A 72,089-nucleotide genomic window follows, 5' to 3' on the forward strand; every position below is an offset into this window, starting at 1 on the left:
ATCAGGTTATGAGGATCAACTCCCATACCTAGAAGATCGATCGTGGACGTCAGGTGTGGCTTGACGGCCACCTTGTGGGGCTGGCGGGACTCTGGTCCATGATGAGCAGGGGCTCATCACAGACTTTATCAGTCCTAGTCTTCCCAGCCGGCCTGGAGCGATAGCACAGCGGTAGGGCATTTGCCTTGCATGCGGCCAACCCGGGTTCGATTCCTCCGCTCCTCTCGGAGAGCCCAGCAAGCTACCAAGAGTATCTTGCCTGCACGGCAGAGCCTGGCAAGCTCCCTGTGGAGCATTCGATATGCCAAAGCAGTAACAACAAGTCTCAAGATGGAGATGTTACTGGTGCCCTCTCGAGCAAATCTATGAGCAACGGGGTTCACAGTGACAGTGACAGTCTTCCCATCTAGTCCTGAGGTAGCAGAGGTGGACGGGGAGAAAGTGACCATCTCGCTTTTCTCCGCCTCACATAAGCCACCCCTGGGGGCCCCGCGGACTTCACAACCTATGATGAGAAATACTGAAAAAAGAAGTTTGACCCCCAAGGCCAGGAAATGTGAATCCCGCAGAGAACATTTCTGAGCACTGCGGCAATCCCCATGGAGCACTACTACCAGAATGTGTATCGCTCCACAACTGCCCCCACCTCAGGTGAACCCCCACCTCCAGAAGCCGGTGACCAAACATCACAATGAAAGAAGGAACAGATACTACAGAGAGTAAGATGCTGATCTTGCATGCAGCAGAACCCAGTTTGAGAGACGTGCACCATATACAGACCCTCTGGCACCAGCCAGGGGTCATCCTGAGCAAGAGCCAGCAATAGCTCCTGAGCACTGCTGGGTGTGGACCACTATTCCCTCGTAGCACCGCACTGTCGTAGGCACTGTCATCCCGTTGTTCATAGATTTGCTAGAGCAGGCACCAGTAACGTCTCCATTGTGAGACTTGTTACTGTTTTTAGCATATCGAATATGCCACAGGTAGCTTGCCAGGCTCTGCCGTGTGGGTTGGATACTCTCGGTAGCTTGCCGGGCTCTCCGAGAGGGGCAGAGGAATCGAACCCGGGTCAGCCGAGTGCAAGGCAAATGTCCTACCCGCTGTGCTATCGCTCCACCCCTCGATTAAAGAAAAATCAAACCACTTATTCAAAAGAAAACCTAGACAAGAAATAAGTCTGAGGGAGAGAGACAGATATAGAATGATTGCACTCTTTGTGGGATATAAAAAAATCCTAGTATAAAAATAGTACCCAAGGACAAGAAACGAGGGCCAGGAGGACTGGTCCATGGCAGGAAGCTTGCCAGCAGTAGAGGGGACTGCAGTTAGGACAGAGAAGGGACCACTATGACAATGACAATTGGCAATGATCATTCTGGACAGGAACTGAGTGCTGAAAGGAGGTAGCATGATCACTTCAATAACAGTACTGCAAACCACAGAGCCTAAAAGAGGAGCGAGCGAGGGAGGGAGGGAAAAGGAAGGAGGGCGGGAGGAAGAAGAAGAGTCTTCTTCAGAGGCAAGCTGGGAAGGAGCAGGGCCAGAGGAACACTGGGGACATTGGTGGTGGGAAATGTACACTGATGAAGGGACAGGTGTTGGGACATTGTGAGTGAAACCCAATCATGAACAACTTTGTAACTGTGGATCTCATGCTGTGCTGCAGCTCTCATGAACTGGTCTTTCTCCTCCTCCTCCTCCTCCTCCTCCTCCTCTTCCTCCTCCCCCTCCTCCTCCTCCTCCTTCACCTCTTTCTCCTCCATTTCACTTCCCTGGAACGATAGCACAGCAGGTAGGGAGTTTGCCTTGCATGAGGCCAACCCAGGTTTGGTTCCTCCGCCACTCTCGGAGAGCCCGGCAAGCTACCGAGAGTATCCCGCCCGTACGGCAGAGCCTGGCAAGCCTGGCAAGCCGTGGAGCATTTGATATGCCAAAAACAGTAACAACATGTCTCACAATGGAGACGTTATTGGTGCCTGCTCTAGCAAATCGATGAGCAACGGGATGACAGATACAGTGATACAGTGATTTTTAAAAGAGGGAGTACTGCTAGTTATACAATATATTTTAGAAGTCATTTATAGGCAAATTTCATGACCTCGTTTTTCCTAACAGCTGTGTAGTATGCCATTGTGTATGGAATTCCATTGCCTATAAATGGATAGACTTGGAGAGTATCATGCTGAGTGAAATGAGTCAGAAGGAGAGGGGCAGATATGACTGCATTCATTTGTGGGATATAAAAAACCCAGCATGAAACTAATATATAAGACAAGGAAAAACAGGCCAGGAGGACTGGTCAGTGGTGGGTAAATGGTGTGCAAGATGGATGGTAGTTAAGATAGAGGAGGGTCCATTATGATAATGCTAGCTGGAAATGATCACTCTGGACAAGAACTGAGTGTTGAAAGTAGATAAAGGGATATACATGATAACCTTTCAGCATCTTTATCAGAAACCATAATGCCTAAAATGAAATGAGTGGGAAAAAGAGAAAGAGAAGAGCGGTGCCTGCCATAGAGGCAGGCTGGTGTGGGAGGTGGCTTGAGGGGTGGGAGGAAAACTGGGGACACTGGCGGTGGGAAATTACACTGATGGAAGGATGGGTGTTAGAACATTGTATGACTGAAATGCAATCATGAACAATTTTGTGATGCTCTACCTCACGGTGATTCAATAAAATAAAATACCTGTGTGAGAGCCAGGGGAGAGCTCAAAGGGTTACTATATTCATTACACTAATATAGTCCTTATTTTATTTTAATTATACTATTTCCCTTCTAAGATGTACACATTGTTTTGTGCACTGCTGTATCCATTGTGCCTGATCTGAGTAGGTGATTAATAAATATTTGGCAAGCAGATAAATGAACGGCATCACTTATTCTTTTTGCATAGGGATTAAAAAATAGCACATTTTGGGAAAACCTTACTGCAGATTTTGTATTTATCGGATGATAGTGGGATAGATGTCTTATAGCCTAGTTCTCCCTCTCAGAGAACGTGGCAAGCTACCAAGAGTTTCCTGCCCACATGGGAGAGCCTGGCAAACTCCCCATGGTGTATTCTTATACCAAAACCAATAACAATGCTGGGTCTCATTCCCCACACCCTGAAAGAGCCGCCAATGCAGCACCATTGAAAAGGACAAGTAAAGAGAGGCTTCTAAAATCTCAGGGCTAGGATGAATGGAGACGTTACTGAGACCGCTTGAGAAATTTGACGATCAACAGGATGATGATGATGATGATGATGATGATGATGATGATGATGATGATGATGATGATGATGATGATGATGATGAGTGGAATAGAGACCAAAAATTACTGAACCGTGAACTTTCTGACCCCGCATTTTTAAATCATTATTGTTGAAATAACATTCGCTCATATAGCTGTATATGTTTGGGGGGCACAACCTCATGCATGCTTCATCAAGGTTTGCTACCACTCTACAGACACCACAGCGGATTGTAGCCCCTTGCTGCACTGAACGATACCCTCCCCTCCAGTTCTTCCCGTTGAGTCCAGCGGGTTGTTTCCCTTTGGTTTTGTCTGTTTTGCACTTTTCTTCTCTGTATCCCAGAATTGGGATACAGTTTTTTTTTTCGTTCTCTTCCTGACATAGGCTTCCTGAATGGTTTCCCAAATGAAGTTCTCCTGGGTGTCTTGTCAGATGATGTCTTGTCTGTGTGAGAAGTGAGGAGAGTGGGAGGTAGTAGCAGGAGAAAGGGAGGGGGCGGAGAATACCAGAATCAGTCGAAACTTCTGGTTTCTCCAGAAGGGAGAGAGCGGAGAACATATCCCAATTTCAGAGGTATGCAGGCAACCCCCGAGTGGTTATGTGCCCTGACTGCCTTTGCAAAGTTGACTTTATAGGGTTTTCCCCAAACTGCCTCAGCTTGTAGATAATAATGTGTTGTAGGATTTTGTCACATGGCAGAGCCTGGCAAGCTCCCCGTGGCGTATTCGATATGCCAAGTACAGTAATAGTAACAGGTCTCATTCCCCTGACCCTGAAAGAGTCTCCAATCACTGGGAAAGACGAGTAAGGAGAGGCTGCTAAAATCTCATGGCTGGGACAAATGGAGACGTTGCTGGTACCTGCTCTAGCAAATTGATGAACAACAGGATGACAGTGCTACAGTGATTTTAGAAGCTTACTTATGTAAACGAGAATAGGCATGTTATATTGTATTAAAAGATTTGAATTTCTTTATTTACATACATACAGCAATAAATAATCACAAATTGACTTTTATTGACTTACTTTCTTATAATTTAATTTGCTGTTCCTCTAAATATCATTGGAGCAAGCAATATGAAGTAAATTTGTTATGTGCCTGCAAAGGGGACAGATGGGAGTGGGTAGGAGGAAACCTGGGAAAATTGATAGTGGGAAGGTCACATTGGTGGTGAGATTGGTGTTGGGACACTGTAGGCCTAAAACATCTGTATTATGAACAACCTTTAAAATCATAGTGTTTTAATAAAAATATTTTTAAAAATGGGGATGCATGGTATTTGGAGCCAGGGGTACCTATGAGTTGCTCAAAGAAGGGAGAGTAGAAAGAGAAGCAGCCTTAAGGCAACAGCAAAGGGAACAGCAATTCAAGGAAAAGGTTACAGCCATCAGTTAGAACCTCGCAGGTTTGTGCTGAAATATTCCATTGGTTTCCTGAACATAACAAACTAACGCAGGGTTGGGAGGACTAAGAAGACGAGCATAGCAGGTAGGGCGGTTGCCTTGCATGTGGCCGAGCCGGGTTCGATTCCTCCATCCTTCCCAGAGAGCCCAGCAAGCTACCAAGAGTGTCCCGCCCACATGGCAGAGCCTGGCAAGCTCCCCGTGGTGTATCCAATATGCCAGAAACAGTAACAAGTCTCACAATGGAGACATTACTGGCGCCTGCTCGAGCAAATCGGTGAGCGACGGGATGACAGTGACAGTGATTTTATTTATTTATTTAAATTTTTTAAAAAGTTGAATCACAGTGAGATAGAGCATTACAAAGCTGTTCATGATTGGGTTTCTTTTTTTCTTTTTGGGTCACACCCAGCAATGCACAGGGGTTACTCCTGGCTCTGCACACAGGAATTACTCCTGGCAGTGCTCAGGGGACCATATGGGATGCTGGGAATAGAACCCGGGTCAGCCCCGTGCAAGGCAAACACCCTACCCGCTGTGCTATTGCTCCAGCCCCATGATTGGGTTTTAGTCCTACACTGTTCCAACACCCATCCCTCCACCAGTGTAATTTCCCAGCACCAGTTTCCCTCCCACTCCTTCAAGCCACTCCCCACCTCAGCCTGCCTCTATGGCAGACATCTCTCTTCTCTCATTCTCTTTCTCTAAGAAGTAAGACTTTTTGTGTTGGGACTGGAGAAATACTTCAATGGCTTAGCACATGGTTTGCATGCAGGTGATCCGGGTCTATCTCTGCATACATTCCCCTAAGAATAGCAAGGAGCAACTCCTGAGCTCAGAGCCAGCAGTATTATCTGTGTGGGCATGGCCCTATAGCCACACACACAAATATTTTCCTATCAGTTTTGGTGCTAAGGCTTTTTGAAAGAATAACTTGTAATAACCTCAGAAGGTAACCTAGGAGGCTTTGTACAGCTGTGGTAATGAAATCCCATGAGGGAGACTAATAGATCTGGAAAGGGGCCAGAGAAGAGCAATTAAAATAATTAAAAGAGAAAAGCAACCACTGTTTTAGGAAAGACTCAAAGAATAGAGAAGATCTTTACTCGATAGAAATAGCTAAAAGAATCAAGACAACAGTAATAATAATGGCTAATATTTATTGAGTGCTCACTCTGTGTGTTTATTTGAATTCAATTCCCTATACAAGTGTCTGTGTTATCAGCCCCACTTTACAGATGAGCAAATCGAGTAAAGTGTCCAGTCTGGTCTCCCAGAGATGCTAATGGGAAACCAGAAATCAAACCTAATTTGATTCATAGAGAACATGCTTTTGTTTGATTTGGGTAGGGGAGGCACACCTGGCGGTGCTCAGGGCTCACAACTGGCTGTGTATTCAGGGATTACTCCTGGTGGTGCTTGGAGTCCATATGCAGTGCCAGGAATTGAACCTGGGTCTGCCACATGCAAGCCTAGCACTCTATCTTCTGTACTATGTCTCCAAACCCTGGAGCATATGCATTTAGCTGGCAAGCAAATCCTGAAGACTGGAATCACACAACCACAATCTTCTTTACTATTTGAAACTTGACATGTTAGGGTACTACTTAATGCTTTAAAAGAAATCCATTATTTTGTTGCTTGAACTGTCAGGGGTGGGGTGGGGGAGGGAATTGTGGTCAGACCTGGCTCTGCACAGGGCTTACTCCTAGCACTGTGCTCAAGGATCACACCCCTGGTAGGGCTCAGAGGTCTACCTGGTGATAGAACTCAGTGAGGCTGTGTGCAAGGCACACAGGACACAGGTAAGGACCTCACCTATTGTGCAATATCACAATAAGTTTAGGCCCCTGCCTAAACTTCTTACACTGACCACACATCACTTTTGGAGAGATGGAGAGAGAGAGACAGAGAGATAGAGAGAGAAGAGAGCGAGCGAGAAGAGAGAGAAAAGAGAATTCTATTTTAATACAAATATTGAAAATACTCACCGGGGCCCCTCAGAGGGGGACGGGTTGAGATTCCCTCCCCACCCCAAGCAGAGCCCTGGCAGCCGAAAACATCCAGAACCCAGCCACAGCCATGCTCAGGGCCACTCTCCACACGCTCGGACGAGCCTCATGAATGAAGGAACCAACAGAGGAACCCAGGTATGTGGGACCCGGGGCTGAGATCTCCAAGCCTGCTCGGATCGGGACTGGGCCTCCTCCACCCAGATCCCCCAATTTCCAGTAGCTTGGCAGTCACATCCACAAACTGCCCCCGGAGCCATGTAATCCCATCAATGGCCAAGATCAAGAGACTATAAAACAAAGCTCCCGGGCATGACCTCTTATAGTCTAGCCCACTGATATACCTAAAGCAGCACACATGTGTTTGGTTTAAACATACTTGCTTGTATTCTCTAATATACATTCTCCATCCCTCTCAGAAAGCCCGGCAAGCTACTGAGAGTATCCTGCCCATAACACAGAGCCTGGCAAGCTCCCCGTGGTGTATTCGATATGCCAAATACAGCAACAATAACGGGTCTCATTCCCTTGACCCTGAAAGAGCCTCCAATATGGTACCGTTTGGAAGGACGTGTAAGGAGGGGCTGCTAAAATCTCAGGGCTGGGACGAATGGAGACGTTACTGGTGCCCTCTCAAGCACATCGATGAACAATGGGATGCCAGTGATACAGTGATTGAAAATACTAGCTTATACAACAGGTAGCAAATTTCTATAATTTGTTATCCAGGGAGGTTTTAATAAGCAGTGTGGAGAAACACTTACTGTCTCTATTCTATGTACACCTTTTATAAAGACATAAGATGGCCAGGAACATAGGAAGTGAAAAAAGAATGTGAGGCCGGAGGGATAGTATGGGGGTTAAGGAACTTGCCCTGTACACAGCTCACCATGGTTTCAATCCCTGTACCACATGGTCCCCCAAGTATCATGAGGAGTAACTCCTGAGCACAGAGTGGAAGGAATGCCTGAGCACTGCTGGGTGACACACAAGAAACAAAAACCAAAAAATGTGACAGAATGTGCAAGGGAAATAGACAGGATGAGTGAGGTATTAATTTCTTCCTAGAGCTGGGTAGCAGGAAACAACTCTAATTAGGACACAATTCTGGATAACTTTCCTTTTCTACTCAATGGACTCTGTGTGTGTGTGTGGGGGAACCTCAGGGTGTTTTGCTTAGCTACCAACATGACATAATCATCGCCACAGCACAATCCACATGTCCCGTTTGTTTTTAGTAATACTGGAACAATTTTTTTTTTTTTGCTTTTTGGATCACACCTGGCGATGCTCAGGGGTTATTCCTGGCTCTGCACTCAAGAATTACTCCTGGCAGTGCTTGGGGGACCATATGGAATGCCAGGGTTGCAACACGGGTCGGCCGCGTGCAAGGCGAACGCCCTCCCCGCTGTGCTGTCGCTCTGGCCTCTGGCACAATTTTTTTGTTGTTTTGGGGCCAGACCTGGTGGTTGTCAAGGCTGTGCTCAGGGATCACTCCTGGCAGGTTTCAGGGGAACGTATAGGGTGCTGGGATCGAACCCAGTGTGCACAGCAAGCGCCCTACCCACTGTACTATTTTTCTAGCCTCTGTACCAGAACAATTATATATTTTAAAAAAGCTTCACATCACATTGCATTCCACTGCCAAGATCTTCAGTGATTAAGGGGCAAACGTGGAACCTTGCAAGGATAAGACTGCAGGTCTGATCGCCGGGAATGTCCACATGTTCTGGGAGCCACCTCAGAGCTTCTATTGTCAGGGATCCTTGGTGAACACTTACACTAAAGATTTGAGAGTATCTCAGCCAGGAGTACCCGTGAGTGCTGCACCCAGATTATGTGCAAGCATCACAGTATAGTGAGCAGGATCCCCGGAAAGCATGTGTACAAGTGCTGCGGCCAAATATGTAGCCCTCGGTCCGCGCTACAGAAGAAAAGGACAGGCAGACAAAAAGAACAAAATGGACTATTTTTTGGGGGGGGGGGTTGGATGTGTTTTCACAGTCACACCTCAGTAGGAAATGCTCTAGAGATCTGCCTTCCACATCACCAACTCATTGCGATAGGACAAGCTTCTTGGGAGAAGCTGAAGGCACTTCTGGTGCCTGGTAGCAACCTACATGTTCCTGCTTAGGACGGTGAACTTTTGTTCTCGGAGCGCATGAAATCAGTGCTGGCACTCACTATAGCTTGCACCCAGGGATAAACTCCAACCTAGAGAACCTGCGTGAGTGGGCCCAAGGTGTTCATGTGTCTTTGTTCATTTTTTTGTGTGTTTGTTTGGTTTTTGGGGAATGGAGCCACAGCACAGCGGTAGGGTAGGGCGTTTGCCTTGTGCGCATCCAACCCAGGTTTGATTCCTCTGCCCCTCTCGGAGAGCCCGAGAAGCTACCGAGAGTATCCCGCCCGCACAGCAGAGCCTGGCAAGCTACCCGTGGCGTATTTGATATGCCAAAAACAGTAACAACAATTCTCACAATGGAGACATTACTGGTGGCTGCTCGAGCAAATCGATGAGCAACGGGATGCCAGTGACAGTGACAGTGGCAGTTTGTTTGTTGTTTCTTTTTTTGCTTTTTGGGTCACACCCAGCGATGCACAGGGGTTACTCCTGGCTCATGCTCTCAGAATTTACTCCTGGCAGTGCTCAGGGGACCATATGGGATGCTGGGAATCGAACCCAGATCGGCCACGTGCAAGGCAAACGTTCTACTCGCTGTGCTATCACTCCAGCCCCTGTTCATGTGTCTTTTCGGTTGTTTTTTTCCTGAGGTGTTGGGGATCAGCCCCAGGGTCTCCCACATGCAAGGCATGCACTTTCTGCCTAAGCCACACTCCTCTCCCCCAAGGTCCTTAACTGATTGACCCAGTCACTGGTGGTGGACACATTCCTTTGCTTCTTCAGGGTAGAATCTAAAGAAAGATAAGACAAAATTCCACTCCTTGACCATGAGTTAGTCACTTAGTTTGAGAGTATCTGGGACTAGGCGAGTTTCTTCTGTACTCCGTGCATGCGGGAAGAGATTGCAAAACAAGAGCCGGGAAGGCATTTGAAGAGGATACTGGAGGAGACGAAATTCAATGCCTGGGCTTAGGTCACTTCTCTGAAGACTAGAATAATGTGTTGGTGACTTATACAAATTTCAGACTCATTATTAGCTTTTTCCTTTTTCATTTTAATTTCTTTTATTTTGTTATAAGGTCACATGTTGTGGAGCTCAGGGGTTAATCCCTTCTCCATGCTCAGGATGTTCTTTCAGCTGTATTCAAGAGATCCTGGGGCTGGAGCAATAGCACAGCAGGTAGGGCGTTTGCCTTGCATGCGGCTGACCTGAGTTCAATTCCCAGCATCCCATATGGTCCCCTGAGCACCGCCAGGGATAATTCCAGAATGCAGAGCCAGGAGTAACCCCTGTGCATCACCGGGTGTGACCCAAAAAGCCAAAAAAAAAAAGAGAGAGATCCTGAGGTGCAAGCGGTTTGAACCTGGGCTTCCTGCATGCAAAGCATGCACTCAGCCCTTTATTTTGTTGTGGAGCTAATGGATCATTTCCAGCAGGACTGTGGTATGTTGGGATCATATGTTACCGGGGATCTAACCTGGGCCCCCTGCAGGCAAAGCATGTACTCAGTCCATTAAGCAATCTCTCCAGTCCATGTTCAATCCTTTTAATCATCTCCCTGGCCCAGGATCTTTCTCCCCTCTACCCCCCATAATCACGTCTTTTAAAAGGAAGAGTATCATAGCTCAGCACTTTTTTTTTGCTTTTTGGGTCACACCCAGTGATGCCCATGGGTTACTCCTAGCTCTGCCTTCAGGAATTACTTCTGGTGGTGCTTGGGGGACCATATGAGATGCCGGGGATTGAACCCAGGTTGGTCGCGTGCAAAGCAAAACCCTACCCACTGTGCTATCACTCCAGCCCTGGAGTTCAGCACTTTTAAGCAGCCTCCTAATCATTTTGTACCCTATATAAATTAATCTGGAGTGATAGCACAGTGCGTAGGGGGTTTGCCTTGCCAACCCATGTTCAATTCTCCGCCCCTCTCGGAGAGCCCGGCAAGCTACCGAGAGTATCTCGCCCACCTGGCAGAGCCTGGCAAGCAACCCATGTGCATTTGATATGCCAAAAACAGTAAAAAGTCTCACAATGGAGACGTTACTGGTGCCTGCTCCAGCAAATGGATGAGCAACAGGATGACAGTGATACAGTGATAAATTAATATTGGCAGAGGTTATTTCAAAGACAATTGGAAAGGCGAATTTCAAATTGCCCGTTTTCAAAGCTAAAACCGTTTTAAGATATAAGGAGAGTCAGCTATTGTTTCTCTTTTCAGGGTGGAGAAGGGAGTGTTTTCCTACGGAGGATAGAGATTGTTTCCTAATTCCTTTCTGTTTACTAGGTATCAGAGTGGAACAGGGCCAGAGAGATAGTACACAGCAGGCAAGGCCTTTCATGCAGCTCCCTGGGTTTGAATCGCCGGCACCACCTCTGAGCAGCACCAAGGTCAGTCACTCCTGAGCACAGAGCCAGGATTCGGCCCCGAGCACTGCCTGGGGTGGCCCACCCCCAAAAATCAAAAAACACAAAAACAGGAGTAGATTTGCAAAGCATGTAGTCCAGCCTGTTTGAGCCATGCCTTGGGCCTGCAATGAACTCTTTCCTTATAAGGATCTTTATAAAGATCACAATATGCTTTACACTGATCAAGTAGTATACAGTTCTGTATCAATCTTGGCTTAGAGATGAAAAAATTAGAGCAGGCCCAGAGAAAATTAGTGAACATAATTAAATCTGAGGGGCTGGAGTGATAATACAGCAGGTAGTGCGTCTGCCTTGCACGTGGCCGACCCGGGTTTGATTCCCAGCATCTCATAGGGTCCCCGAGCACCACCAGGAATAATTCCTGAGTGCAAAGCCAGGAGTAACCCCTGTGCACCACCAGGTCCGACCCAAAAAGAAAAAAAACCCATAATTAAATCAGATGACTCAGGTGCCTTCTTTAATTTCTAGGGTTTTTTTCAGCTCTGAGGAAGCTGAAATGTATCAGAAAACATTTATCTTCGATGAAAGGCTTATCTGTATATGGGAGGGCATATAAGTCCAAGAGGATTTTTTTTTTTTGCTTTTTTGGGGGTCATATCCAGCGATGCTCAGTGGTTACTCCTGGCTCTGCACTCAGGAATTACTCCTGGCAGTGCTCGGGGGACCATATGGGATGCTGGGAATCGAACCCCGGTTGACTGCGTGCAAGGCAAACGCCCTATCCACTGTATTATAGCTCCAGCCCCAAGAGGATTTTTTGTGTGTGGTACAGTAGATAAAGTCCAGGGCCCGCATACGCATAAAGCACAGGCCTCTTACCACTGAGCTCCCTCTCTCGCACTACTAGGTTTTGATTGGGGAGGGGAACCACCATCCGCAGTGTTCAGGCTTGGATCTCAGGGGTCACAACTGGCAGTGCCTGGGGAGTCATGAGCTTTTGAGGATTGAACCTGAGCCTCCTTCATGGAAAACATAGGTTCCAGCTATTTGAATTATTTAAAATAATGGAAAGATTCCCTTTATTTGGCTTTTTTGGGTCATACCTTGCAATTCTCAGGTTTAATCTCCGGGCAGCTAGGGAAGCCCCAGCGGCTTTCCCCATCACCGCCCGGGTTGGGTGGTCTCAGGGCCACTTGCCCAGGTGGGATGGCCCTGTGCCATGGGGCAGACGGAGGAGGAAATGAGGGCCAAGCCGGTTGATTGATCAGTTGCCGTTTATTCCATTCTCCCCATGCGCATGTTCCAGTCTCTCTGAGCCCCCCGTTCTAGCCTCACACTGTCCCTCATTCCCGTCTCCTCCTGTCTCTCCAGCTCATCTGTCCACGCTCCACTGTGCTCCCAGCTCTCTTTCTCTCTCATCTCCTCCCACTCTCTCGTCTTTCCTCTCTCCCTTCGACTCCCCAACACTGGGGGCAGACACGACACCCAGTCCAGCAGCAAAATCAACGTAAGAAAGCCCTTCCTTTCCTCACGTGCAAAATATCACTTAAGGTGTTTTTCTCCTTTCCTTCGTCCAATAACTTAATTACCATCTTAATCTACTTCTTAATATTAGTTATTTTTGTATGGACATAGTAAGAGATATATTGGTGCTTGTAGGACGTCTCTCCTGGGAACATCCTGCCATAGATAGACTCAGACTACAGTGCTCAGGCCAGATTAATCTTTCCTAACCCTAGCAGGGTCCAAATCTAGTTATTACTTTTGGTATCATGACAGAATTTGTCCATGACCATGCTTCTAACTTACACTTAAGCATTACGGCACTTTGGCCTGGCCCATTTTGTGCCAGGGTAGCATATGGCTCACCGCTTGCTCTGGGTCCCTCCAGGCCCTCGTCAGGACCCTGCTTTTGGGGTGCTAGGAAGTAAGGGCAACTGAGGCTCAAGTCAAGAGAACAGATGTCCAGGAGGTAAATATCATTGAGAGTCAACTCCCAAGTTATAAAAGCTTAGCATTCACTGTCTTCTTGTGCCCACATACAAAATGGGCATCGCTCTGAATTAATTATGCAAAGGACTTAAAGAGAAGAGAAAAACAATATTTACAAGTTATCAGAGCACAAAGAAAGAAGTTACAAATAAACACAGGAATTGGAGCACTGTGGTGAGAGTAACCCAATAAACCCAAGCTCCCTGAGGCAAGGCAGAAAGGACAAACCAATGTTATCCTACAGGTACTCCTGGTTCTGCACTCAGGAATCACTATGCTGGAGCTAGGGGAACCATATGGGATTCTGGGGATCAAACCCATGTTGGTCACGTGCAAGGGAAATGCTCTACCCACTGTTATTTCTCCGGCCCCTGGAAAGGTTCTTTTTAGTGATGATTTTTTTAAAAATACATTCTTTCCTCCATTCTTTTTGATAGCTCATTTGTTCATTCAAGGTACAGCATTATTCAGCACTTGTTGAACAACTGTCATATGAGTGGCAAAAGCTCTAGGCATAATTTTTTTTTTTAGTTTTGGGCCACACCTGGTGATGCTCAGGGGTTGCTCCTGGCTCTGCACTCAGGAATTACTCCCAATGGTGCTCAGGGGAACTTATGTGATGCCCAGGATCAAACCTGGGTCAGCCATGTGCCAGGCAAGCTCCCTACACACACTGTACTATCTCTCCAGCCCCCTCTGGGCATATATTTTAAATTTTTATAGTGCTGGGGATCAAACCCAGGCAATGTCTCACTCATGCAAAGCAAGTGTCCATTGCTGACATAAATCCCCAGTCCTAGGTATACATACATCTTTGCATCCTTGGACTTATATTCTAGTGGAGGAAGACAGAAAACAATCATGCAAAAACATAATAAACTGGTAAAATATAAATTATGTTTGTTCAGGTGGATGAGATCAGGAATGTAAGAGTTTAAATTTAAAAGTGGCGATTTGTACATATGTGCATGAGGCTCTTGTTTCAATTCCTAGATCTTTTTCCGCCCCTTAAACAAAAAACCACTAGTGGTCAGAACAGCTATCATGGAGCAAGCAAGAGTGCCGTGGAACTGACCCAGCAAAAACTCAGAATTCTGCTAAGGTTGAGTGGAAAAAATGATTAACAGACTACTTATTTACCTTGGGATATGTTACAACGCTGTGTCCGTTAGGGGACACAGAAAAAAGGACAAATTCTGTTTTGGCCACAGCAGGTTTCAAGTGCCACAGGATAGACATAAATAATGGTTCTGCAGACAGTTGGAAATGCAGGAGCTTAGGGACAGATATATGAGCTTTAAATGTTGCTTAGGAACCTATCTTGGATGGCTGAAAATTGGGGATAAATAGGTGAGCTCATCAAAAGAAAGCAGAGCGGGAAGAAGGGGAGAACCTCACTATTTGAATAATAATTCAAAATTATAAATAAATAAAAATATAAATAAAATTTATATTATAAATTATAAATAAAATTATAAATAAAAATTATAAATAATTTTATAATTTTATAAATTATAAATAATTATATAAATAAAATTATAAATAAAAAATAAAGAACTGAAATGTCTTTATTTCAGGGATGGAAGATGAAGAAAACAAGAGAAAGGGTTGGATACTTCGTTCTGATCAGAGATCGGTTTCAACACAGATAGGCGGGGCATGTGTGTTAGCCGCCTCATCCCTTCCATTCTGAGTGAGCTCTAGGTCTTCAGGACAAAATATGTCCTTTGTGCTTCCTCCCTTGGGGTATGAATCTTTATTGAAACCCTTCAGACTGGGGCCGGAGCGAGAGTACAGCAGGTAGGGTGTTTGCCTTGCACACGCGGAACCTGGGTTCAACCCCCAGGATCTCAGATGGTCCCCCAAGCACCGCCAGGAGTAACTCCTGAGTGTAGAGCCAGGAGTAACCCCTGAGCATCGCTGGCTGTGACAACCGCCCCCCCCCCAAAAAAAAATACCCTTCAGACGATAGACCAAATATGATGGCCACTTACTACCTGTATTGCAAACCATAACACCCAGAAGGAGAGAGTAAAAGGGAATGTGCCTGCCACAAGGGGGAATGGGGGGATGGCAGGAGGGATACTGGGGGGGAACATTGGTGGTGGAGAATGGGGACTCGATTTTTGTATGACTGAAATGTAATCACGAAAATTTGTTAAGTCTGTAACTGTGATTCATTAACAAAATTTTTAAAAAATTAAAAAAATAAATAAATTAAGGGGCTGGAGTGATAGCACAGCAGGTAGGGTGTTTGCCTTGCACGCAGCTGACCCGGGTTCGATCCCCAGCATCCCATATGGTCCTCTGAGCACCGCTAGGAGTAATTCCTGAGTGCAGAGCCAGGAGTAACCCCTGTGCATCGCTGGGTGTGACCCAAAAAGAAAATAATAATAATAATAATAATAATAATAATAATAATAATAATAATAATAACTCAAAAATAAATAAATAGATACGTAAATAGATAAATAAATAAAATAAATATAAATAAATAAATAAATAAATAAATAAATAAATAAAAATAAATAGAACCCTTCTGGAGGTCAAACAGAAGACACTAACGTGCCCAAGCGTGGGCTCCAAACGCCCCCAGTCCTCTTCCTCCGCACCGCGCCACCTCCTCCCTTTCACATCCTCGCCTCCTCTCACGGCTGCAACACGGAAGGGGGCTCCCCCGAAACACAGGACGTTAGCCGGAGGACAAAAAGCGCCAGAGGAGGTGACCCAAGCGCAGCCTGGGGCAGGCACAGCGCCGGGGCTGCCCTTTAACCTCCTCCTGCGCCCCCCCCCTCGGGCGCCTCTCGGCAGGCCCCGCCCCTCTCTGGAGGCTCGCGCTCATTGGCCGGCGCCCCGCCATCCCCATTGATCAGCTCGCGCCAGGCCCCGCCCGCGCCCGCCGCGCTCCGCGAGGCCCTGAAGCGCACGCTCGGCAACGGGCTCTCGCGGCCCTCGTTCCGCGCGGCTTCCCCTTCTTCCCGGCATCCCTGTTTCCGCTCTCTGCCGGCGCTTTGCCTTTTCCACCGCCGGAGCGTTTCGCGCGTCCAGGGCTCGGTGACGTCATCTCTGTGCGCGGCACGGCCACCCGCCGGTGGAGGAAGGAACGGCTCAGCCGCCCTTCGCTGCCTTTGTTGGGCTCTGCCTGCTCCTCCGGATCATGGCGCCGTCTCTCTGGAAGGGGCTGGTGGGCATCGGCCTCTTCGCCCTGGCCCACGCGGCCTTCTCCGCCGCGCAGCGTAAGTGGCCGGGAGCAGGACACGGGGGCAGTGTGTGGGTGCAGCCGAGTGTCAGAGCCTTGGACCCGGTGTCCCGGGAGTGGGCTCGGAGACCTGAGAGTTGGGAGGCTGGCGGCGGGGAGGCTTGCACGGGGAGTTGGAGTAAGTGGGGTGACAGATTGTGGCAGGCTCGGGAAAGGGGGGGGGGACCGGGAGAGGGCTTGAGTGGGAGACGGAGCTGGCCGGAAATTGAGGCGAGAAATGTCAGATCGGGCAAAGTGGCAGATTGAGGACCTCGGATGCCGAGAGTCCCGTGACAAGTAGCTGGCCAGCAAGTTGGGCACTGCCGGGCCGTTTGGAAGAGACGTAGAGGCGAAGTGGTCATTCGTCCTGGGCAGGCACTGGGGTTCGGAAGAAAGAGCACTGTACCGGGAGCCTGATCGGCAGATCCTTAAAAAATGCGCTTTCGTGTTAATTCTCTATGACCTTGAGCAAGGCATGGGCTTCCCTGGAGGCCACGTTGAAGCAGACTTTAATTCTTATCCTCGCTATGTCACAGAATGCTGGGGAAGTTTCAACTGAAATTGACGCAAAAGTACTGTTCCGTGTGCGTGATCGTAACTGTCAAGATTATGCTAAGTCCTGCAGGAAAGTGCAGTTTTGTCTTGAGACAGGTGGCCCCTTTTCCGACCTACCTCCTCTGGACCAGGAGTTAGCAAACTCTGGCAGGTGGTGTAAACGCAGCTTCCCTCCTGTTTTTGTCACGGAATAAGACTGTTTCGAATGTTTCAACCGGGGCCAGAGAGATCTAGCACAGTGGCACTTGCCTTACCCCCAGCATCTTGTATGTCCTGGAGCCCCGCCGGCCGTCATCCCTGATGGTCTAGTCAGGAGTAAACCCCCAGCATCACCGGATGTGACACCAAAAAAAAAGGCTTTGCCTTGAAAACAAATTGGGGGCCACACCTGGCTTACTCCTAGCTCTCTACTCAGGGATCACTCCTGTCAGTGCTCAGGGGACAAGAGAGGGTAGCAAGCCATGTTCCGGATTCCATCAGAGTCAGCCTATAATGTGTTTGGTGCCTTGCCATTTTGTATTAAGAATAGCATTTTGTCTGTCAGTTATGTGAAATCCAGCGTACACCAATAAAGTTTTATTGGCCCTTGGCCACCACGCCCATTCAATTAGGTAGCCTAGGATTACTTTCTAAGGGCAGGAGAATGTCCAAACTAGCTGGAACTTTACAGGCCAAGTTTGCTGAGCCCTGCCTGTTCTTTAGAGCCCAGCATCCGTTTGTTCATGGCTGTTATTTTGATTTACAAAATAATGGGGAGCAAGACCCAGTGGACCCCCCCTTCATTGATGTAATCCCACAATAGCTACTCAGTGACTTTGTTGAATGAAATGAATTCAAATTTGAACTTTGTTCTTTGTTTGCCTAATTACTTTTCTTTTTAAAAAATGTTTTTTGGGCCACACCCATGGGTGCTAGGTTTACTACTAGCACTGCGCTCAGGGATCCCTCCTGGCATGCTTGGGGAACCGTATGGAGGCCGGACTATGTGCCTGGCCCTCTTTTGGGGTCACACCGGGTGGTCCTCTGGGCTTTACTCCTGGCTCTGCACTCAGGGATCACTCCTGGAGGTGCTTGGAGGCTCATATATGTGAGGCTGGGGAAGGAGCCCCACTATGCTGCATGCAGGGCGAGCACCTTTACCCGCTGTACCCTCTCACCATCCTGCTAATTTACTTTTCAAGTCACTTTCATAATCACTGGAGCACTGTCGTCCAATTGCTCATCGATTTGCTCGAGCGGGCACCAGTAATGTCTCTATTGTGAGACTTGTTACTGTTTTTGGCATAGCGAATACGCCACAGGTAGCTTGCCAGGCTCTGCCATGTGGGCAGGATACTCTTGGTAGCTTGACAGGCCCTCTGAGAGGGACAGAGGAATCGAACCCGGGTCAACCACGTGCAAGGCACTTTCATAATAAGGAGTAAAAAATTGAAGTATGGATTCCTTTAAAACGTATTTTTTCCTAGATAACACTATCCTGTAATTAATATTAAATTATTAAATATAGAAAATAAGATGTAACAAATATTTTATAACTACTTTTTAGATACATCTGTTATATTTGGCTAATAAAAATTCAGCTTTACTTTTAAAATGTTTTTGAATTTAAAATCTTATTATAGAAAAGTTGTAGAGAGGGTATAGAGAATTACTGTATGCACTTTACCCGCCTCCCTTACATCTTACATTACCATGGTCTACTGTTTCACTGAAATTGATCTTGGTATGTCACCATTAACCAAAGTACAGATGCAGAGAGATGGGTCTGGGGGCTGAGCACGTGCTTTGCGTGTAGGAGGCCTGGGTTAGATCCTTACACCACTTGTTCTTAGCACAGAGCCCTCCAAGTAGATTTTCTGAGAGATATTTCAGCGGGTAAGGTGCTTGCCTTGTATGTGGCTGACTTGGTTCGATCTTCAGCACCACATATGGTGGGTCCCCTGGGTACCAACTGGAGTGACCCCAGCCAGGTGGCTCCCCCCACCACCAGAATAAACAAAAGGTAAGCCTCGCTTTGATTTGAATGTCACCCATTTTCTTGTTAATGCCTCCATCTCTTCAGTCCCTGGGGTATTTAGATTGAGTTGCTTTCTCCAGGCTCCAGTGTTCTGTTCAGTTTCTCCATAACTCCCGTCTCCCACGGTAGCGACAGTAACTCACATTTAGTGTTTGCCAGGCACATCACGTGTCTCTTACCATTCAGTCCTACCCAAAGCCTTGCGAGGTAGCTATTATTGGTATGACTTCTTTTGAGAGATGAAAAATGGAGAGGGACAGGCAGCTACGAAACTCGCCTGCAATCACAGAAATGAGAAATGGTGGAGCCAGAATTCAAAGATAGGCTGTAACATGTTATATTCTGCTCTTACAAAACAGTCTTGGGTAATTGGTTGAAATTGTCTTGTGTAGGTGCTAGAGGTACTGGGAGACCCTGGGGTAATTCCAAGTCTAGGGGAGAAATGATAGAACCCAAAAATAATTAGAGTGTAATAGATATGATAAAAGTATCTAAGAATTCATGGAAATGAGGGCAAAGGAACTAAGTCTTCTAGAAGTGTGATACAGCCAATAGTGGATCTCTTCTCTAACCCAGATCTGCTGGATACTGTGTGCAATTTCTGAAGCTTATCCAGCTTTTTGCCTGGATGTTTGAGGACAGTCCCCCTAGAGCAAAGAGATCTCCGAGGGTCAATACTTTCGTTTTACAAAGTAGGTTAAAGTGAGCGTCAGAGTAAGATTAGGTTTCCAAGAAGAAAACTAGTGAGTCGAACAGATAAGGAAGTCAGACAAAAGCTATTTGGAGCACGAGTTTGATTTTTCTTTTATGTGGCTAAACTCACAATGGAGACATTACTGTTGTCTGCTCGAGCGAATCGATGAGCAACGGGATGACAGTGATACAGTGAAACTTCAGAAAACTCTCTGAACAGGGGCTTGAGCAATAGCACAGCGGGTAGGGCGTTTGCCTTGCACGTGGCCGACCCAGGTTTGATTCCCAGCATCCCATATGGTCCCCTGAGCACCTCCAGGGGTAATTCCTGAGTGCAGAACCAGGAGGAACCCCTGGGCATCTCCTAGTGTGACCCAAAAAGCAAAAAAAAAAAAAAGAAAACTCTCTGAACATGTTCTCTTTTGAGAGTAGCACTTAACAAACAATTCTCATTTTGGGGGGAGCTGGGGGAGAGCACAAAGAGCTGGAGCACATGCTTTGCATGTTTCTGGAAGCCTGCGTTCATTGTCGGGCACTCCGTGGTCCTGCAGCTCTTCCAGGCAGTGCTTAGAGGCTACTACCCGCATGGCCCAAAGAAAACAAAACAAACTTAGCTTTTTAAGTCTGCAGTGCAACATTACGGGATTGTATAAACCTGTCCGTTCTAGAATTAAGATTTTTGTGTTTCAAGTGAGATTACAATGCTTTGTGGATTGGCCTCTGCACTGGGACCTATTTATAATGCTCATATGGCAGAGACTAGTATTTACCTGAGGCTAATTATTTGCTCTCAGATGTGGCAGCAGCTCAAATAGGATGGTGCTGTGCATACTCATCTTTGCTGCAATGCTTTGCTTCTTAACATTTTCCCACTTATGACCCCTTTTTGCCTAGTAAAATTTGTTTTTTGCTTTTTGGGTCACACCCGGCGATGCACAGGGGTTACTTCTGGCTCTGCACTCAGGAATTACTCTTGGCAGTGCTCGGGGGCCCATATGGGATGCTGGGAATCGAACCCGGGTCAGCTGCATGCAAGGCAAATGCCCTACCCGCTGTGCTGTCGCTCCAGCCCCTTGCCTAGTAATTTGATTTTGTTTTTGCTTTTGAGCCATACCTGGCAGTGCTCAGGGCTTACTGCTGGCTCTGTGCTCAGAGATCACTCTCAGCAGTGCTTGGGGGACCATATGCAGTGTTGGGGACCGAACCAGGTCAGCCGCATGCAAAGGCGAGCACTTTACTTGCTGTACTGTGTCCCCAGCCCTCACCCAAGAAAGTCTTACATGACCCTGGGTGTATAAAATAGGCAGTACTACTCGAGCACTTACGGACACGCATTCTTACATCTATTTTAATAATTTAGTTTTAGTTTGGGGAGGGTCACACCTAGTGGTGCTGAGGGGTAACTCCTAGCATGGTGCTTGGGGGCCCACACGCCGGGGACATGAAAAGCATGCACACCAGTCCTTTGAGCTGGTTTCCCAACCCCATACATTGATTTTATTTTGTTCTATTTTTTTTTTTTGTTTGGGAGCCACACACGATAGTGCTCAAGGCTTCCTCCTGGCTCTGCACTCAGGGACCACTCCTGTTGGAGCCAGGGACCCTTATGTGGTCCGGTGATAGAACCCAGTGTGCAAGACAAGCTCCTCACCCATTGTACTCGCTCGCTAGCCTATACATTTATTTTAGAACAAATATTTTGTGTCCCTCACTTTCAGTTAAGTGACCCCATCCAGGCCCCTCCACTTCAGTTATGTGACCTCTAGATTTCAGAACTAGGCTGTCATGAACTTGGTTATCTGCAGGGCCTCACACGCGTCTCTTACTTCTCACATCATTCCCAGTTTTCTGTTGTAAGTGAAAAGGAAGAAACAGTCTTTTACTTCAAGACAGTCCGTCTCCTACTTCGGGGTTTTACAAGTTGGCTTAATTTTGTGTGGGTGGTGCCTGGGATTGAACACGGAACACACGAGGCATGTATTCTCCCTCTGAACTAACTATACCCCCAGCACTACATTTAAAACTGGGTGGGGGGCGGCTGGAGCCATAGTGCAGTGGGTAGGGCGTTTGCCTTGCATGTAGCTGATCCGGGTTCGATTCCCAGCATCCCATATGGTCCCCCAAGCACTGCCAGGAGTAATTCCTGAGTGCATGAGCCAGGAGGAACCCTGTGCAACGCTGGGTGTGATCCAAAACAAACAAAAAAAACCTTGGGGGATCAAGGTAGCGAACCCAAGGCTTCCTACCTGCAAGTGGACACTGTGCCACATTCGCAGTCCTCGCTTTTAATTCTGAACCTGAGATACAGGTTCCGATCCATCAGGATGTCTTTTGCTTTTCTTCTTTTTTAACCCCCGATGCTTGGGATCCGACCCAGGGCTTCACAGATACAAGTTAAGTACCACTAAGCTGTATCTGCAGTCTCCATGAGGATGTCTTAAATGGAATGAGATATTATCGATTATAGTACGTTGGAGAGCTGATATTAGGATCCAGGCTTTCTCAGCTTCCAAAGGCTGATCCTGTGCCGGCATGCTTTGTTCCCTCCTGAGGCGGCAGAATAAGTGATAATTAAATCATGGGCACAGAAATTGATCTCCTGGAATTTGTATTCCACCAGTGCCCCCAGGGCATTCTTTCAGGAAGGACATTCTCGCACTACTGTTATTTTGTCCAAACTAGGTGATGGTGGTGTTGTTCCAGAGTTAGAATTACACAATTTATTTATTATTCATTTCTTTAACTTTTTCCAGTGTCAGAGATCGAGCCCAGGGCCTCACACATGCAAAGGGAATGCTCTTCCACTGTTCTACAATTTATAATTTAAAATCAAAAATTGACGTGAGAATTAAATGAGATGCATGTTAGGCCCTTGCTAACTTTAAAATAAATATGGTTCCAGGGACTGGAGCAATAGCACAGCGGGTAGGGCGTTTTGCCTTGCACGCAGCCGACTGGGGTTCAATTCCCAGCATCCCATATGGTCCTCTCAGCACTGCCAGGAGTAATTCTTGAGTGCAGAGCCAGGAGTAACCCCTGTGCATCACCGGGTGTGACCCAAAAAAGCAAAATAAATAAATAAATAAATAAATATGGTTCCTTTGTCCCATCCTTGAGAAAAATTGTTAGTTTTCAGAGCAGTCTAATTTTCCTGTAGTTATGAAGATAAATATTATCAATGTGTTTTCTTCCCCTTACTTGCTCACCTTTCATTTCCAAAAAGAATAAACTAGTTCACAATCAGTCCCACTGCTTTAAGATAGGTTTTTGAGGAATGTGGAATTAGCATTACTTTTTTTAGCATATAAGTCAGCTGATACTTTGGTATATTGATTTGCTTGCAATTTGAGAAAGAAAAGGGCTACAATTTCCTTAATGGTATGCTTCTGATTTATAGATCGTTCTTATATGCGATTAACAGAAAAGGAAGACGAATCACTGCCAATAGATGTAAGTTGGTCATTTATATTCCATTAAATATATGTTAAAAGTATAGCTGCATTGCTTATTGTGATTTCTTTTTCTGTTTTTTATTCTCTTAAAAATTCCCAGACTCAAAATGACATCTGTTCTCTACTTTTTGTCGCTCATCATAAAACCCAGAGATTTGGAAACAAGATTTCTCTGTTTCATTCCTAAAACTATAATTTAAATATAGTTTAAAAATAGCTTAGATATATAGAAGCTGCTCTGTTCATAGTCTGAGATGGATTTGAAAATTGTTTATATTTTAGAAAGGTTTCTTTATATAAAGTTTAAACAAGCCAAACTGTTTAGCGGTTTGTATGTATGTGTGTGTGTGTTTGTGTGTATGTGTGTGTATATCTTTAAACCAAATGATATCTGAGCTTCACTCATAATATAGAATGAACATTGTGTTTTGTTATTTTAAAATTTTAAATTGCAAAAGCAGTAAGTTCTTTTTAACAGATCCAAATAGTTAGTGTAAGAAGTTAAATGAACTCCATACAAAAAATACCTGACCTCATTACTCCGCCATTCCCAATGGTGTGGAATATATCCATCATTCTATTTTCTTCCTGAGTATAAGACATTTTTAAATAATTTTACTGAATCAAAAGTTTTTCCTTGTGATCTATGTAAAAGTTTATAATTTGCTTTTGATTACTTAAGCATTTTTAACTTTTCAAATTAAATCACCATGAGATAGTTACAAAGTGGTTCATGATTTGGTTTCAGTCATAAAATGTTCCAACACCCATCCCTTCACCAGTGTACATTTCTTATCACCAATGTCCCCAGTTTCCCCTTCCGCTCTCCACCTCTAGTCTGCGTCTATGGCAGGCACTTTTCTTCTCTCTCTCTCTCACTCTTTTTCTCTCTCTTTTTGGGCATTATGATTTGCAATAGAGATAATATATATCCCTTTACCTACTTTCAGCACTCATTTCTTGTCCAGAGTGATCATTTCTATGATAATGAAATATGTCTATGATAATGACAGTTGAAAATAACCATTTATCTTGAACACAGTTTCATGGCAACTTGGAAATTTCCCACATTGCAGTTCACAGTGCTCATGTATGGAACAGGGCGTATGTATGGAACAGGCTCTCTGGATGGGGACATAAACTGGTGTCACATGGCTTTAGGATTTAACTGAGAAAGACTATTTATCTTCTGGCAAATTTTGACTGTAGTCAAATTTGATAAGGATATGACACCTTTGCCTTGTGGTAGAGATCCACATCTCAAGTCAGTTGGTGTCCACTCACAATCGCTTCGATTCACAAACTGTCAGTTGTGGAAAAGACAGAATCGCAATCCAGAAAAGGAAACGTGCTTGTAATTCCATGTTGGTTAATACCCAACACTGCAAGTTTTGCTTGCACAACTTCTTTGGAAAGCAGTTAGCTCTTGCCTAATAAGTTGTGTACTGTACATGAGCAGTTCTCCGCCTGCTCACCAGGAAACATACATGAGGAGAGCGTCACGGCACTGTGAAAGCAGTGCGCCGCCAACAGTCCACAGAATTAGCAGCAGTGGCACACAGGTCAACAGTGCTACTTTTTAACAACGAAGTACAAGACAAATGGCAAAAAGACTACAATCCTTTGCCACACCACGGCTGAATCTCCCAAAAAGTTAAAAGCAGGAAAAAGTAAGCAATATTACATATAAATATTTTTCCTTTTGGGGCCACACCTGGCTCGTTTAGGCATCCCTCCTAGTGGCGCTCAAGGGACCGGATGCGGTCCCAGGGATTTGAACTAGGGTCAGCCAGACAGCAGGGTAAGCACCTTACTGTCTCTCCAGGCCATGCCTTAAAGAACTGTACATAGCCGGCAAAATTAGAGTGGAAATCAAGTGATTCATATACAATTCGGGACAATGATTTTTGGGTGGGAAGGTGAAGGATATAATCAGAGACACACGGGACCCGAAAGGGACTAGAGATGTCCTATTTCTTGACACACTGACCCTGGTGTATACCACCAGTGGCTCACACTAGAATATATGGCTTCATTAACACAAATTGCCGTGCTAGTGTCCATGTGTTAGGGAAGGTGGTAGCTAAGGGTTGTTTTCAGTTTGGAGGCTCCCCCAGCTGTACTCAGGACTTATACTTCTAGTTCTGTGCTCAGGGGTCACTACTCCTGGTGGTCCTTGAGGGATCATATGCAGTGCCAGGGATCAAACACTGGTCAGGCACGTGCAAGGCAAACACCTTACCTGTTGTACTGTCTCTGGCCTACAGTGTTCTTTCTATACACTGCAATATTTAACAGTAAAACATGAAAAATTGATAAGTACGTTCTGAATAGCTGTCTGAGCAAACCCTAGAAATCATTTTTTAAATAGTTGATCCATACAAATTGTAGATTTTATTATGTCTGGGTTCAGGTCATTTTTTTATTGACTCAATGGTTGGAATTGTCCACAAGTATGTGGGCCGGAAGGTAGGTGAGATAGAGAAGAGACCAGTATGGCAATAATAGTTGGCTTCAGGTCTTTGAAAGTGGAACTTATACCTTGATAAGCTCTGGGAGATGTAACGATTAGAGGTTAAAAAGAGGTGAAGAGAAAAATTGCACATAAATAATGATAGTATTTGTATGTTACTTAGCAATCTCCATCTTTGTACTCATTCACAGATAGTTCTTCAGACACTTCTGGCCTTTGCAGTTACCTGTTATGGTATAGTTCATATTGCAGGGGAATTTAAAGACATGGATGCCACTTCAGAACTAAAAAATAAGTAAGTTTTTTCCTTTTCGTAGAATGGAATTTCATATAGCAGTTTTTGGTTCTTTCATATAATGTATGTTTTCTGGTGCATAAAAGTTGGTTTTGCATTTAACTTTTTACTCAGTAGCTGGTAGAGCAATGAGGGTAAAATCTGGGGGCAGAATTTCTTGTGATAGGAAAAACGGAAGACAGCTTATAGACAGTAAAATAAGATGTATTATTAGGGTGCTTAAAGTGATCTGTTAGTTGGATGGATGAATGGAAATAGAAAATATTCGGCAATCCCCTCAGTAGTTTTCTCTCTCTTTCTTCTTTTCTCTTCTTTTTAACTTAGTATTTAAGCTTAGTATTTGGAAAATTAAAGTGTTTTTTTCTGTTCTCTTAATCATTTGAAGCTCACCTGTGACATAAACTCTGTACGCAAGCCCTTGTTTATTCGTGGGTTAAAGTACACTTGTTATTCTGCTCTTTTTATTTTCTTGTACCACTTCTAAGTTACGTTTATAAGCTCTGTTTGTTTTTCTTCTCCTTATTTCTTTCTCTCTTGGGAATTCTGTAGTTCTATCTCTGGACTTGACCTACCTTTTTGACCTAGTGGAAATCCTTTACAATATTTCATTGGAAGGATTCACTGTAAACATGACAGAGAAAAATAACCCTTTTTTCAAACTTTTCTTTTGCGGGAAAGGGGTTTGAGCTACATCCAGCAGCACTTAGGGTTTACTCCAGGCTCTGCACTCAGGAATCACTCCTGGCAGGGTTGGGGGACCATATGGGTACCTGGTCCAACCCGGGTCGGCTGCGTGCAAGGCAAGTGCCCTACCTACGGTGATATCTCTCTGGACCCCATTTTTGACTTTGTAATTTACACTCAAAGTAGTTGCATCTCAGGCTTCCTGTTTTGTGTGAAGATGTGTTGAGATTTTTACATGTGCTGCCTTTGACATTTGAAGCAGAGCAATTATTTTTCCCTGGGAAAATATATTTTATGATTTGGGGGTTACTCCTGGTGGTACGGGGGGGGGCTGCTTCCTGCCTTGTCTTGGGGGGTCAGAGCCGGGGAACCATGCAGTACTGGAGATTAAACTTGCACCTCCCGCCTGCACTCAGCCCATTGAACCGTATCTCCAGCCCTAAGAGATAATACTTCAAAACACACCTATACCAGTACACTTAGGTATTTGTGAACATTTAAAAAACTGTCTCTCGGGGCCGGATCGATAGTACTGTGGGGTAGGGCATTTGCCTTGCATGCAGCTGAGCTGGATTCGATCCCCGGCATCCCGTATGGTCCCCCAGCACTGGCGGCAGTGATTCCTGAGTGCAGAGCCAGGAGTAACCCCTGAGCATCGCTGGGTGTGACCCAAAAACGCAAAAAAAAAAAAAAACCCAAAAAACAAAAACCTGTCTCTCACTAGAAAAGGAGGACAGTGGGCTGGAGAAATAATCCAAGGGTTAAGGCACTTACCTTGCATGAGCCAACACTGATTTGAATTCCTGGCATCACATAAGTATTGTTCCCGAGCACCATCAGGGGCACAGAGCCCTGAATAGCTCCGAAGCTCTATTGGGTGTAACCCCCCAAACTGCCGAATAAAATAAAAGATACTCCATTTTCACCACCCACCACAGTTCTTACAAAGAAATGACCTAGAATGGAAACAGAATGGCATTAAGTAGGTTGATAACAGGACCAGGGCGACAGAACCGTGGATAAGCCACTTGCCTTGCATGCAGCTGACCTGGATTCTCTCCTTGTACGGCATATGGTTCCTTGACCCCTGCCAGGAATGATCCCTGAACACAGAGCATAGCCAGATGTGTCCCCCACAAACAAACAAACAAAAAAGTAGGTCACAGCAAAATATATGTGTTTGGATAATAACTGATAGTGAATAGCCAAATGGAATTTTTCGTTATAATTGAAAGATTCCTAGAAAACATCAGTGAAAAGATAATATGGCTTGAATAAGGAGGGCCACGTGAGAATAAGCAAAAGTAGAGCATGTGTCTTAGTTTTCTTAAAAGGACTGTTTGGCATGGGCTAGTTTTATACTTAATTTGAATTATTATTCATGTTTTTATTCATGTCCTGCAAGGAATGACTGCATTAAAATCTTGATGGCTTTAAAGTTTTTTTTTCAGGTTTCCTATTTATTTGTATGGGGGGCAGAAATGAGATATAGTATAATTAACATTTATAGCCTGATTTTATTATTTAAACTTAGTTAACAGAACACATAGCAGGGGGATGAAGCAATAGTACCTCGGGTAGGGTGTCTGCCTTGTACATGACTGACCTGGGTCTGATCTGCAGCATCTCATATGGTTCCCTGAGCACTGTCAGGAGTGATCCTGAGCACAAAGCCAGGAGTAATCCCTGAGCACTGCTGGATGTGGCCTAAAGCCCAATTTAAAAAAAACCAGAACCCATAGCAAATTCGTAGTTTATTAGAAGCCTACTTAATGTCAGACAGGCTTGTATAAAATTAATGCTTTGTTTTCTTTTAAGGACATTTGACACGTTAAGGAATCACCCATCATTTTACGTGTTTAATCATCGTGGTCGAGTACTATTCCGGCCTTCGGACACAGTGAACTCTTCAAATCAAGATGCATTGTCCTCTAATACATCATTGAAGTTACGAAAACTTGAATCACTGCGTCGCTAAGATTTTTACAAATTATGGTAACAGGACAGGACACAGAGCTGGAATATTGGAGTTTGGGGTATCAAACACTCCCCACATCAGTATTTATAATGAAATTTCAGAACTAACTTTAAAAAAAGTCCAGGGCCCTTGTTTGTACACTGTTAATCAAACCATTAACACAATGTAAGTTATCTGTGAAATGAATCTGATCTTTCTGAGGGAATTCTTAGTTTCTTTAAAACAAAGCCACAGCTTGTTTGGGGCTGGGGAGAGACTTATGTGGTCGAGTATGTGCTAAGGACCTGAGTTCGATCCCCAGTACTCGCCGCTCCCCCCAACCCCCGGTACTGCATGGCCCTTCTGAGCACTGCTGGGTATGGTTCTTATAAATATATAAAGGAAAATCAAAGTCATATCTTTTGTAAAAGTCACTGTTTTGAACATGTTTCTTTGAAAAATGTTAATGATTTTCATGACTATTTATTTTCTTAGATCTTTTGCACTTCGGGTTTTAGGGTCCTTTGGGAAATGATATGACTACTGCATTTTGCAGCATGAGTGACAGTGAACATGGTCTTCCGTTTCTAACTGTAAATGGGCTTCTCTAAAGAGGCCCAAATGGTGACTTGCCAGTTTTTCCTATGCGCCCTCAAAAGAGCTCTGGCTCTGCTTCAGCAGAGATTTGCCAGTTTTTAATTATTCATGACCTTTCACTCTACCCTGAGGTCATAGTCCTTCTAACGTTGGCTGTCTCGTGTCATCACTTCTGGGGTTCTGTGTGCAGTGAGCAATTTTTGTGTCAGAGATTCTTTGTCATAACAAATGTATTGGATGAATTCAACTTGTTAAAAAGCGACCGTGCTTTCTTCATTTATATGTAAAATGTTCCTTAAATGATTATGTAGTATAAGAATAGTTGGAGATAGACCAAAAGGACTATAATGATTTAATGATCCTGCCTGTGTAAAAGAATAATAATCACTATGAGAAAACTGATTACTTACCCTTAGCCAGTTTAACTTATTCAAAGTTTGTTCTTTTATTGCATATTAAACTAGTGAATTAGTAAAAATAAAGGGCACTTCTCATTCAAAGGTAAACCTCAAAAGAACTGGGCCAAATATGTTTTAAATATTTGGAGCTAATAGCTTTTTAATAATGAAGGTCATTTAAAAATGGACTTGTAGCTTCTGATTTGTAGCAGGCTTAAACTTTTCCATTTTTGTTGTATGTTGCTAAAGGTGAGGACGAGGCTACAGAATAGAACACTTTTAGAAACAGTAATTTTAGTTGTACGAAATATGGCTGGTTCTTTGATATGCAGGCAGTTTAAGATTTATTTGTAGAGGATATTGTCTTGTTGAATGGTAGGAGTATGAGAACTTCGCTTTTGTTGAACTGTAGGTGTAAAGGGAATAGATATGCAGATATAAAAAGAAAAGATGCTCAGACAAGAGTCATAAGATGTCCTTACACTTGATGCTTTTTCCTCCTTAAATGATTTTCATGTGTTTTATTCTGTCTGGTAAGGCACAGCCCACGGCCTGAATTATTTGGCCACTGGAATTTTTATTGTTATTTTCCCCCCTTTTTACCCGTCTGGTCTGTGAGGGACTATGAATTTTTTAAGAAGTACGAGAAATTTGCTGACAGTCTAAAATAATTTGTAAAATGAATTAAACTGTGAAGTTGGGGATTCAAGTGGTAACGAGTCAATCAAATGATATGCAAGAAATAAGCTCTTTGCATTCGCCTTTCTATTTCTTCAACGTCTTAATTTGCAAGAGCTTCTTGGTTTCTTCACTTTGGGGCTGTCTTCCTGAACTCTGTTAATAACTTAAGAAATCTTGAGATAAAATTGACCTACTTAACAATTATACCACTTAATGGGTATAATCAATTGCAGTACATTTGTGATCACCCCCGAAAGCAACCTGGCGGGGGGGGGGGGCATTGGGGATGTGACTTGAGTGGTGGAGCCTGTGCTTTGCATAGGCAGGTCCTGACTCTCACACCGCATGTCTCTTCCCCCACCAGACACCCCTCAAATTAAAATTCTACAAAACCTCACAGCCTTTGGCAGTGACCTCTCATTCTCCCCCAAAGCTTCACAGCCTACGGCAACCACTAATTTTTCTCACCCCATCGAGTTGCCTGTTTTTGGTCATTTGTTGTAAATGAATCTGTACAGTATCTGGTATTCAGGTGACTGCCTCCTCAAATATGATCTTGTTCAGTGTGGACTGAGAACTGTGGTTGCTGTGAAAGGAAGTGGTTCCTAAAATTAGGAGACGGAAGAGCGATGACAGACACCAAACAGGTTTCTCTGTCAATCTGATGTGTCGAAGACATTCTCCTTAAAGTCAGGCGTTCATGATATACTGCTACTTAGAATATCTTGACTAGTCTCTAGAATGGATATTGAACTCTGCTCAGTCAGGAAAATCCTGCTAACAGTAATGCCAAATAATTTGGCAAATAAATGACATAGCACTCTCTAAGTATGTCTGACTTCACTAGCAGTTTGTATACCTCGGGCCAGGTGAGCTTCTCAAGTACCTTATAAAATTTCTTCCAGTGCGTTTCTGCTGTCTTTTCTAAATAAGTACCATAGGACTAATGGTGATTTGGGTGCATCGTAACAATGTTAAATGGATTAAGGATGGAATTTTATTTATAATCCTGAGACAGTCTATCACTATTGCGGGCAGTCCAAAAATGTGATGTGAGCTAGTTAATTAAGCCTGCAGTTGGTTATAATTTATTTCAGTTACATTCGGAAATATGAATTATTGAAGGTTCTAATGAATGTAGGACTCTTTTTTTTCATAACCAGGGATCTAAGCCAAATGCTATGTGTTAATGGCATAGCTGCAGAAAATGGGAGACCAATATTCTTGCAACTCCATAACGATTGTTTCCTAAGCATTGTGGCTTATTTTTGAGTGGCATGACAGTGCCGTCTTGGTTGTATGTGGCCTGTTTCCATGATGTAATGTTGTTTGTTGTAAACATCGATGCCTGTAACACCAAGCTAAACACATTATTTTGGATATGTTTCTTCTCTTTAAATGACCTTGCCCTGTCCAATAAATAAATGATTGTCTCAGCCTGTTTTGGTAGTGGTGGTTTTTGGGTTTTTTTTTTTTTTGTAAAGAATCATATTTTCTTTTGCTTCTCTGTCCCAGGAAAAATGTAACAGCTAATTTTTAACTGCAAAGCTGTTTTACTCAGCTCAATGGATACTTTTTAATATATATGTAAAGTCTTCTTGAATTTTTATGTTTTTAGTCTAAATTATATTGGTTTTGGTTTTGGGGCCACACCCAGTAATGCTCAGGACTTACTCCTGGCTCTGCACTCAGGAATCACACCTGGGATTCCCCGGCCTAGGGGATGGAGGAAGGAGCATATAGGATGCCGGGGAACAAATCCAGGTCGCCTGTTCAAGGCAAGTTCCCTACCCGCTGTACCATCACTCCGGCCTCTCAGTCTAAATTGAATGTGTAACCTCATTTATATTAATATTTATAAAGTATCAAGTGCCCTTCAGAGTACAAGAATTTCAGCTCTTTAACAGTAATGGCTAATCATTCCATCACAAATTTGTTATTCAGCCAAACCAAACTGCCATTAAAAAATGTCACTACATACTTAGCAAGAAATCATTGAGATTAAAGTGTCAGGGGGAAAATCTAAGGTTCAATAAAAATCCAAGGGCTTGACCACTGGGAGTAATTCCTGAATGCAGAGCCAGGAATTACTGGCTGGGTGTGCCTACCCCCTGAAAAAAAATCCAAGGGTTTGGGTTGCAAAGCATTGCACTTATGTGTTTTAAAAAGTAGCTCTGTCAACATTCAGATATACCTAGGAACAGCTCAAACTAACTTACAAAACAAGTATTCTCTAAAAAGAAAAGAAAGGATATGCACGTGGCAAAAAAAAGTCACATGGTGTGAAAAGGGCTGAAGTTATAATTTGCTCCCTTCTCTCCCTAACGTCCCTCTCCAGTGATAAGCAGCTTAAGATGTCTTGTATATTCTTTCAAGCAAAAAATTATCAGAAAATATATACTTAGACAATTATGTTAATCAGAATGTATACACTCTGTACCTTGCTTCCTTTTGCTGCCTGTGTCTCTTACAAGTTTCATATGTCAATATATACTGAAATACTTTGTCCTTTTTCACAACTGCATGATATTCTAATATATGAATGTCTTACAAATGTCCAGACATTGGTTTCCAATATTTAATATTCCAGTATATGAATGTCTTACAAATGCCCAAACATTGTTTTCCAATATTTAATTGATAAACCACATTTCAGTAAACATGTTTGTACATATAATAGCATTATACCTACAGGGACAATTACTAGCAATTGTATTGCTAGGGTTTTTTTTTAGAAAGGGTAATTTTCATTTTCAGTTCAGTAGTTACTGCCAAATTGTTCTTCAGAAAGGTCCAGTTATATTTTCTCACATGTATGAAAATGATTATTTACCAGACTTATACCAATAAAGGGTGCTAAACTTAAAAAAATTGAGTCTTAAAGTATATGACATCTTGCATCTTTTGGGGATATAATGAAGGAAATTAAACATTTTAATGTTACTGCCTACTTAGCTTCATTCTCTGTGAACTGTATGCTCATGTTTCCTATTAGATGGTTTATTTTTTATTGCTTTGTATGAGCTCTTTGTAAGCTAAGAAAATTGGTCCATTGTCATGTGTAATAATATTTTCATAAATTTTATTATTTATACAGTCAAATTTATCAGTCTTTATGGCTTCTGGGGTTTGTACATTCCTTTGAAAGGCCCTTTTCACATTTAAGAATAAATTTTATATATTTTTCTAGGACTTTTTAAGTTTCTTTTTAACTTTAAAATCTTTGATTCATTTGAAATTTATGTAAAAGATATGGGGTAAGGATTCAACATTTACTCCCCTAAATGGTAATCTGGTTATTCCAACCCAAGTTTTATTCTTTCCACACTGATTCAAAAAATCAGCCTCATTCATAGATTTAGTGTTGATGTATATTTGGAGATGCTTCTGACTTGGTATCCTTTTTTTGGGGGGAGAGGTCTTGTTTGGGGGCCATGCCCTGCTGTGCTCAGGGCTTACTCCTGGCTCTGCTGATGGATCACTTCTGGTATTGTACAGGAGACCATCTGAACTGCTGGGAATCGAACTGGAGTCAGACACATACAAGGCAAACACTAATATCTGGACTGTCTCTCCAGGCCCTGATTGAAGTTTCATTTTACTGCAAACATCACCAGTCTTAATTATGTCGTCACTAAACATTTTCATATTGGCACTGCTTACTCATGCTTCATTCATGTTTATGATCCCTTTACTTAGTTGTGTTTATTTATTTATTTATTTATTTATTTATTTATTTACTTTGCCTTTTTGGATCACACCTGGTGATGCACAGGGGTTACTCCTGGGTCTGCACTCAGGAATTATTCTTGGTGGTGCTCGGGGACCATATAGGATGCTGGAAATCGAACCCAGGTCGGCCGCGTGCAAGGCAAACGCCCTACCCACTGTGCTATAGCTCCAGACCCTACTTAGTTATTTTTGAATTTTTTTCCCAACTGAACTTGAGTATCATTTTGTCCAAATCTAAATTCCTGTTGATACTGCCCTTGAACTTTCTTTTAGGTGCCAGGGACTGAACTCATGGCCTCATTCATATGAAACATTTTCTTTACCACACAGCTACATTCCTCCACAGTAACATTTTATTTTGAGAAATTTCATATTTCAGAAAATGTGAAAAAAATAGTATACTCTTATTTGGGACTCTGTCCCAGGCTGTTTTCACTCGGGGTGCCCCATAGGGGGTCGAGCGGACACCAGTAACATCTCCATTGTGAGATTTGTTACTATGTTTGGCATATCGAATGTGCCACGGGTAGATACTCTCGGTAGCTTTCCGGGCTCTCTGAGAGGGGCAGAGGAATTGAACCCAGGTCGGCTGCGTGCAAGGCAAACGCCCTACTGTTGTGCTATCGCAAGAGCTCAATATATACACATGCATACATACCTCTTGCAGATCTGGCAAGCTACCGAGAGTATCCTGTCCGCATGGGCAGAGCCTGGCAAGCTACCCATGGCATATTTGATATGCCCAAAACAGTAACAATAGGTCTCATTCCCCTGACCCTGAAAGAGCCTCCAATTGTTGGGAAAGAGGAGTAAGGAGAGGCTGCTAAAATCTCAGGGCTGGGAGGAATAGAGACGTTACTGGTGCCTGCTCGAGTAAATCGATGCACAATGGGATGTCAGTGATACAATGATACTCATTTATTTATTTATTTATTTAATTTTTTGGTTTTTGGGCTCATACCTGGCAGCAATCAGGGACTATTCCTGTTTCTGCTTAGGAATGACCATTGTCAGCGCTCAGGTGACGTGTGCTGGGGATTGAACCTGGATCGGCTGCATACGAAGCAAGTGCCTTAACTCCTGTACTATCTCTCCAGCCTACACCTGTACAATCTGCATCCTGGTTCACCATTTCTAATAGGTTGCCACATTGTCTTTTGTTCTCCCCCAAAGTGATTTCCCCACTCCTGAATAGTTTGTGCACACTTTGTGGTATCCTTAAATATGTCAACATGCCTCTCTGGTAATAATGGCATGTCCCAAGTAACGGGCTTCAGATACTATCTGGTGTCTGTTTGCTATTTGCTGGCACTGCACACCGGGCCTCATGTGGCAGAGAGCACGCTAGGCTTCAAGGCTGAACTTCTCTACCTCTTTAAGAAGATGTTCTTGGACTGAAAATGTGGGATCTAAGCTATAAACACTGAAATTTGTAATGTGCTTGTCAAGGTGGCAGGTGTGGGATTGGTGGGGCCCATGGAGTATGGGAACACTGGCGGAGGGAAATTGGCATTGGCGGTGGGATTAGTGTTGAAATATTATATGCCTAGGGGCGGGAGCCAAAGCACAGCGGGTAGGGCGTTTGTCTTGCACGAGACTGACCCGAGTTCGGTTCCCAGCATCCCATATGGTCCCCTGAGCACCGCCAGGGGTAATTCCTGAGTGCAAAGCCAGGAGTAACCTCTGTGCATTGCTGTGCAAAAGCAAAACCTCTGTGCAAAAGCAAAATAATAATAATAATAATAATAATAATAATAATAATAATAATAATAATAATAATATATTTTTAAAAGCTGTGGCGATGCTCTGGAGGTCTTCGGCCACTGGGAGCTCTGCTCAGGGTCGTGAGAAGACCTCTGGAGACCTCCGGAGCCTCACCACAGCCATGCTCAAGGCCCCTCTACACACGTTCGGAAGAGCCTCACACAGGAAGGAACCGGCAGAGGAACTCAGGTGTGTGGGACCTGGGGCTGAGACCTCCAAGGCTGCTCAGATCAGGACTGGGCCTCCTCCGCCCAGATCTCCCATTGCCCAGTAGCTAGGCGGTCACACGCAGGGACTGCCCCGGCGCTGTGTAATCCTGTCAATGGCCAGCATCCAGAGATTTAAAAGCGAGCTCCCGGAAGCTATCCTGGCCGTGCGATATCTTACAGCCTACTTCTCCCTCTGGGAGAACCTGGCAAACTACTGGGAGTTTCCTGCCCACATGGGAGAACCTGGCAAGGTCCCCATGGTGTATTAATATGCCAAAACCAGTAACAAGCTGGGTCTCATTCCCCTGACCCTATAAGAGCCTCCAGTACGGCATCCTTGGAAGGATGAGTAGAGCGAGGCTTCTAAAATCTCAGGGCTTGGACGAATGGAGATGTTACTGAGACCGCTCGAGAAATTCAATGATCAATGGGATGATGATGATGATGATGATGATGATGATGATGATGATGATGAAGAAAAGAAATATATGCCTAAAACTTGGCTTTGTAAATCTTGGTTCTTTAATTAAATATGAATTTAAAAAAAAATCCTTGGGCCAGAGCTATATAGTACAGCATAGCCAATATGTAGGGTCTTTGCCTTGCAAGCAGCCGACTCAGGTTCAATCCCAGGTACCCTATTCAGTCCCCTGAGCCCTGAATGCAGAGTCAAGAGTAGGCCCTGAGCACCGTGAGGTGTGGCGCCCCACATAAATATGTCCTAAGGGTTTTTTTTTAAAGAACAACTATGTTTCTTTTTTATTTGGGGGTTATATTCTGTGATGCTGGGGCTATTTCCACCACTGCATAAGGGGGTTCCTGGTTGATGCTCTGGGACCTTGCAGTGCTAGGAATCAAATCTGGGGCTCCTGTGTTCAAACGCTTTCATGCACTCACCCTATTGAGTTGTCTCTGCTCCAGAAATATTTGGTCTCTAGTAAGACTGGAATGTTACTACAAAGAGTCCCTTACAATAGTATGGGAAACTAAGGGAGTCCCTAGTTTCCCATACTATTGGTACATAAACATGACTGTGAGAGATTTGATACACTCAGTGAACTCATATAGCCATGGGAGCAACTACAGTAATATTTGGATTGCCTTCATTTTTACCCTAGTGTCTGGCTCCTAGCCTGTTTTTTTTTAATTTTTAATTTTTTATATTTTTTCTGGTAAAATGTTTTTATTTTATGCATGAAATAATACAGCTACACACAGACGAAATTATTTTAACAGGTCACAATAATTCCTAGCTCTTGAGGCAAAACAGATACAAGAATTTTCTGAATTAAAATTCACCAATATGATATTTTTGCTATGTGAGTTTTTGCTATCAATGTATGTAAATGATACTACTTAACTTAGAATACTATCTTAAGATATAAAATGTTTTAATGTTTGGGAAGAATTGAAAAGAATTTGTAAGCCAAGTCTAGAAATAAATGCTTCAGTGATTACTTTAACAAATTTGATACTGACATTTTTTTAGGGAAACTATTTAACTGCTTTATTTACTTTCAATATAACTAAATTTACATAGTTTATACAGATAATTCTATATCTATAGAACCAATATTTCCAAATATTTATATAGTTAGATTCTTACTGCCTATATATTTTATTTTTTAAAAATTTTTTTATTGAGTCACCATGTGGAAAGTTACAAAGTTTTCAGGTTTAAGTCTCAGTTATACAATGCTTGAACACCCATCCCTTCACCAGTGCACATATTCCACCACCAAGAATCACAGCATAGCTCCACCCCGTCCCCCCACACCCCTAGCCCCCGCACACCCCTATCCCCCCCCCCCCGTGTAACTGAAATTTTTCGCTTTACTTTCACTTTGATTGCATTCAATATTTCAACAAAACTCACTATTATTGTTTGGAGAGTCTCCCACCTAAAGTCGTGTAGGAAGCCATATTTCAATCCTGGCTCTTATCTTCAAGCAAGGCAGAGCCTGGCACTTCTCAAACAGGGGCCTAATTAAAATCTCTGTAACAAGGTCACCGTTACTGACCTTACTGACCTTACCATTCCACTAGCCGACACCTGTGCCTGACATGATAGATGAACATGTCACGATCTGCGATTGACTACTGTTTGTACAGGGTCCGGGCATGCATACCACTACCTGCCTCCCAGCAGGCAAGTTTAAAATGCTGTAGCTGCCAGTGAATAAAGCTCTCTCTCCTCTTTCTTGTTGCTTTCTGTCTCTAAGTCTGTTCATTTGGCTGCGTCCCCTCCTCAGCCCCACAAAGGGTCCTACCTGCTGGACAGGGTGGGGCCCTCACAAAGTCGGACCTGCTGAAAAGGAAGCATTTGATAATTTGTTTTCCATTGCTGAGGATGAAGAGGTATGAGGTCGAGTGACCGCACTTAGCGGCCTCACGGTTTTGGGTTTCTGTATTTTAGTATTTTAGTAACTAATTCCAGAGAAATTTCTGCCAGAAATTGCATCATTGCCAACTAATACTTCTCAGTTATATTATATCCCACATATGAGTGCAATTTTTCTATGTCTGTCTCTTTCTTTCTGACTCATTTCACTCAACATGATACTTTTCTTTTTTTTTATTTTTTTCTTTCTTTTTTTAATTTTATTAGTTTATTTTTAATTAGAGAGTCATCGTGAGGGTACAGTTACAGATCCATACATCTTTATGCTCATGCTTCCCCCATACAAAGTTCAATAACCCATCCCTTCACCAGTGCCCATTCTCCACCACCCGTAAACCCAACATCCCTCCCCCCCTCCCCAGACCCATCTCCCCCCACCCCACCCTGCCACTATGGCAGGGAATTCCCTTTTGTTCTCTCTCTCTGATTAGGTGTTGTGGTTTGCAATAGAGGTGTTGAGTAGCCATTGTGTTCAGTCTCTAGTCTGTATTCCACCCGCCTCACCCTTCCCCCACATGACCTCCAACCACATTTTGCTTGGTGGTCCCTTCCCTGAGTTACCCAGAATGAGAGACCAGCCTCCAAGCCAACAACATGATACTTTTCATGTTGATCCATTTATATGCAAATTTCATGACTTCATGTTTTCTGACAGCTATATAGTATTCCATTGTGTAGATGTACCAGAGTTTCTTTAACCAGTCATCTGTTTTGGGGCACGCTGGTTTTTTCCAGATTCTGGCTATTGTAAACAGTGCTGCAATGAACAGAGAAATGCAAATGCCATCTCTACTATACCTTTTTGACTCTCTGGGATATATTCCCAGGAGTCGTATTGCTGGGTCAAATGGAAGCTCAATTTCTAATTTTTTGAGAATCGTCCATATTGTTTTCCAAAAGGGCTGAACCAGTCGGCATTCCCACCAGCAGTGAAGAGTCCCTTTCTCCCCACATCCACGCCAACACCGGCTGTTTTTGTTTTTTGGGATGTGGACCAGTCTCTGTGGTGTGAGATGATATCTCATTGTTGTTTTGATCTGCATCTCCCTGATGATTAGTGATGTTGAACATTTTCTCATGTGCCTCTGAACCATTCGGATTTCTTCTTTGGGAAAGTTTCTGTTCATTTCATCACCCCATTTTTTGATCGGGTTGGCAGTTTTCTTCTTGTGGAGTTCATCCAGTGCATTGTATATCCTTGATATCAACCCTTCCTGTTGATCTTCAATTTGCTCGAGCGGGCGCCAGTAACATCTCCATTTGTCCCTGTCAGGTGCTAGTGTAGCCCAATGATATCTGCTCGCTCCAGGGACAGGAAGTGCCTCAAACCGTTCATTCAGGGTTTTGACGAAGAAGTCTGACCATCTCGTTGGTGGGCGGCCATGCGGTCTTTTTTTTTTTTTTTTTTTTTTTGCTTTTTGGGTCATACCTGGCGATGCACAGGGGTTACTCCTGGCTCTGCACTCAGGAATTACTCCTGGCCGTGCTCAGGGGACCATATGGGATGCTGGGATTTGAACCCGGGTCGGCCGCGTGCAAGGCAAACGCCCTACCCGCTGTGCTATCTCTCCAGCCCCTCCATGCGGTCTTTTGATGTCCCGTGGAATCCAGTCGGTAACAGCTCTAGTCCAGTGGTCGTCTCTGAATCGCATTACATGTCCAGCCCATCTGATTTTTGATGTCTTGGCAAATGAGACAGCATCCCTGATTCTTGACCGTCATAAACATGGAACAATATTTTAACCCCATTACCTATTAAACTATAATAAAAATCTTATCATTTAAATTTGATTTCAATATTTAATAAAATATTTGTGATATAAAGACATTATGTGTTTAAATATATTACTTTATTGTGATCAATAAAAATCATGTCTTTAATTTAGCTTTTAAAGTTTTTGCTGTTGTCAGGGGTCTCACCTGATGATACTGTGGTGGTCGAGGTGGTGCTAATAATCAAACCTAGGGCCTCGAACATACAACACATGTGCTCTGACCATTTTATGTTTTTGGGTCACACCTGGCAATGCACAGGGGTTACTCCTGGTTCTGCGCTCAGGAATTACTCCTGGCAGTGCTCAGGTGACTATATGGGATGCTGGGAATAGATCCCGGGTCGGCTGCGTGCAAGGAAAACGCCCTACCCGCTGTGGTTTCACTCCAGCCCTGGTCTGACCTTTTTAAAAGAAAAAGTGCACACCGTGATATACAAAGTTGTTGATAACATAGTTTAAGACATTCAATGTTCCCACACTAATCATTCAATGTTCCCACTCTAATTATTCAATGTTCTCACTCTAATCCTTGAGCCACATCCCCAGATCCATAATTTGCAGTTTCCTAGTGACAAATGATAGATATTTAAGCAACCTGACACGGGCTTATCTGTCACCTGTATTTTTCTTTTCCATTGCTTTTCTTTTTAAAATTGATATTAAAAAATACCAGTGTCAAGCCTGGGATCTCACAAATGTCAGACAGATACTTTATCACTTAGGCACATCTCAATCCTTACCACCTGTTTTTAACTTGCACTGAAGTATCTGCTCAGATCTGTTTTGCCCATTTTCAAATTGGATTGTTTCTTTTCTTTTCCTTTTTGCTTTTGTTTGTTTTGAGATCCACACTCAGTGATTCTCAGGGTTTACTTCTGGCTCTGTGCAAAGGGGTCACTCCTGGTGGTTCTGGGGGGGTGTGGAACATACAGTTAAAAGGGTTCAAATCCAGGTCAGTCATCTGCAAGGTGAACTTGCAAAGGTCACCTGCAAATTGAACCTTCTGTTCAATTTCCTCAGCCTTGTTTTTGTTCTTTGGTTCACACCTGCTTGCACTTAGCACTAGACCCCACTCTCTGCTGGGGTGGGGGTTGCTTTTAGAGGTGCAGGGACAACATCTGCCAGGTTTCAAACCTGAGGCCCTAAGCAAAATGTAGGCTCAATCTACTGCATTCTCTCTCCACTCCTTATTATTGGGTTTTAAGTGCTTGCCCCTGGAGACTGAAATTCCTCACTGGGGTTTAAATCTTTATTCTCTTGTTTTTCTTTGCAGTCTTTGATCAATCTCTCTCAGTGGCCTTTGTCTTCTTCCCAGTATCTTCTTGAAAATTTACCAAATGATGGCTTCTATGGTCTTTTGTGGGTCTCTCCCAGGCATTTAGGAGGTATATTATTAATAAGGACTGGAGCGATAGCACAGCAGGTAGGGCATTTGCCTTGCACACGGCCGACCTGGGTTCGATTCCCTGTCTCTCTTGGAGAGCCCGGCAAGCTACTGAGAGTATACTGTCTGCAAGGCAGAGCCTGGAAAGCTACCCGTGGCATATTCGATATGCCAAAAACAGTAACAATAAGTATCAGAATGGAAATGTTACTGGTGCCCGCTCGAGCAAATCGATGAACAACGAACGGCACGACAGTGCAACAGTGCATATTATTAATAAATTTCTCCTTCCCCTCTCACTTATTAATCTGTCTGATACTTGTTTATTTATCCAACCTCTGAAGAACCTAGCAGTACAGAATGATTTATTTTTGTGACTCAGCAACATGAATATGAAAGCTAATCTCATTTGAAAAAAAGAATTCTTTGTACATTTTGAATATAAGTTCTTCACAGATGCGTGGTATATATACACTTTCTCCTAATCTGTGGGTTTTTTTGTTCTTATAACAATATATAAAATATATAAAAGAAAAGATTTAGATTTTAGGTAAGATATTTTTCCTTTTTATGGATCACGCTAACTATTGAATTCAAGGGCTCATATACTAACATGAAATTATCAAAATTTTCTCCTATCTGCTCTTTCTGTTTTCCCTTTTTTTAGCAATTCGCAATGGGGCTGAGAGGACGCTCCTAGCAAAGTACTTAGGGGCCCCTGTGGAGCTAGAAATTGAGCCTGGGGTTCCCACATACAAAGCCTGTGTTTACATAGATGAAACTGGGTTGCATCATGTTGAGTGAAGTCAGACAGAAGGATAGATACAGAACCATCTCTCTCATGGGATATAAAGAAACATAGTATGGGAATAAAAAGTGGCCAGGAACCGGAGTGATAGTACAGCGGGTAGGGCATTTGCCTTGCACATGGCCGACCTGGGTTTGATCCCCGGCATCCCATGAGGTCTCCCAAGCACCGCCAGGAGTAATTCCTGAGTGCAGAGCCTGGAGTAACCCCTGAGCACCGTTGGATGTGACCCAGAAAGCAAAAAAATGTGTCTAAAGACAAGAGAAACTGAGAATTGGTTTATAGAACTGGGCTTACGAAAGGTGGGGCGTGGGAAGGAAGAAGAGGTTGAGAGGGGCCCCTGAAACACAGGTGGAGAAGAAGCAGACACTCTGGTGGAAGGTGTGATGTTTGAACATTGTAAACATGAAATCCTATCATTAGCAGTACTGTAAATCATGGTGCTTCAAAAGAAAAAAGAAAAAGAAACACACACAACCAAACACAAATCACGAGCTCCAGTTCTATGAGTTATCTACCTGGCCCCTCTCCTGTGTTTTCTTATAGAAGCTTTATTGTTTTGAATTTTGCATGTAGGTCTGTATTCCAATTTGAATTTCTTTTTAAGTCCTAAAATGTTATTTGAGGCACCATGACTAATGCATCATGATTCAGTTCTTTCATTTTCCTCCAATGTAGCTCACTGGTCAAGTATATGCTTCACAAGTGTGATGCTTGATTTAAGTTCTGACTTCCCTTTCCTTGCAAAAAAGACTTTAGTTCGCCAATCTCTATAGAATGACTTTCTAGGACTTTGGGTTACATTTTGGTGGGAGGGGGATGCAGTCAACAGTGCTCAGGGACTACTTCTGGCTCAGAGCTGAGGGGTCGCTTGGAAAACCACTGAGCTATCTCTCAGACACTTTTTCAGATGGTGGGGAGGGTGTTGTGGTTTTGGTTGGGATATTTGATTGAGTCTATGGATTACGTTGGGATGAACTGACATTTTAATAACATTGAACACTCCAATCTGTGAACTTGGAATGGGGTTCTTCAGTTTTACTTTAAATATTTTTACTTTTGGTTTTTGGTTTTGATGCCATACCTAGAAAAACTCAAGAAATATTTCTGGCTCTGCTCTTGTGAGAGTTCTCACCCAATGATATTTGAGAACCATATGCGGTTCGGGGAATCAAACCTGAGTCTCCTGCCTATACTCAACCCATTGAAATCTCTCCAGTGCCTAAATATTTTTTGAAGCTTATATGTGCTTCATCATTTTGGTACTATTATAAATGGTTTTGTTCTTTAAATTTCAAATTCCATTTAGGAAAATAATCAACTTTAATATATTAACTTTGTGTCTACTCCATGTCATTAATTTTTCAAGCTCTAGAATGAATCTGGACTTTTGTCAAAACAAAATATGAATTTTTCTTTTGCCTATTACAATAGTGAATTATAAAAGTAAAATGTTTCAAACATTGATTTATCTTGGCATTCACCAGGTGAAGCAAGTATTTATTAAGAATAACAGCTTAAAGGGTTCAAAGTGCTTACCTTGCACATGGCTGACCTGGGTTCAATTCTTGGCATCACATATGGTCCCTCAAGCCCTTCTAGGAGTGATCCTTGAGTGCAGAGCCAGGATAAGCACCGAATACCACTGGGTCTTAGATATAAAAACAAACAAAAAGGAATAACAGCTTACTAAGATTCTCAGCTACTCTTACAGTCCTAATTTCCTTTTTTCACTCCCTTTATCCCCAGCTAGCACCTCAGTGGTTTATGCTTCTTTGCCTGGAGGGAGGACTCAATATTTCATTCCTTTTGCTTTGGGACATACCTAGCTGCATTTAGGGCTTACTCCTAGCTCTGTGCTCAGGAATCACTTCTAGTGGTGCTTGGGGTACCATTTGCAGTGTCAGTGATGAAATGGGGCCAATCCCATGTCAGGAAAGTGGCTTAACCTCAGTACTATCTCTTTGGTTTTCAAATCTTAATTATTTTGTGCTTTGGCTTTAGATGTCCTACCTGAAGTTCATTATTTCAATTAGTCATTGATTTACTTAAGCTTTATTGACACATAATTGACAAATTGTAAAATGCTTAAAGTGTATGGTGTGATAATTGAATATATGGACAAGATTGCCTAAATCACAAAACACAGGAGTACTATAGATATAGCAGACACATTCCTCCACGGTCCCTTTTGCAGTAGAAACTCATTTTGCCATTGATAATCAGGTTCAGTTACCCCAGTCAGTACAAGCACAGTCATTTTTTGCAGGGAGGGCATACCCAGCAATGCTCAGGGTTTACTGCTGGCTCTGCGCTCAGGGGTCACTCCTGGCAGGCTCAGGGGGGCATATGTGGCGCCAAGGATCTAACCTGGGTTGGCTGCATGGAAGGCAAGCACCCTACCCATTATACTATCTCTCCAGCCCCTACACTATGCTCTTTCTTTGCCAACTGATTGAGAATGATGGGGACGCTAAAGTGGCCAACTGGAATTTTCAAGTTCTTATTCAATGTGTCACTGCTGTATCTCTAGTGAAAAACCTTTTCTTTGGAACTCTAGTCCAGAGGTACATAAAACTGACGATAAGAAGCAATTTTTTCTAGGTGTGATTCATTAGGTATACTATTATGGGGCAAATTAGCACCAATTATCTATGCATATAAATGCTTTGATAAAACACTTTTATCTCTTAAAGGCTATGGCCCTCAAGTTATTGACACCTATTTGAGTTTTCAAAGTCATTTCACTTCAGAATGAGGGGAAACAATAAGATGAATGAATTCCATAAGCAGTTTCCACTGCTCTTTAGAAATGAGTGATTCTGTTTGAAATACCATGATGGTACATGAGATATTTTTCAAATATGCAAATATAGGCTTTTCTAAACCACTGCAGGTGGGAAAGCAAATTCTCCCTAAATAAGTATCTATTTGAATATGATTAGAGCACAACCCCTCTCTGGATGTGAGCCAGTGTTATCACCAGACACCCAGTTAGCCAGCTTATCACTTCGAAGGTGTGTACCATACTGAAACTTGGCATTGGTCTTACCTTCTAGCAAGTTGAAAACTCTGCAATTTTTAGCCAGGTTAGACTTGGTGACTGCAAAGCCAAGTTACTCGGAATAATCTCCATCCCTGCCATCTGGGCCAACTTGTTCCTGAACTCATTGAGTTATAATATGGTGCTGGGGAAGGAGACTGATTGATGTTTAAGTCATGAGTATACAGGATTATCAAGGGCTGATAATATAGGACACGAGGTAAGGGACATGTCTTCCATGTGGTTGACTCTGGTTCAGTCTCTAGCACTGCATGCAGTTCTTCAAGCATTGCCGGGGGAGGATAACTCCTAACACAGAGACAGGGACAGCCCCTGCGCACATCTGGGTAGGGTACAAACTATTTCACTCAAGAGGATTATTTAACACATTGATAATGATGTGTACCACCTTTGGCTCACACTTGGATGTGTCTTACTTAACACAAATTGCAGCATCAGAGTCAAGCTGTTAAAGTCCTCTCCCTTACATAAGATGTCCATTTGGGCAGGTGTATCTACATACCTCTTCCCAGAACTCCTTGTTAAAATTTTCATGTATCATAGAAGACCATGACCACTCAGCTAATTAACTGGACTTGAGCAAATATATTTATTTGTATCTCAGTCCATCTTTCCTCCAAGAAAAATGAACAACAAAGTGTGCTGTCCCTAATAGTCCAGTAGTCATATACTATTTTTTTTTTGCTTTTTGTGTCACACCCGGCGATGCTCAGGGGTTCCTCCTGGCTTTTGCACTCAGGAATCACTCCTGGCTGTGCTCAGAGGACCATATGGGATGCTGGGAATCGAACCCAGGTCGGCCACATGCAAGGCAAACGCCCTACTCGCTGTGCTATTGCTCCAGCCCCCGTCATATACTATTTTTATAGTATTTAAAGAAAAATTATGGGCTGGAGGGATAATACAAAGGTTAAGGTACTTGCCTACGTGAGGCTGAAGTCACCTGGCTTGAACCCTGGCACTGCATTTGTTCCCCTGAACACTTCCAGAGAGGCCCCTAAGCATAAGAGCTAGGTGTATCCCTTGAGGGCCCCACATCTGCTGGATGTGGCCCTAAAGCCAGAAATGGAAAAGAAAAATGGTCAAAACTGGTATTTTAACATTGAGTTGAAACAATGTTTACATTTTATGTTAATCAAATTTACTTCAAGCAGCCCTCTCAATGGTTCACTACCTCATCGTGGCGGGGCGGGGGTGGCAATGGTGCTAACTGGCGAATAGTGAACCAACAGGTGCTGCCCAGAGACGCAGGCAGGTGTGCAGATCGTTACAACATGCCAGTCGACCAAAAGCTTGCATTCGGTAGACTGGGAGCACCTGTAAGGATGATTAGAGGCCACCCTAAAAGCCTCCACCCCTCTTGGAGAGCCCAGCAAGCTACCAAGGGTATCCCGCCCACACAGCAAAGCCTGGCAAACTACTGGTGTCATATTCGATAAGCCAAAAACAGTAACATTATAATGGGCCTCATTCCCCTGCCCCTGAAAGAGCCCTCAATATAGCAGCATTGGGAAAGATGAGTAAATAGAGGCTGATAAAATTTCAGGGCTGAACTAGGCTGCCAAAACAAAGGACTAAAATGAATGAACTTTCTACGCACATACGCTGGCATCAGAAGCATCCATCAACGCTTGGCTGCCCACATACAAGATGGTTGGACTTCTTCAAGACCCTGAACAAACAGTTTAATGCTCTTCGTGTTCTTGGAGTGAGCAGACGCAATTGGGCTGCACTGGCACGTGACAGGGACAAATGGAGATGTTACTGGCGCCGCTCGAGCAAATTGATGAGCAATGGGATGACAAGGGATACTTCAAGCAGAAGTATGACTTTGTTGTTTTGATCAGGACGTCATTCCTGGAGGTACTCAAAACCATAAGGTGCCAGGAATTGAACATGGGGCTCCTACATGCAAAGCCATCTTCCAGCAATAAAGTATGTGTTTGTGCCCCTGGTTTTTTTTTACTTACTAGTTTACAACATTATAGAATTTCAGGAGTATAGCTTAACACCTCCAAGTTTGTATAGGATTAATTGCACCCCCACACCAAAGTCCAAACCCCTCTATCCATTATTCCCTCTCAATCTCACCTTCTCTTGGGTAACTACCAAATTTCACTGAGTTCATTGGAGAGGGGCAGTTTGTTTAGCTTTACTTATTCATATTCCACATATGAGTGAAACCAGTAATCGTTTCTCACTTTTTTATTTAATTTAGCATGATCATCTCAAGGTTTTTATTTATTTTTTTGCTTTTTGGGTCACACCCGGCAATGCACAGGGGTTACTCCTGGCTTTGCACTCAGGAATTACTCCTGGCGATGCTCAGGGTACCATATGGGATGCTGGGAAGCGAACCTGGGTCGGCCGCGTGCAAGACAAACGTCCTATCCACTGTGCTATCACTCCAGCCCCTCACCTCAAGTTTTATCTTTTTTCCCCAAATGACAGAACAGAGGAATATGTTTCATTTATTTATTTATTTATTTATTATTAGAGAATCACTGTGATGTACAGTTACAAACTTACGAACTTTTGTGTTTGCATTTCACTTATACAGTGATCGTTTACCCATCCCTCCACCGGTGCCCATTCACCTCCACCAATGATCCCAGTATCCCTCTCACCACCCCCACCCCATCCCCCACCCTTCTTCTGCGGCAGGGCATTCCCTTTTGTTTTCTCTCCTTTTGGGTGTTGTAGTTTGCAATAGAGGTATTTAGTGGCCCTCATGTTCGGTCTATAGTCTACTTTCAGCTCGCATCTTCCAACCCGAATGGGTACTCCCAACATCCTCTACTTGGTGTTCCCTTCTCTATCTGAACTGCCTCAGCATGTGAGGCCAGTTTCCAAGCCGTGGGGCAGTCCTCCTGGTCCATATCTCTACTACTCTTGGGTGTTAGTCTCCCATTCTGTTATTTTACAGAGGAATATGTTTTAAGAAGGTTCCAAAGCACAGGCAGATCTTAACACTGTTAGTGTGGAATCTGCAATACTGAAAAGAAGTTTCTTCTGGCAGAGTGTTTAGCAAACATGTTTTCTGGATTATAAAAGTACTGAAACAATATTTTCCAAATCACTGTTGAAAATGAAATGTCAGGGCCGGATCAAGAACACAGTGGGGAGAGTGTTTGCCTTGCACACGGCCGACCTGGGTTTGATCGCTGGAATGCCATATGGTCCCCCAAGCACTGCTAGGAGTGATTCCTGAATGCAGCGCCAGGAGGAACCCCTGTGCATTGCTGGGTGTGACCCCCTCAAATGGAAAAGAAAATGAAATGGCTGGTTCCATTAATACTCTGTTAATTTCATTGTAATACTATTTACTGCTATGGCAATTTTAACTTTTATTGTATTTAAGTTTTGAAAGAAAACAAGAACAAATATCCGGATAAAATTCCAAATAGATTCAAGTTAGGGATTTGGGGAGCTAACTCAAAGGCTTAGAGTCCATACTTTACATGAGGAAGACCCAGTAGTCTGACATCGCATAGTCTCCCAAACATCACTAGGACCAGCTCCTGAACAATGCACTAGGAGTAGCATCCGAGCATTCTTGGATGTGATGACCAGAAACAACAACAGAAAAGATGTAGTTAATTACTTTTGGTTTGGGGTGATCAGGGATGACTTCTGGCTCTGTGCTCAGGGATCAATGTTGGCAGTACTCATTAGACCGTATGCAGAGCTGGGGATCCAACCATGGTCAGCTGGATGCACTGACAGCATCTTACCTCCAGTACTATCACTCTGGCCAAAAGATGCAAATAGTATTATTTTTGCTTATTCTTATCTATTAACACTTATATGGCAGATAGGGGGTGGACTGTAAAATACAACTTCCTCAGCGAAAGCAAGCTTTTATATTGTGATCAGATATAATAGGAAGGACATAGTCGCTATATTTGGGTATATTTACAAATTGTTTTTGTATCAAAGCAGAAACCAGTTCCTAAACCTTGTTATTCAACTGTGTACCCTGACTGAACACATGCCAAAAATAAATATGGGGCTGGAGAGATAGTACAGTAGGGAGGGCACTTGCCTTGCATGGTGCTGACCCAGGTTTGATCCTCAGCATCCTATATGGTCCCCTGAGCACCACCAGGAGTTGTTGCTGAGATTCAGAGCCAGAAGTAACCCCTAAGCATCATTAAACATAAATAAATAAATAATTGATACACTTATTTCAGCAATTCTGGCTTTCCCTGTCATCCACAATGGCTTGTTTTTAGAACTTAGGAAGCCAAGTGACAAATATTGAAGAATCAAGGGTAGGAGAGGCAGCTGAAAAGGCTAAAATACCGTGCACACAGAATATCCAGATTTTATCCCATGGCACAGCATTCATAGTTCCCTAGCACCCCTGGGTTATTTCAGGAATAGACCCCCAAGCACCCCTATTTGTCATCCACAAATTAAAATATGGAAGAGTCCAGTCCCAGTTACTGTCACCTTCAGTACAGAAAGTATCTGTGCATTCAGTCAAGTTCTAGAAAAAAACAGGCTGAATGCAGGAGCGACACAGAGGCCACCTTTTTTTCTGGAGGTGTCTCTCAGCTTATTAAGTAGACACCGTGAGAAAAATCTCAACCTCTTGAGCCGAAAACATTATTGACAAGAAATGTCAATAATTAATTAAAATTATTGACAAGAACTTGTTATTGATGTTAAATGGTGTAAACATGTCTGAAGGGCACTGAAGAGATCTGATTCCTGCATGAATCATACGATAAAAAAGAATGTGTGGAAATAGAATGAGTCAGCAACAGAACAATATTGAAATAGTAGTAAATAAGAGAAAAGAGTGTTATCACACTTTGAGCCTCAGAGAGAGTATAAACAAAAAGTCAGTTACTTCCACATCCCCTTTCCTTAGCATCTTTTTTTACTATAATATAAAATTTGGATCATATACGTTCTATCTTTCTTGATTTTTTTATTACTTATGCTGTTCTCACAGATCACTATGATGATGCTTATAGGATTATGTGCTATGCTGGGGATTGAATCCATGTTAGCCACATGCAAGGCATGAACCTTATCTTCTGTACTATCTCTATACTCCTTTTTTCTTTTTTTTAGTTGTGGAGGTCAGACTAGGTGGTGCTTGGGGAGACCAGGGCCACCAGGATCACCTTCAGTGGCAGGTGAGAAACCACTGGATCTAATCCAGGCAGTATTTGGGGCCTCATGCAATACTCGGGACTGAACCCAGGGCCTTTACCATTTGAACCATATCCTTGGCCTCAGTACATTTATTTCTTTTCTTTTGTTGAGAGGAGGGGATATACCTTGTGGGGCTCAGCAGCTACTCTTGGCCCTGTGCTCAGGGGTCATTCCTGCGGTGCTAGGAATCAAACCAGGGTCAACAATGTGCAAAGCAAACACCTGATCCCTGTACGATCTCTCCAACCCAAGAGACTTCTCTAATAATTCCATTTGATGACAGATATCTGAATACAAAAATATAAGGAACTCTTTTTCCACGTGTTGCTGTGGTCTTACAGTGCCAAGTTTACCACTGAAGCACGATCACTAAAGTCTTTCAATGGAATCAGATTAAAGGTGTATTCCAGAAAACTGGGAACAAATTAAGAGAATGTATAAGACTTGGTTCCATTGGGCCTACTCAGCAAAATTCTTTTTTTTAATGTAGGAATACTGTTATTTATTCAGCCATTGATTAAGCTGATTGAATTGGGAATGAACTCCACATTACGTTTTAAAAAAATAATTGAATATCCGTGAGATATTTGAATATTCATTACAAAGCTGTTCATAATTAGGTTTCAGTCATACAGTGTCCCAGCACCCATCCCTCCACCAGTGTACATTTTCCACCACCAATGTCCCCTGTTTCCCTCCCACCATCCCCCAAGCCCCACCCACCACCCCCAGCTTCCCTCTATGGGAGGCACTTTCTTTCTTGCTCTCTCTGCCCTTTTCCTTTTGTGCATAATTCACAAAAATTCTTGTAGCACTGTAGCACTGTGACACTGTCATCCCATTGTTCATCGATTTGCTCGAGTGGGCATCAGTAACATCTCCATTGTGAGACTTGTTATTGATTTTGGCACATCGAATACCCCACGGGTAGCTTGCCAGGCTCTCTGAGAGGGACGGAGGAATCAAATCCAGGTTTGCCATATGCAAGGCAAACGCCCTACCTATTGTGCTATCACCCCAGTCCCAAAGAAATAGAATAGGCGACTTAATGTGTGTATAAGCTAGTTTTAAATGTTAACATATAATAAAGACTCCCATTCCTGTTACATGGAATAGGCTAAAGCAGTCTCTGTTAGGATGCTGCCCCAAGGACAGAAGCCAGCTTTGAAGGCAAGAGGGAAATGGGAGTGCAAAGGTTGACTTGCAATCTGTATTTGGAAATTACTGGAAAAGGGAGATGTTGGACAAAGGGTATGAAGGGAGATGTGAAGCAAAGGGTATGAAATGCTCAATTATCTTTCCCATAAAAATTAATGCCAATAATGACTCCAGATTTCCAAAAGTAACCTACCAAATCACAAAATAGAAAGAATCTACTTTCAGGGCTGGAGAAATAGTACAGCGGGATAGGACGCTGGCTTTGCACACAGTCAGTCTGGGATTTGATCGGCAGCACTACATAAGAGTCCCCAAGCCTCACTAGGCGTGTTTCCCTAGTAACAAATCAGGAATGAACCCTGAGCACAGTCAGGTGTGCCCCCAAACAACAACAAAATGGAATAAAATTCTACTTTCAGATGGGTGAAAGGAAAACTGATACCACGAAAAGTAAGTTTTGCACATATAAAAATAAATCATTGAATGAACTTCACAAGTTCATAAGTGCTTTGTTTGGAAGTGTCGAAGAAAATAACAAGAAAAAATTAAAATACCTGTATTGAGAGAGAAAATACCTGTATTTTAAAATACTTATTTTATAGTAGAAATAAGTACCAGGAGGTTGACTCCATGGCTTGGAGGCTGGCCTCACATTCTGGGGAGAGGGCAACTCAGAGAAGGGATCACCAAGTATAATGCGATCGGAGGCCATGCGGGGGAAGGGTGATGCGGGCTGAATGTAGACTAGAGACTGAACACAGTGGCCACTCAACACCTTTATTGCAAACCACAACACCTAATTAGAGAGAGAGAACAAAAGGGAATACCCTGCCACAGTGGCAGGGTGGGGTGGGGGGGGAGATGGGATTGGGGAGGGTAGGAGGGATGCTGGGTTTACTGGTAGTGGAGAATGGGCACTGGTGAAGGGATGGGTTCTCGAACTTTGTATGAGGGAAACATGGGCACAAAAATGTATAAATCTGTAACTGTACCCTCATGGTGATTCACTAATTAAAAATAAATAAATTTTAAAAAATAAAATACTTATTTTAAATATTTAAAATACTTATTTTAAATGGTATTTAAATGGTACTTATTTTAAATGGTATTTAAATGGTATTTAAAATTTTAATACCTGTATTCTGAATATTAAAAAATTAATTTAAATATTTAAAATTTAAATACCTGTATTTTAATACCTGTAATACCTGTATTTAAATACCTGTAATAAAATACTTATTTTAAATATTTAAACTACCTGTATTGGGAAGAAAAACCACAATATGCTGAGTGTCACTAAAAAATGCACAGGGCTTCTTGGAATTCTTGTTAACCTACAACTAAGCCAGCTGGATAGTAAAACAGATATAAGCAAGCATTGGGTTCGTGTTCTACATTTTCTGGGGTTGGGGGGATGGGGACACATCCATCTGTGCTCAAGTGTCACCCCTGGTGGTGCAACTGGATTCATTTTAGTTGCTTGGCTGAACCGCAAGGAAAACAAACGCCTTACTCCTCTGCAAATTCTCCCATCCCCCACAAAGTCGACTTTATTTTTTGTTTGTTTTGCTTGTTTGTTGACCACACCTGGCAGTGCCCAGGGCTAACTCCTGGGTCTGAGCTCCGGAGATCATATGGGTGCCGAGGATGGACCCGGATAGGCCGAGTGCAAAGCGAGCTCTCGACCCTCGGTACGATCCTTCCCGCCCTCCGCTTTATTTTTATTGTAATTGTTTTCTGGATTTGGGCTGTGTCAGTGCGTACTCTGAACTCTGCAGAGAACCGCTCCTGGAGGTGCTCTGAGAGCCATACTCATTGCCTGGCACTTCCATCATGTGGAAGGCAAGTACTTTCACCCCATACATTCAAACTACATCAAAGTTTATCTTGCTGGGGCTGGCGCGATAGTATAGCGAGTAGGGCGTTTGCCTTACATGAGGCCTACCCGGGTTCGATTCCTGAGCATCGCCAGGAGTAATTCCTGAGTGCAAAGCCAGGAGTAGCCCCTGTGCACTGCCGTGTGTGACCCCCCCCAAAAAAGTTTATTTTGCTTTTTTTTTCTCTTTATTTTTAGGTTTCAGCTGTTCTCAGGGCGTACTCCTGGCGGTGTTTGGGAAACCTTTTTTGCTGTCCTGAGGTTCAGCAGCATAGAAAGCCAGCGCCTACCATTGTTACTATTCTCTTCCCTCTAAAAGTCTACTTTATTTTAATTTTTTCCTGAGTTTCGGCTGTGCTCAGGCATCCTAGTGGTATTTGCGGAACCATATTGGTTGCCTCCTGGTCCGGCAGCACAGAAAGGAAGCTATTTATCGCTCACTCTCTAGAAGTTTATTTTATATTTATTTTAATTTTTCTGGGTTTCGAGGGTACTCAGGCCTTACACCTGGCTCTGTACACAGGTAACCCTCCTAGTGGTACTAAGGGAACCATATTAATTGTGGGGCAGTTCTGTCGCCCTTACCCCTTTACTATGGCTGCAGCAATAGCACAGCGGCTACGGCGTTTGCCTTGCACGCGGCGACCTGGGTTCGGTTCCCAGCAACCTATGGTCCCCTGAGCACTGCCAGGAGTAATTCCTAAGCGCAGAGCCAGGAGTAACCCTTGTGTATCGCTGGGTGTGACACACACACACACACAAAAAAAAAAAAACCAAAAAAAGATACCACTAGAGCCCGCTTTAGTTTTAGTTCTTTTTTTTTCTGGGTTTCAGCGGTGGCAGGGTGTTACTCGTGGTTTGGTGCTCAGGAATCACTCGGGATACCATATTCCTTGCCCGGAACAGCTGCGTGGAAGGCAAATCACTGCTTTACCTCTGTAATATCTCTCTGGTCCTTGCCCATTGTGTGTGTGGAGGAGGGGGGTCACAAAATTCTAAATGATCATCCAATCTTTGAAATTAGGTCATCATTAGTATCGATTCCCCTTGTTCACTAGCCCATTCACGTTCTTGGCAAGAACTGCACATCAGGGCAGAAAGGAAACTGGACACAATAGCCTTCGAAGGCAGGGGCATGGCGCACACCCGCCCTTCTTGTGGCTGGCGCGGCTGAGCCACGTCGAACTATCCCCGCGCGCTCCTCGGGGTGTGGGGGGGGGGCGCCTGGCCAGCAGCAAGGTGACCCGCTCCGTGTGGAAATGAGTTTGGGCTCTGGCCGTGGTGCAGTTCGCCAGGACGGGTCACTGCGAGGAGGACAGCAGGTTGGCACAGCAGCGTGCAGGCCCAGACGCAACACGGTGCACGCACCCCGACGTCCCCAGATGATTCCAGATGCTCCATAGCCCAGGGCTGGGCGGCCCCCCGCTGTGCGCACGCGCAGTGTCCTCAGTGGGGGCTGGAGTGGGGGGGAGTCCCTAGAAACTTCCAAGGCGCTGGAGCGTGCCCTTCGGTGGGCTGCCAATCATCCAGCCTCGTGGGCGTGGCGCGCTGCGCAGAGTCCGCTTCTCGAACGTGCTCTTCGGAACACCTCAGGTTTGTGGCCCTTCTTTGAGTACCCCCCCAGCCACCCCCCTTCTCTCCCTCGCCCCGTGGGTCAGAATTCGCTTCCTCTGGGGCCCCCGTGTTCCTGCGGGGCCCCCACGGACCCCCTTGTTGTAAGGAAGGGACGGAGAGCAGTTCCGTGGCCAGTGGGGCCAAGTCCCCTCAGTCCCTGAGCCCCGAAGGTGCGGCTCGGTGGTTGCGCCTTGGGGTTGGTGCTGGCGCCACTCTAGGTGCCACACCACCCAGTTCTGGGGACCCGCGGAGGGGGCGGGAGGGGCGGGGGGGCCCCCCCGAGCCGCTCGTCAGACGGCAGGGGGCGTGGCCTCACCGACGGCGGCGCCGGGCTCTTTCCCGGGCCTCTGCGTTCTAGTGGCTTCCACGGCCATAGCGCTCCTGACAGAGGATTCTGCGACGCGCTCCCAGCCCCGCTCCTTGCTAGTCGACGTAGGGGGCTTCAGCTCGGGCCAAGCGGGAGGGTCTTCCTGGGCGCGGGCTCCTGGCCGAGGGTTGGGCTTCCTTGGGGTCCGAGGGGGCTTCTTAGGTTGCGCCCCGGCCCGTGGCACCCGGTGGCGGGAGGACTCGTCTGAGGGGGTTGGCCTCGGCTCTGCGGGGCGCCCACTCTCTGGGGGTGCCGGGTGGCTTAGGGGCTTGGCTTCACACAGGGGTCGGGGCTCCCGCTGGGTCCCCCTCAGTCTGGGGACCGCCGCTTCTGTCGGGGTCCCGCTCTTTGCTACGGGGCCGTGTCCGTCCCGGGCCCCCCGACGTTTGCAGCGTTCGCCTGGTGCGGGGCGGCTCCCACAGAGGCGGCCCCGCCATTCCTGAGGACGCGCTGACGCGGGGATCGGGCGTGTGAACCCAGAGGGGCGTCCACCGCTCGCTGGGGTCAGCGTCCTTTTGGGCCCTGCCACGGGGGGCTTTTTCTTTCTTGTCTCATCTTTTCCTTCTTTTTTTTCTTTATTTTTCTGTCACACCCTTGGGCGCTTTGGGCGTCCTCATGGACCTGCGCTAATGGTGGACTCGGGAAAGCAGTATGTGTTGCCGGGGATCGAACCGGGATCGGATGTACAAGGTGAGCACCTTCCCCGCTGTACTCTCTCTCCACCCCAGTTCTTTTCTCCTTTTTCTTTTTCTTTATCTTTCCTCGAATCCGAGCTACAACCCTGGCTGTCTTCTCCGGCTTCTTCCGGCAAGGGTGCCGATTCCGTTTCCATAAACTTGGGGAGCCTTTCCATCCTAATTACCTTTCAAGGGATTCCACCTCCAATTTGATCACAGTGGGATTAAGGCTGCAGTATGTGAGTGGGTGGCGACCGGAAAAATATGTGAGCGCTCAATTTCAGCAGGGCGAGCGAACTTAGTTCGTAGCACTGATCTCATCCTTCTACCAACAAGTAAGGTATGTTGCTTTATGTCTTCAACATTTACTGTTCCGGTGATTGTGTGGTTTCTATGTCCTAACTTGACAGGCTGGGAATGTTTATTGAGATCTGGGGGTTCATCTGCTCGCACCTTTTGGACTCTTTGGGTTTGGGTGCAATGCTGAACATATTTTTTTTTCCGTGTGGTGCCAGGGTGAATCAAGGCCTTATGTTTTAATCCTCAGCCACTTTCCCAGCTCTCTGCTTCTTGCCAATGGGAAATGCGATAGAAGTAATTCACAGCATGCAGTGGTATTATAGTTTGTCAAACTGTCACAGTGATTGATTTTGGTGAAAGCAACTAAGTACTGAGGGAGGAGCCCATTTGCCCCCTTTTTTTCAGCCATGCAGGAGAGTGCCAATTACACCATATTCTCAATATGGTGGCACAAAGTTTTTTACTAAATACATTTTATTTACTCTGTTTTGTGAATCCATCTGCTGTGACTTATGCTGAGTTTTCAAAACGATCCGTTCCCTATTTTTTTGGTTTTAAGGTTACAGCCAGCTGTTCTCAGGTCTTAATCAGGGCTTTGTACTTAGGGATCACTCGTGCCATATGTGGTGCCCGTGATGGAACCTGGATCGATTGCATGCAAAGTCAGTGTATTACCCTCGGGACCTAGAGAAAAAAAATATATTTTCTATTTAATTGAGGTAATGTTTGTTCAAAATACTGTGTATGTTGTGAGGTATAAATTCACATCTCCTCACAGTGTATGGTGTAACACCATGCCCTACTATAGGAGGAATAATTCTCCCCTTCAATCCAGTGGACCCCACCACCCCTGATTCCTCTCTGTCCTCTCACATGGGTCACTGTCACTGTCATCCCGTTGCTCATCAATTAGCTTGAGCGGGCACCAGTAATGTCTCCATCTTGAGATTTGTTGTTACTGTTTTTGGCATATCAAATACACCACGGGTAGCTTTCCAGGCTCTGCCGTGCGGGCGGGATACTCTCGGTAGCTTCTCGGGCTCTCCGAGAGGGACGGAGGAATCGAACATGGGTTGGCCACGTGCAAGGTGAACACCCTACCACTGTGCTATTGCTCCAGCCCTTCATACCACTAATGTATGTATGTTTAATCTTACTGAATTCTTTCTCTCTTTTTGGAGATTCTAGTCCTGGGATCACCCTGGGCTAAGCCAGACAGTACCTGGTAGTCCTGCAGTGTCAGGGATCAAACCCAGGGCCCTATATATGCCAGGCTGTTCCTTAGCCCTTCAAGTCCTCTCCCTGCCCATCAAATACTTCTTCATTATCTATTGATGTGATCAGGTGATTTTTCACTTTTTGTTGATGTGGTATATTTATTGATTTGCTTATACTGAACCATCTTTTGCATCCCTGGAAGGAATTCCACTTGGTTGTGATATTTGATCTTTTCAATGTATTGTTGAGTTCAGTACACTTAAAATTATGTTTTAAGGATCTTTGCATTTACATTCATTCAGGATATTGACATTTTGCTCTATAGCTTCCTCTTTGTTTCCTTTTCTTCACTGCCCTTTTCTGCTTTTGGTATTAGGCTTATATTGGCTTCAAACAGTGTTTGAAGGTTTGGCAGAGCTTACTTGGGAAGACAGCTGGTCCTAAGTTTTCATATTCACAGTGATTTGGGATGACTATTTTAATTTCCTCACTTGCAATGGTTGCCTTACTTGCCCTGATTCATGCTTGGAAAATTAAATAAAGAGTAGTTCCTGATAATGCAGTGTATCGCCCAATCTCCCTCTGCCAAATTTTTCACAAATTTTTCAAAAGAGGATTTTGGTATTTTGTTTTGAGCCTCCCCAGTGGTTCTGCTGGCCCATGGGTATACATCTGGTGGTGCTCAGTTGGTCATGGAGGTTGGAAATAGAAACCAGGACTGCCTATTACGCCAGTCATACATCGTGTCCTTTGGGTTATCTCACCAGCCCTAAAGGTGAATTTAAATTTAATTTCCCTCTGTATTTCTGCTTACTCTTTCTCTCTAATATATATATTTACACATAAATACATACATATGTAAAGTTATTAGCTATATGGAAGTATGCTGTTAAAGCATACTGTTTATTTCTGTAGAAATAAACAGGTTACTTTTAGTTAGTTTTTATAGTTTTTTAAACATTTCATTTTCTTTTGCACTATCAGGGATTCAACCCAGGTTCTCATTACATGGGTGATATGATTTGAATCTACCCAAGAGACATCACTGTCACTGTCACTGTCATTCCGCTGCTCATCGATTTGCTCGAGTGGGCACCAGTAATGTCTCCTAGTGAGACTTGTTGTTACTGTTTTGGGCATAGCGAATACGCCACGGGTAGCTTGCCAGGCTCTGCCATGCGGGTGGTATACTCGGTAGCTTGCCGGGCTCTCCGAGAGGGGTGGAGGAATCAAAGCCGGGTTGGCCGAGTGCAAGGCGAATGCCCTACCCGCTGTGCTATCGCTCCAGCCCACCCAAGAGACATATCCCCAGCAAATGTAATCAAGGAGTTTGTTTGTGTGCTTTATTGGGGGCTGGGCACACCTGGCAGGGATCAGGTTATATGCCTGGCTCAGTGCTAGAGTTCACTCATTGTGGAGCGAGGGGCCCATGCAGTGCAGGGGATCAAATCCAGGAATTCTGCAAACAAAGCATGTGCTCTAGAACATTTCACTCTATCTATGGCCCTTATGATAATTTTGCTTAGTTTTTGTGGGAGGCACCCAGATATGCTCAGGAATTACTCGTGGTTCTGTTCTCAGGTCTCTGTGCCCAGTTATTCCTGGCAATACTCAGAGAACCAGAGGTAGTATTGGGGATTGTGCTGGGGTCAGATGGGTTTAAGGAAAGTGCCTAAAGCCCTGTACTATCTCTCCAGCTCCTAAGTAGACTAATATTTTAGCATAAATTGCTCCTAATAGAATACTTTCAATTTTCAGGGAATTTAACTTCCATGGCCCCCACTTTCTTTCCTGGTTTCGATCAAATAAAGACCTTTATTAGTGTTCAGTTAAGGTAAAGATACATAGAGTGATTTTATATTTTTAGTGGACAAATTTATGCTATATTGATTTTATATCCTAAACTTTATTATCTTCTTCCTTCTGCTTTCTGGAGATGTGATTATATAAATATATATGTGTATATATCTGTATATGTCTCCCAGCACCCAATATTTAATGTAAAAATTTAATATATTTAATATATTTAAAATTACTGTTTTCTGTCCATGAACAACTGAGGGGGGAGGGGCTTTGTGTTCCACAATTTATGGAGTACCATTTATATTGTAGTGTTGTGGGGCCAGATAGATAGGGTGTTTTTGCCTTGCACATGGATGACCTGGGTTCAATCCCTGGCATCCCCTATGGTTCCCCGAGCGAGTCCTCCAAGAGTAATTCCTGAACACAGAGCCAAAAGCAAGCCCTGAGCACTTCTGGGTGTCAAAAACAAAACAAAAGAAATTAATTGGGGGAATATGAGGTCAGCAATGCCTGGATTCGTGTATCCAGCAGTAGTGGGGTGGGGTGCAGAGGCGGAAGGTAAAGCAGGGTAGTTGGGAGAAACGGTCTTGCCTTTGAGATCAGAGACTTCAGCCATGTTCTTTTCTTTCTTTTTTGATGGGGAGGCATACTAAGTGGTACTCATGGCTTATGGCTCTGCATTCAGGAATTAATTCCTGGCGGGGCTCAGAGAACCATATGGGGTGCCCATGAGTGAACCCTACTTGGCCTCATGCAAGGAAATGCCCTACTCCCTTACTATCACTCCAGCCCCACTTCAGCCTGGTGGTAGTGCTCAGGGCTTTCTCCTGGCTCTGCGCTCAGGGATCACTCTTGGCAGGGCTTAGGGACCATATATGGTGTGAGGGATCGAATATTTCCTTAGTAATCACCTGTATCACCTGTTGTCCCGTTGCTCATCGATTTGCTCGAGTGGGTGCCAGTAATGTCTCCATTCACCCCTGTCACGTGCTACTGTAGCCCGGTGGCGTCTGCTCCCTCCAGGAACACGAAGAACATCAAGCCGTTCATTCAGGGTCTTGACGTAGAAGTCCGAACACCTCAGATAGATGGGCGGCCAGGCGTTCTTTTGACGTCCCCGTGGAATCTAGTCGGTAGTGGCTCTAGTCCAGCAGTCGTCTCAAGTGAGAGAAGGAATTCGGAGTTCCGACCTCCGTTGACAATCGAGGATTAGGAACGCTGCCTTGTTTGCCAAGGTGTTGAAAATCAGATGGGCTGACACGTAATGCGATTTGGAGACAACCTCTGGACTAAGATTCTAATTTTGTTTTCACGATACATAGTGTTAATACAGTCTAAGATAGTGTTCTCCCCAGAGAAATATTTCTTTGAGTTGCCTGTTATGGACTTTATTTTTTTGGCTAGCAGTGAGCCACTTTATTATTATTTTTTTTTATTGAATCACCATGTGGAAAGTTACAAAGCTTTCAGGCTTAAGTCTCAGATACACAATGCTCGAACACCCATCCCATCACCAGTGCACATATTCCACCACCAAGAACCACAGTAAACCTCCCCCCACCCCCCCACACCCCAGACCCCCATCCCGCCTGTGTAGCTGATAAATTTCACTTTACTTTCTATTTACTTTGATTACATTCAATATTTCAACAAAAAACTTACTATTATTGTTTGCCCCCTCCAAGTCGGACCTGCTGGAAAGGAAGCATTTGATAATTTGTTTTCTATTGCTGAGAATGAAGAGATATGAAGTCGTGTGGCCATAATAGCTACCGCGAGGTTTTGGATTTCTGTATTTTAGTATTTTAGTAACTAAGTCCAGAGGAATTTCTGCCAGAAGTTGCATCATTGCTAGCTTGTACCTCCCTGCTACTTTATATTCCACATATGAGTGCAATCTTCTATGTCTGTCTCTTTCTTTCTGACTCATTTCACTCAACATGATACTTTCCATGTGAGCCACTTATATGTAAATTTCATGACTTCATCTTTTCTAACAGCTGCATAGTATTCCATTGTGTAGTTCTACCAAAATTTCTTTAACCAGTCATCTGTGTTTGGGCACTCCGGTTTTTTCCAGGTTGTGGCTATTGTACACAGCGCTGTAATGAACATAGAAATTCAAATGTCATTTCTACTATACCTTTTTGCTTCTCCGGGATATATTCCCAGGAGTGGTATTGCTGGGTCAAATGGGAGCTCAATTTCTAATTTTTTGAGAATCGTCCATATTGTTTTCCCAAAGGGCTGAACCAGTCGGCATTCCCACCAGCAGTGAAGAAGAGTCCCTTTCTCCCTACATCCACGCCAACACCGGTTGCTTTTGTTTTTTTGGATGTGGGCCAGTCTCTGTGGTGTGAGATGGTATCTCATTGTTGATTTGATCTGCATCTCCCTGATGATTAGCCTGTCAGCCATTCGGATTTCTTCTTTGGGGAAGTTTCTGTTCATTTCATCACCCCATTTTTTGATCAGGTCTGCAGTTTTCTTCTTGTGGAGTTCAACCAGTGCCTTGATATCCTTGATATCAACCACCCCTTATCGGATGGGTGTTGGGTAAATATCCTTTCCCATTCTGTAGGCTGTCTTTGTACTTTGGTCACTGTATCTTTTGAGGTGCAGAAGCTTCTTAGTTTAAGGTAGTCCCATTTATTTATCTCAGTTTTCACTTGCTTGGCGTGTCAGCTTTGAAGATATTGTTGGCTACAATGTCGTAGAGGGTTTTGCCAACCTTGCGTTCAGTGTACCTTAGGGATTCTGGTCTGATGTTGAGGTCTTCAATCCATTTTGATCTGACTTTTGTACATGGTGATAGGTGGAGATCTGAGTTCATTTTTTTGCATATAGCTGTTGTTATGGACTTATTTTATAGTAATAACACATGTTCTTCTGATAGTGCCATATGAAGAACCTGATTTCTGAACCTGAACTGATTGATCCAGGTCAATCGAGAAGACTCGATGCTCGAGTCTCTCTGCTTAACAAGGTAAGTCAATAAGCTCTGTGGTATTCTGTATATTTCTGGGGTATACTTTGATGAAAACAGCTTCTACCTCATCTCAGTAGCTTTCAATTTCATGTTTTTTCTTTCGCTATTTTGAAGCTCTCCTTACACCAGCTGCTTTCCAAGATTTTCATGTTTGAATACCCAGAAGTATAAGTATAAAGGAACTAAGATTTTTAACCTATCCTATACTACACCATCCACATATTTCACTTCATAAGTGTCGATAAGTGTTTTTCTGTAATGTGAAGTACACAATGACCATAAATGTATTTAATTTATGTTTCTTCCCTTCACAAAGACTGAAATAAAATGGGCTGTTCCCCCCCAAAGTATTCAAAGGGCTGCACATTGGTGTAGAAGAAGCACTCATGCCCTAGAGTTCTTATTAAAATAATGGTTACCCCTCGTCCTCTTTGGATTTGGAGGACATAAATATATGCAACATTATCTGCCTTTTTTACTCAAACTAGTTTGACATTGGGTTGCATTCCTTGAAAAAAGATACACTCTCTTTTATATTGATTAATAGTAATAATTTTGTAATCATAATAATTATAGTAACAAGATAGCAATAACAATATCAACAATGGTAATAATAATAGCAATGCTAATGTTGATATAGTAATTTTAAGTATTGATAACTATAATTGATAGCAATATTTTTATATTAACTGATAGTAAATCTTTGACCTATGATTTAAATTTGTATTAATGATATAATCTTGAGTGTATGTGCACATGAAGACTGTGTTTTACAGTGATTAGATTCTGTTTTTAATGAAATATGTGTATTGATGCTTGTCAGCAAATGGATAGTGATGAAGACAGAAAGCATACATCTGGGCAAGGAAAGCGCCCGATAAAAGGACCTGAAGCCTCTGATAGCTACTTGGCAGCTAAGCGTATTCGAGGTATGCTACCTGGGTTAAGCAAGCAGGGAGGAGAGGGGAGCCCCAGTTCTAGGCTTCCATCTCAGAGAAAGTTTGTCATCCTGTCATCAAGGGATGGGTGGATATGAACATGTTTGCAAGTGGTGAGACCAGGCCACAGTGGGTTCAACTACTTGAAGCTAGAATAAAGCAGTTTCCCAAGGCTCAATAAAAGACTCTTCATGCTGTGCTTCCCTACCTGTGTGCTACCCAGTGCATCTGGCTTATTCCTAATATCTTCCCAAGCATTCAGCTCCCCAGTGTATTCTTCACTCTGTGCATTATTTCTCCGTGACATGGGAGATGTGAGTGAAATCTTTCCCACAGGGAAATCTTAGGTGTCCAGACACCACATTCTGCCGGTCTCATTAACCCTGGGCTGGTCACTGATTTCTTTATTCATTTTAAGGTATTTTCCCTCTTTTCTCTCAGCTTTCAAGGTAGCAAGCACCTCCCTCAGGAGATGGAGACATTTTCTCCTCAGCGCACTCTCATCCCCACATAATCCCATGGAGTGTTTGAGCAGTAATTCTGACTCTCACTACAAGAACTCTGGCTTTCCTACCTGAACACCACAACTTGCTCCTAGGTTCACTTCAAACAGAAATGCTGACACACTATCTTCAATGAGCGTTCCAGACATCTAAATCTGACACACTCTACCAGACATCCAAATAGACATTTCAGTTCAGCAGACTGCCTGTTTCAACTTCTGACTTACCCCTCCAAAAGTGTTCTTCTAGCTCTCCACATCTCACTTCATCACTCATCCGTGAGGTCTGACATCCATAGAGCTGAAACAACCCATTATCCAAACATGTGAGGGCATAGGGGTGGAGATGGCTCAGTTGTAGGAGTCTGCAGACAACCACAGTGTAAACACAGCCACTGTGACCTGATTCTTGCTACCCTCGTAATATTGCTGAAGCAGAAATGGGAAAGTTCACGGCACTCAAATCTTATGAGCACTTGCCTCATACCTGCACAGCCCTGGTACCATTAGATGCTCACTAGTTCATCCCAGATACTTCCTGCCACTCAGAATTTCCTTTCACGGTATTTTATGCTATTTCCCAATCCCATAATTAAGCCAGCAGTTTGATAAACTATATAAAATCTGCCTCCTGCCATTACTCTCTGTCCTCAAAGATATGCTACCATCATCTCTCAGCAAGCTACTCACAATAGCTTCTGGTACAGAAATCATTCTCCAGTCTCAATTTCCCGGCTCCCCATATTCTTATTTTCCTAATGTACTGTCTATCCTGCTGTGAGCAATCACATGGACAGATAATCAGTCATACTATGTCTTGTACATCCTGCAGATCTCTCATCATCCCTCCTTTTCACTCACAACAAAATCTGTACTCCCAGTATGGTCCCTAAACTCTGAACCCTCAGACCCCCACTATACTGGACTTGCAGATGTCCTCTTTGTCTCTCTTCCCTGCTTCTTATCACCTAGAGTCCATTCCTTTGTCAAACCACAGCCTGGATATTTTCTTCTGCAGGTGCATAGGACCAGCTCTTTTTGTACCTTAGGTTCTGCTCAAATGTACCTCAGAAGATCCTCCCCAACCACGAGGCCCATGGAGCCCCCCCTCCTTGTCCCCGTCTCATCTCTGCTCACTTCTTCTCTGACTGAAATTCAATCTGCGATTTCATTTGCTGGCTGACCACTTGCTGGCTGACTTCTTCAAGGAAATATAAATTCCAGTGGTGTGGGGATTATTCTGCCAGGCCTGGCAAGGTCGCCAGCACAGAGGAGCTTGAATAAATGAAGTAGAGGTGCCAGACTTGCAGAGAAATAAAATCTGCTTTCCTGTGACTAAGAACAGGATGAGGATCAGCATACACTGTCAGGGACTTTTGGTGATTCACTGTGAATCTGACAGCTTGACATCCAGTGAGACCGTCCCAGCTTCTCTACTTGTAAAGGGCACGAAGGCAACATTAAATCATAGTGCCAGAGCTTTGTGAATGTTTTCTTGTTGCTTGTTTTTTCTTGTTGCTTGTTCTGTCCAACCACATTTCTGTATGTATTAAAGAGGCAAGGCATGGTGGATTGTGTGATATTTGTTGAGACCTAATGGTGGGAGGTGATATTTGCAAATCCTGCTGTTTGTTGATAGAAATATTTTCTTCAGCACTGAAGAGCACTGCCACCTACCTGTAGACTTGGTATAATGCACTTAGCTCGCAGCTCACTCTTGTCATTATACTTGCAGTTGATACTGACCCTGGGACTGCAGATGAGACGAAAATGGCAAGTGATTCACATCCACCTGAGACCGCTGAATATGCTGAACCTGACCTTATGTATATGAAGCGAGATGAAAGTCCACACAAAGGAGTGGATGCTCCTATCAAAGAGGGAACCATGGAAGATGAGCTGAACGAAACTCCTAGCTGTGGAGTACCTGAAAAAGACGAAGTCGAGAGAAGCAGTGCCATTGAAAGTGTTCCGGATGCGACAGCCCACTCTTCTGTTGAGGTGCTGCTTGATAAAGCTATTAGTCCTGCTCTGGCACAGAAAATTAACGATGATATAAAATTCCAGTTGATGAAGGAAGTTCGGAAGTTGGGACGAAGTAAGTGGTTAAATAATATTTATTGAAAAGAAACGTGGAAACTCTCTTCTTCTACCTTTAGTACAGCTTCAAGCACCTCTTGATCTCATTCTTATTTGAATTAGTGTTTGACTATATTTAATATGTTTTCTCTTTCATTTGTCTGAAGTTCTTAGTAGACCTGTTCAAATGTTTTCTTTTGCTTGGTTGGTGTTGCAATAATTTTTTTATTAGGTATATGCAGATGTGATTTTAGCACTCAGACCCATCACTTGTAACATCCTACCCACGAAGCATATTTACTGTGATAATAGATGAACTGGAATGCAGTTGCATCCATATTCATATTTTTAGAATCACTGACTTTTAAAAAATTAATTAAATTTCAGTGAGATACACAATTGCAAGGTTGTTCATGATTGGGTTTCGGTTATATAATGATCCAACACCCATGCCCTCAAGAAACACTGCCTTTTATTTTCTGTATTTTCAGGGTATGATGCAATTTTCACTTTGCTCGAGGATGTGCGTGGACCTCTTTCGGTCAAGAAGCAGTTTGTTGAGTTAACCATCAAGGAAGCTGCCAGGTAGGTCCAAAGTAGTCATTGTTTATTTTAAAACAAAAGTGCCAATGCAGGATGGGAGTGTTTGTGGAAGGAATAGTATCTGCTTTTCTTTAAAAAAATGCTGTTATATTTGTATATTTATTTATTTGATTTTTTGTTTTTTTATTTTTTAATTTAAAAAAAAACTTTTATTTTTTATTGAGTTACTGTGAGATACAGAGTTACAAAGCTGATCATGGTCGGGTTTCAGCCATAAAGTGTTCCAGTTGGAAGTGAACACTCTGAAATAGTGTCTGCTTATATGAAGCCTCAGACCTTGGCCCTCCATCATAGTTTCTGCTCTCACCCCAGGGACGTAATGGCTGCTATTCAAGTCTAAGTCCTTTTTGCAGACCTGAGGAGCTTTTCATTCTCCCCAGAGTCTGACATAGTCATGGGTCCCCAATTCACACTCTTGCATATGCGGTTACATGTTTTCCTGCATGGGCCTTTGCTATGCACATATAGGTTATCAGGTATATTTTGTGTTCATGTGCTTTACACATCAGGGATACGTAAGTTCTTTCTCAATCTTCAAGCTAATTAAGTGCCTCTTTATTTTCAGGTTTAAAAGACAATTTTTGATTAAGCAACTCGAGGCATTCCTTCACAAAATGGTCAGCTACCATGGAAAGAGGCGAAATACTAAGAAAAACAAATAATTGTGTTATTTCAAAAAGCTGTAGGAAACTGGCACTTTGTAATGCTTCAAGGTATAATGAGACATTGCTTAAGTTTTCTAATATGTTCTGATCTAGAAATTTTCCTTCATGAGGCTTAACATGTCTTACAGCTTCTCGATGTTATACTTCTTAATAAAGCTTGGTTTTTGCCTTAGAACTACCCATGAAAGTGTAATTTGTTTTTCTACTAGAGGTGGGGATGTTATTAATTCATCAGACTAAATAATGTTAAGGATTTGGTTTCAACATCAAGTCTTATGATTGTAGTTGTTTTTCCATTTGCTTTCTTTTTTCTCTTTTAACATTTTAAAAAATATTAAGGGATGGTGATTTACAAATTTACTCACAATACAGTTGTTTCAGACCTACAGTGTTTCAACATCCATCCTTCATAAGTGTGGATCTTCCTTCCACCAATGTCCCCAGGTTCATTCCTATCCCTAGCCTGACTTTTGACAGACATAGTTTTAAGTTTTGTTGTTGTAATTTGATTCTCAGGGTTCTAGTATTGTTGACTCTTTATTTATATCTACACATATTCCACATATGTACATGTATATACCTATAGTACACCGCTCCTATTGCTTTCTTTCACTAATTATTATTTCTTTTTTTTTTTTTTTTTGCTTTTTTTTGGGTCACACTCAGCGATGCACAGGGGTTACTCCTGGCTCTGCACTCAGGAATTACCCCTGGCGGTGCTCAGGGGACCATGTGGGATGCTGGGATTCGAACCCGGGTCGGCCGCGTGCAAGGCAAACGCCCTCCCCGCTCTGCTATCACTCCAGCCCCTCACTAATTGTTATTTCTCGTTTTCCCACTTTATTTGAACATCATCTTTTACAAAGTTTTTCATAATGACTTGTCACAGGCATTCAATATTCCAACCCCAATCCCACCACCACTGCCACCTTCCCTCGACTATTCTCTCCATCTTCCCAACCATCACTCAAGCCTGCCCCCATAGAGGATCCATAATAATTTATTTTATATTGCTTGTTATCACTAAGTGGCTAATGATCAAGATATGTTGCTGTACAAGAAAATTTGTGGAAACGGTTTGATGTCACAATTGGGACAGCAAGTCCGTGTCTGAGGGTTTACTAAGCCATTGTTGCAAGTTAGGCCTTTTCCATTAATGTCTTTGTTAGTCAGGATTTGTTGGCTTCCATGTTACATCCCGTCCAATCTGATGTGCTACTTCTGGGATGGCAGTGTTGTAGCGTTTGGAATGTAGTTACATCACTGTATCACTGTCACTGTCATCCCGTTGCTCATCAATTTGCTCGAGCGGGCACTAATAATGTCTCCATTTTGAGCCGTATTGTTACTGTTTTTGGCATATCAAATATGCCAGGGGTAGCTTGCCAGGCTCTGATGTGCGGGCGAGATACTCTTGGTAGCTTGCCTGGCTCTCTGAGAGGGGCGGAGGAATCGAACCCGGGTCAGCCTTGCATGCGTCCTACCCGTGTTCGATTCCTCTGCCCTTCTCAGAGAGCCCAGCAAGCTACCGAGAGTATCTCACCCACACGGTAGAGCCTAGCAAGCTACCCGTGGCGTATCAGATATGCCAAAAACAGTAACAATAAGTCTCACAATGAGAGACGTTACTGGTTCCAGCTCGAACAAATCAATGAGCAACGGGATGACAGTGACAGTGACCATGGTGAATAGAATTAACGTGTTTCAATATAATAAAAGACATATAGCCAAACCACACATACCTGTGTGGATTGGATATATGTACAGCTAATATCGTCCTTGCTGGTGAGAAACTGAAAGATATTCTACCCACAGAGGGATAAGGCAATGATCCCACTTTCATCACTGCTGTTCAATTACTTTTGGGAAGTCCTATGCTTATCAAATAAGAGAACATATAAGTGAGACCCAAATTTTAAAAATCAGTGTCTCGATATTTGCAGATGACATGAACAAATACATAGAAATTGAAGATGACATTAAAACTAAAGATGACTAGAAATTATAAGTGAACACAAAAGAGTGCAGGAATCAATATTAAGATACAAAATTATATAATATTTCTTCTGATTTTTTTCTGCCATACCTGGTGGTTCTCAGGACTTACTCTTCACTTTGTGCTCAGGAATCAGTCCTGCTAGTGCTCAGAGGACTATATGTGGTGCCAGGGATCAAATCCACATTGACTGTGTGCAAGGCAAACACTATACCCATTTTACTATCTCTACAGCTCTCGATTGCATTTCTCTATGAGTTAATGAACTACAAGAAAGAAATTAAGAATATAACACCTTTTATAGTGTCATAAAAGATAACGTATTGTTGAGTACACTTCATAAAGAAGTTGTGCCCCCTATCAACACAAGAAATTTGTTGAGAAATACTGGAAAATAATAGAGGTACCCTATATTCATTGCATGGAAGAAATGAAATTATTAAAGTGCCCATGTCACCTAAGGCAATTTATAAAAAGTTTCAATACAATCACCCCCAAAATCCCTTGGCACATTTCAACAGTTCTAAGTGTGTGGAAATACAAACTCCACAAATGACCAAATCGATACTGAGAGAAAGAAATATGGGAGTTCACATGCCCTGATTCAAATGACATTACAAAGACATAGCAATCAAAATCATCTGGTTTAGAACAAAAACAGGCACACAGACAAATGGAACAGAACAGAGACCCTAGAAATAGGTGACACAATCCTGGACCTCAAACTCAGAGATATATTTTGTCCTCAGGCAAGGGAAACAAAAGCAAAATGAAAGATACAAGACTATATCAAATTTTATATCAATATGTTATACTTTAACACATATAAAGTGCACAGCATTGTCCTATTATTTTGACTATTTACTTTTACAAATTGAATGAGATCACTAATTGAGGCAATTATTTAATGAGGTAACATTAGTTTGCATCATTGTAGATGCTCTTCAGGAGTGCTTTTCCACATGTCTCCCAAAGTAACTTGTCATAGACATCCAACCCTAAGTTCCATCCCACTCGATCACATTCCATGAGAATAGTGTCTAAATCTCCCAGCAGGAAAGCAATCTCCATGAGAATAGTTTGTTCTTTGATACTAAGAGACTTGCCAAGTCCCTTTCCCTCTATTCCTTCTTCTTCCCTCCTCTTTCTTTTCCTATTGTTGCTAGGTACAGGAGTCCCACACATTTGGTTGTGGCTCAAGTATGCTTTTTTGGGGTGCTCACATATATGTGAGCATTACATTGAAGTGTTATGGGATCCTTCGGAAGCTGGCCAGTGTCTAGGACCAAACTCATGCCCTCAGACGTGTAATGAAGTTGTTCTATCACTGATCCGTATGCCAGGCAAATAGATTGTTTTACTCCTCAAAATCCAGGAGGCAGATATTTGCATCTCTGTTGAGATCCCAGGTTATGAGCGAAGGTGGGCACACCTGGAACAACTCAGAACCAGGTCTGTCTTAAACCCCAAATTTGTTGCACTCCCCAATGCTGCCTCTATACTCCATAGCACTGCCACGCTTGGGTATCTGTTTGTCACATAACCCCAACCCAGAACATTTTCTCTACTGTCTCCCTGCCTGTCACGAGTTCCTGTTAGAGAGGAATAAATTTCCTTCCCTCAGCTAACTCCTGCCCCATAGGGCAGTTTTGCTCCTTTTGTGTTTTGCACAGGAGACCACTGACCATCAATTCAACTCTGCCTGCAAGCTTGTTGCTTTCCTAGGTATTGGCCTTGGTTGCACCCCATCCCCCAGGCGAACACAGTGAGCAGGGATAATATGCCAGGTTGGCTCTGCCTTGCTTGCTTTCTGCTGCCCCAGCCCAACGTTTGCTGTGAGGCAGAGGCTACGGTTTCCATGGAGAACAGCTAAGTACGCACAGCATTCACATCGTGCCAAGGTCGCTCCGCTGGTGAGCAGCTGGGTCCACCCTCACTTGGGTGTCCTTCACTGCCCGCCCACGCTTGGAGAGCAGCAGCAGGTACAGCTCACAGCAGGAGATTGCATTCCTTCCTAAGTAGAGAGGAAAACCTTGACAGCAGGGGTGGGGGGGGCTTCATTTTTCCCCAGTGAATGTATATACATGGCAGGGACCCCTTGATCACAGAGTGCTGATTCTCTGCTGCATCAGAGACCACAGGCTGAGGCTGTGCACTTTGGCAGAAACTTAGAATCTGTGAGCGTGGAACCAGACAGGAGGGAAGATGGCCTCTCCTGGAAATCTGCACCCACTATCACCACATCTTCTCTGGGGGACCAGGGGAACTCAAAAACCAGTTGCATTTGAGGCTAAATCTACACATTTCAAGGGAGGACACTTCTTCCTCCAAATGAGGACCTACCTACACCTCGGAGGCTCTTCCAATCCACCCACCTCCAAGGTTCATTTGTGGCATAGCTCTTTGCAATTTAAAATAATTTTAGTAATATTGCATTTCCCCCACTTTTATTGAGGTATACTGCTTTACAACATTGTTAATGATAGTTTTGCACATGGGCTGGAGCGATAGCACAGTGGGTAGGGAGTTTGCCTTGCACGCAGCCGACCCGGGTTTGATTCCTCCATCCTTCTCAGAGAGCCCGGCAAGCTACCGAGAGTATCTCAGCCCACACGGCAGAGCTTGGCAAGCTACCGGGGCGTATTCGATATGCCAAAAGCAGTAACAAGGAGTCTCACAATGGAGACGTTACTGGTGCCCCCTCGAGCAAATCGATGAGCAACGGGATGACCGTGACAGTGACAGTTTTGCACATATATTCCAACACCATATCCTCCAGCAGAGTGCCCGCTTTCCTCCACTAACATCCCAAAGATACCT

At 43.7% G+C, this 72,089-nt stretch overlaps 2 protein-coding genes across 2 annotated transcripts; both read left to right on the forward strand.

Annotated features, from left to right (window-relative positions):
• The first annotated feature begins 16,060 nt into the window (after window positions 1-16,060).
• Window positions 16,061-31,620, forward strand: MMGT1 (membrane magnesium transporter 1). The gene is made up of 4 exons (XM_004606555.2): window positions 16,061-16,374; window positions 23,039-23,091; window positions 25,758-25,861; window positions 28,364-31,620. Exons 1-4 carry the CDS (start codon window positions 16,296-16,298, stop codon window positions 28,521-28,523), a joined length of 396 nt encoding a protein of 131 aa, XP_004606612.1. The 5' UTR covers window positions 16,061-16,295; the 3' UTR covers window positions 28,524-31,620.
• A 24,556-nt stretch (window positions 31,621-56,176) lies between these two features.
• LOC101548301 (integrator complex subunit 6-like) lies at window positions 56,177-67,270 on the forward strand. Its single transcript, XM_055121110.1, has 6 exons — window positions 56,177-56,189; window positions 62,394-62,483; window positions 63,310-63,415; window positions 65,662-66,024; window positions 66,497-66,590; window positions 67,174-67,270. The coding sequence occupies exons 1-6, from the start codon at window positions 56,181-56,183 to the stop codon at window positions 67,268-67,270; spliced, it is 759 nt and encodes a 252-aa protein (XP_054977085.1). The 5' UTR covers window positions 56,177-56,180.
• Window positions 67,271-72,089: the final 4,819 nt, after the last annotated feature.

The sequence above is a fragment of the Sorex araneus genome, chromosome X (genome assembly GCF_027595985.1).
Source record: "Sorex araneus isolate mSorAra2 chromosome X, mSorAra2.pri, whole genome shotgun sequence".
Taxonomy (NCBI): domain Eukaryota; kingdom Metazoa; phylum Chordata; class Mammalia; order Eulipotyphla; family Soricidae; genus Sorex; species Sorex araneus.

Bases quoted from the DNA above. Each gene is read 5' to 3' on its own strand.
- MMGT1 (XM_004606555.2), top strand. From the start codon at position 16,296: ATGGCGCCGTCTCTCTGGAAGGGGCTGGTGGGCATCGGCCTCTTCGCC. The intron at 23,092-25,757 runs GTAAGTTGGTCA...ACTCATTCACAG, and splicing joins ACGAATCACTGCCAATAGAT to ATAGTTCTTCAGACACTTCT. The intron at 25,862-28,363 runs GTAAGTTTTTTC...TTTTCTTTTAAG, and splicing joins ACTTCAGAACTAAAAAATAA to GACATTTGACACGTTAAGGA.
- LOC101548301 (XM_055121110.1), top strand. The intron at 63,416-65,661 runs GTATGCTACCTG...TTATACTTGCAG, and splicing joins GGCAGCTAAGCGTATTCGAG to TTGATACTGACCCTGGGACT. The intron at 66,025-66,496 runs GTAAGTGGTTAA...CTGTATTTTCAG, and splicing joins AGTTCGGAAGTTGGGACGAA to GGTATGATGCAATTTTCACT.